The sequence below is a fragment of the Elaeis guineensis genome, chromosome 5 (genome assembly GCF_000442705.2).
Source record: "Elaeis guineensis isolate ETL-2024a chromosome 5, EG11, whole genome shotgun sequence".
NCBI lineage: Eukaryota > Viridiplantae > Streptophyta > Magnoliopsida > Arecales > Arecaceae > Elaeis > Elaeis guineensis.
Genome location: NC_025997.2, coordinates 68,312,728 through 68,373,486, shown reverse-complemented (window position 1 = coordinate 68,373,486; position 60,759 = coordinate 68,312,728). Strand labels below are relative to the sequence as shown.

The 60,759-nt window shown below is 37.4% G+C and overlaps 1 protein-coding gene and 1 pseudogene across 1 annotated transcript; both read left to right on the top strand.

The window, feature by feature from the left end:
• The first annotated feature begins 5,899 nt into the window (after window positions 1–5,899).
• On the top strand, window positions 5,900–47,274 carry LOC105035759 (chloroplastic lipocalin). Its single transcript, XM_073257958.1, has 5 exons — window positions 5,900–6,170; window positions 14,355–14,487; window positions 14,884–15,120; window positions 15,202–15,492; window positions 46,870–47,274. Exons 1-5 carry the CDS (start codon window positions 6,085–6,087, stop codon window positions 47,146–47,148), a joined length of 1,026 nt encoding a protein of 341 aa, XP_073114059.1. The 5' UTR covers window positions 5,900–6,084; the 3' UTR covers window positions 47,149–47,274.
• On the top strand, window positions 15,516–46,941 carry LOC140858159 (uncharacterized; annotated as a pseudogene).
• Window positions 47,275–60,759: the final 13,485 nt, after the last annotated feature.

Sequence of the window (60,759 nt, the reverse complement as noted above, 5' to 3'; positions counted from 1 at the left end):
ACTTGAGACTTATAGGGTTTACAGACTCTAGTTTTCAGTCTGATCACGATGACAGCAAGAGTGTGTTGGGATTTATTTTTATCCTTAATAGTGGGGCTGTCTACTGGAAAAGTTCCAAACAGCACACAGTGGTTGATTCAGTTTGTGAGGCGGAGTATGTCGCTGCATCAGATGCTGTCAAAGAAGCGGTGTGGCTGAAAAAATTCATCATCGAGCTCGGAGTAGCACCCTCTCTTGTTGGTCCAATTCTGCTCTATTGTGACAGCTCTGGAGCCATTGCTCAGGCGAAGGAATCAAAGGCACACCAGCGGACGAAGCATATTCTGTGCCGCTACCATCTCATCCGAAAAATCATGGATCGAGGAGACGTCGATCTTCAGAAGATCAACGGGAAGGAAAATCTGGCCGACCCTTTCACTAAAGCCATTGCAGTGAAGGAGTTCGACGATTTCGAGTCGAAAATGGATATTAGATACTACACCGATTGGCTTTAGGCCAAGTGGAAGATTATTGAGAATAGTGTCCCAAAGCCAATCGTCAGCCTGTTGACGGTTGTGCTCTTTGTTGTATTAGTATATAAATAAATAAAAGTTATTTTGATATTTTTCATCATAAATTGTTATCTTCTAATGAACTCCTGTGTTGTGGTGAAGTCCTTAGGACTATTTAAACTCGACAAAGGAAGATTTGTCGTTTAGTCCTTAAACCTATTTACGACCAAATGATACGTTGTTACCAAGGACAACAATGTTTATCGAGCATAGGTCGTTGTGTGCCATATAGGTTGGTTGTCCTCTTAACCAAGGAGTGTGGAGACACTGGTATGGCATACAGATGAGATGTAAAGATACATCTGCATTGAACGTGACCGACTCCGGAGCTATTTCTGTTGTCAAGATTTGCTCCGATGGGATATGGGTATAAATGTCCCTCCGACCTGAGACCGCCACGGTGACTTGCAAGCAACTCACTACACTTAGGCACTGGACTACCTGAATTTCTAATTCATTGACGGAAGGCTGCTGGGTGTAGTCAAGTACTTGACTTGTCGGTGCGTGTGTCAAGATGGGATTGACCACTCCAGTTCAGGATCTGTGTACAGTCATGTTTCAATTTAGCAAAACCTTGATCAGGATAGTCCTAGTGAGGAGTTGCAGGACTGATTGAGTTGAGCACGACTCGGATGATCTAATCAGGGTTGACAGTTTAACCCTGAGTCATCCTAAACACAGGGATCAAAAAGAATGAATTATACAGTAACCATATTCACGTAGGTTCTGAGTGTTGCGATTGTGACTATTCGACCTATCTGGACGTCGGGTACCATTGCTAGATGGTCACTTCGATTAGTACAGAAATTGGTTCCTGTGCTATCGGCTTAGGTTCGAACCTGCGGGGTCACACACATTAGAGGTTCCTATCTGATCTGATGGCTGATGAAGAGTCATAATATTCATGGACTATGAGTCCTACGTGTTTGAAACTCTATGATCGAGAATCAAGATTCTCTGATCATAAGTCCCACACATTTTGGGTACCGGGGTCAAGAGTCCCACTGGTTTGGGACTCTTCGATCAAGGTTTCATATTGATAGACTTTGATACCCGATTGCCCATTAAATTTAGACTCAATATTTATGAGAGGTTTAATTAATGATTTGATTGCTAATTAACTCAATTTGATTGAGTAATTATTTTTGGATCAAGTCCAATTGAATTGGATTTAGTTGGGTTTGACCCGATTAGGTTAAGAGTTGACCTAATTGTCGAGATGGTTTGATCCCTGATTTGATCAGGAGTTGGGCTTAGTCAATTTTTGATTTGATTAAAATTTTATTGAGCCTAATTAATTTAGATTTAAATTAGTCTAGTTGGGCCTAACTTATTTGGTTCAATTAGGTTTGTTTAAATAATGAAACCACCTTGACCCAAACTCCCTGCGCCACCTCACATCCACTGCGCCCATTTGAATTCACGAGAAGGAATTTCTCGTAAATTTTTTCTCATGCAAAGCCCTCCCCACGCCCACTTTTGTGCACCATATGGATGGATAAAGCTGATTAGTTAACCATTTAAATTCAAAGCGTGTTTGAATTTGAATGGATAACTTATCTCTTGTGCCTTCAGGCTTATCCATATTGTGCACCACATAACTTACACAAGAAAAGGTTTCTCGTGAAACCTTTCCATGCACAAAGTGTCCACGCCCTTTTCTTCTCACGCCATAAGTGGATAGGGATGAGTTGGTTTGCATTTGAATTCAAACTCGATTTGAATTCAAATGTGCAACCACTTATCTTTATCCTCTCACACGGATAAGACACGTTCGACGTTGTTTTAAAAAGAGGAGAAAGGTGGGGCGTGCGTAGAATTTTTTGGAGAGAAAGTTTGGGGCATGAGGAACCTTTCTACGTGAGGTGAAGGTCCAAAATCTTCCGAGAGAAAAAGAAAAAAAAGAAAGAAAAAAGGGCATAGAGTTTTTCTTAGTGTACCCTAAGGTTTCAACCTGGGGTTCGGGAAGTGAAAAGGTGAGCTACGAGTGTCGTGAGCTCACCAAATTTCAGAGAGATCTTCAACATTCTCTCAAGCACATCTGCTGATGATCCGAAGCATCCAAAGTATCGGCAGACATTGATCGAAGGAGTTTGATCAGCATCGACCGTCGAAAGGGCTCTACAACGAGCTAGCACCCGTGAGGAGCCGATCAGACCAGGAGCCTCGTGTGGACTATCTGCAGAGGCTAGACATTTTGTGTGGCTGCGTCGCAACAATCTGACTCTTCCGACGGTGATCAGATTGCGGCGATCTACTACCCGCACAAAGGTACTGTGTTCTGAACACATTATAGTAAAGTGTTTACTGTTCAAATTCAAATTTCAAATTTAAATGCATGCATGCTGTATATCATATTTAGATCCTAGTGTAGGATAAATACATGTTAATTAATTAGATTAATTAATATTTTTTACTGTAAAATCATAATTTTGAAAAAGTTTTAAAATTACCATTTTACTTCTGCACTCAAATTTCGCATCACTTTTGTCCTATTATCTGAGTTGGTCTCATCGATGTCAAAGGCAGCACTAGAGAGGAGCTCGATCTTTGATGTGTGGTCACCTCTTTATTGGGTAGATGACCTATCTTAGCATTGGACCAACGTTGGGTCTTTGACATTCATGGTGGTGGTATCACAAAAATTGGGGCAGAATTGATGGCTGGAGATGAAGCTGGGGTAGATGAAGATCAAAAATCTATCGATCTAGAGCTAGTGGTAGCCTCCTTGCTCCTTTTAGTGGCAGGTTGGATGGCAGGATCTTGTTTCCTCTTTTTCACCTCTGCCAATCTCTTGAGATCGAGCTTTATAATTGCTGCGATAAAAAAAAATTGTTTAAAAAAAAGAGAAAAAAAGAATAGAAAGAAAGAATAAAGAACAGAAATCAACATCAGACTTATCCTGAGAAGAGATTTGGCTGATGCTAGCATCAAAGAGGGATTCATCGGTCACCAACTAGCTTAGCTTGGGTACCTTCATATGCAGTAGCTTTGTAAAAGCTACTCATCCCTAAGCAACACTTTATTGTTAGAGTTTCACTTGGTCTCAAGCTTACTCCAATTACAACTGAAACCCCATGGGACACTCGAAGAAATAATAAAGAAACAATTCTTTAACTATAAATGAAAGAAGGAAGGGCAAGATCGAACTTACACTTGGACCGAGGTGAAAATACCACCAGCTTTTTAAGAAGGGTTTTTCTTTCAGGATGAACAATTCTGGAAGAGAGAAATCTTAAGTTCTATAGCAGCAAACTGATAACAGATGATGAAAACGATGATCATCCTAATAGCATTGGGAGTTACTTGGGTAGGATGAAGGCTATAGAAATCTAAAAATTGCTAAAAAAAAGATGTAAGGAAAATCAAAGTCCAGACCGAAGTATCTCATCATAAAATACGACACAGTTTTCTAGAGGTTCAGTGACCCTATCATCCTGACCTGGAGCTATTAATTGAAATTCTTCAGGGATTAAATACTTATCCCTAAGTTTTTCAAGATTAAGATTAGTCAGGGTGGATTGTTTAGTACCATGACCACAATAATCCAAGAATCCTCTTATAGGAGACTTCGGATCCTCCTGACCTAAAATACTGACCTCAGTTGTCGCCTATGGTGGGGTTTCCACTTTGAACTCAAGTTGGGGTTGGGTTGACCGGGGGACATGATCATCCCAACTTATTTTGCTACTATCGGAAGATATTTTTTAAAGAAAGAAAAGAAAAAGGGGGGCAAAACGGAAAGGGTAAAGTAAATGAAAAGAGAGAAGGAGAAAACTATCCTAAAAAGAAAATAGAGACAAATAAAATCTGAAACCCTAAAATCGTATAAGAAAGAGACCAAGGACAAAGAAATCTATCTAATGGATGGAAAAGAGACTCCAAAGAAACTTTTGGGAACTCTTTTTTGGCTTCGATGGGCTCTTCTTTGACTCTACAGCTCCATTTATAAAACACATCAATGGTCTAGATCAACTAGATTTGCTATCGGATCGATGTCACTTGGCCGCAATCCAATGACTCTAATAAAAGGCCCTTCGATCCACCTCTTTCTGATTAATCCATACAGGCCTGATCAGTATGATAGTCAAAATAGCCAATGATAGAGTGACATGTGGCAAATAAAGAATCAGCCCATATCAGCGGGACTCCTAAGTAATAATAAGTTTTCAATTTTCTAGACCCTCATAATTGTTGGAAGGTCTGATGAGATGTTTCCAAAAAGTGACATGCCACCTTGAATGATTAAAAAATTAATATTATCAATCATCGTGCGGCACATTTATTGTTGATGGCAGAGATCAGATGAGATATTTCAATTTACTTTCTACATCCGATGTGAAAAATTTCACTTCGGATCTAAAAAGTGGGGGCCATGTGTTGATACAGTCAATCATCCTCTAGCCAAGTAGCAAAATCATCTATTTCTAGATTAGGTCAGTCATTAGCCGACCTTATTTAATTCTTAGACCGATTTTTATGCTGATATGAATTGATCTAGATTAGATCTCAACAAAGTATTATAATTAGTTCAGCTTTGGTCCGATCTACCTCAAATGACATCGGTCTGTAACCGATCTAGTCTATAAGAAAGACAGTTACTCTAAAGCTATTGTTACAACTATTATCCAGCTTTATAATAACTAACTTTCAGCTATACTACGGCTAATCACCATATGGATGAACAATCCATAATCTTCATACAATTGACTATTCTGTTATAACAAATTAATGGTCTAACAAACTCTCTTAACGGCTTAACGGCCCGAGCAAACCTCTCCTATATAAAAAGGAGTAGGATACTCTCTGAAAGATAGATCATAATTCAGAAAGTTCAGATTTTACGGGACTATTCCCTACTGAAAGGAACCAAAAGCTCTCATTTTTTCCATCCAAAACTTCTCTCCTTATCTTCCAATTCTTTATTTCTATTACCTGTTCTCAAGGCCCTACCTTACTTAACTATAGGAGAATCTTAAACTAAAAGATACTCTATCAATTTTAGAATTTTTTTTTATATATTCATTTATAATCTACACCGATCTGATTCTCAGTAGTTGTTCAGCTTAACGCAATATCAATTTCATTTTTTTTTTCTTCGCTTGTAGTCTTACAGCAACACCATGGGGCAAAGGTCCATGGCAGTAATCCCAAACAGGGTCGTCCGGATCCGTCCAAAAGCTGGCCCAGCCTGGGCCGAGGGAGGTAAATAACCCCGCCCCAGTCAAAGGAAAAGAAAAGGACCGGGCCGCCGGCCTGTCGTCCCGTGGGATTGACATGCTACCGTCCAGATTCGTTTGAGATCTCGGAATGTAAACGTTTGCTTCCGTAAATTTTCCCACCATTCATCTTGCCGAGAGATAAGCCGAGATCTCGGTCGCTTATCATCCGACTGAGATGACTGACATCTCAGGCACCGGTTACGTGGTCGGCAGGTCGAATCAGGAAGCCCAAAAATCGCTCGAATCCACTTCAGGGAGAGCGCCGCTATTCCAAAGACTTCCCTGATCCTGGGGTTTTTGTTTTGAAGGCTATGGTCCTGCTCCAGGCGTCGCCGGTTCACCTCCTTCCCCTTCCCCTTCCCCTTCCCGTTCCCCTTCCACTTCCCCGCACTCTTGGGTACGAACAGATAATTCTTTAAACAATCTTTTAGTAATTTTTGGGAGTAGCTCATCTTGGATTTAGTATGATTCTCTGATGGAGTACAGATTAAAGTTAGCAAGTCCGTAGAGAATTTCCGCCTGATAAATTCTGTACAGCCATCTGTTAAAGAAGTTTAGTATCCTTTTCTCTTTTTCTGGTCATGCTGCTGCTCTTGCAAGTCGGCTTTCTTTTCAGAATAGCGGGTTGATTTATTTTATGGTGCTTGTTTTCGTCATTTTTATGTAACTATTGTCTTTTCCTCTTTCGAAAGATTAATTTGATTTAGTTTGAGACATATGGAATTCTTTTTGTGGATTTTTGCCTTATTGGTTTACGATGGAACAATTTTATTCTGCGTCTGTTCTGTAATGAAATTGTGGGCTGAAAAGGCCAATGTGGGACTCTGAATACTCTTTATTGTTGAGAAACTATTATTACTAATACTCACCACCCCCCGGGCCGCCTCTCCCTATTTTCTATAACTTCATTAGTACATGTAAATGAGTGATGACAAAAAGGCACACATACAATAAATGAATTGGTTCAATGGGAAGCCCGAAGAATATGCCTGGTTCTGGATACAACACTAGTTTTAAGTTATTGATCTATGAAACTGAAGGAACAGTTCTGATTGACACAACGGATCTAACTCTTAAATACAGTTGTAGTTTTGTAGTGAAGGCATGTGAAAATTGCAGAGACTTGCAAGCGAAAAGGGAAAAAAAATGGAAGAACTGGGTGTAAAGTGTTATACATGAAACTCCAGTTGCGACTGGATGCATGAGGCATAAAAACGACCAAACATTACTCAACCAATTAGACTTGATCCCACGGCTATCACACAGCAATTGATATTCGCAATTTCCAGAAAGTTGAATATGACCTTGTCCATTTACAATGAAATGCACAATTTTCATAAAACCTCACAACAGAAAAATAGTAGCCAGATAAAATCTATCTTGTCAGGATAGTGAAGAAAATTTTCTCCATGATAAACAACTTGCATGTTTGTAGGCCAAAAGTGTAGTTCTGTTCTGCAGCTTTGCTTTTAGAAAGGTACCATTGAGCATCAAAGATGTGTTTTCAGTCAGCTTGGAGGATTGGATTGTGATTGTAGGCAAAGCTCCAGCATAGAAATCTCTCTCTCCACCCCCACAACGCCCACCCGCCCCCACCCCCCAGCATCTCTCTCTTTCTTCTCATTAACCTTCTTGGGTTTTACCATGTGGCAAAATTAGGTGGCAGAAAGCATGGGATTGCTTAGAACTTTTCCATTCTTGATTATTGGGCAGGCTGAGATGGGATGACTGGAAGAGGAGAGAGGATGGGGTGGAAGAGAGGGCAAGAGGCAAGGAGGGAAGAGGAGGTGAGAGGGAGGATGAAGGGAGGAGGATGAGGAGAGCAAACATGAGTGGGGAAAAGGAAGGAGGAGGAGGGTGATGGAGAAAAGGAGAAGTTGAAAGAGGATTGGACTTACATTTTCCAATTTTGATGGATGACAATGACTGTATATTGAGTTGCCTTTTCTATTATTAAGTTTCTTGATAAATGCAGTTCCACTTGGGTAGTACACTTCTCTTGTTTATCTTCTACATGAATATCTATGTCCACAGCATGTATTTATTAAAATGGCAGCCTTTTGTATTTTATAATCTTGATATACGATAGCACTTATAGTTTTATAATGTCTTGATTAGTTAATACATGATAATCTGCCAATGGGTCGTGTTGTGGTTAGGGGACTCCGGGACTCATACAGATGGAGGGTTCATCCCAGCAAGAGATATTCACTTTAGCTGTATGTATACTGTAGCTTATAGGCTTGCGGTCCTTGGGCTGTAGCTGGTACGCTTGCGATTGCCGTAACTTATAGGCTTGTGGCCCTTTGATCATAGCGGTACGCTTGCGGTTGCTGGGCCTCATGGTTTTGTCCCTTGGACTTTGGCCCAAAAGGCACCTCTTGAGGGTGGAGTGTGCTCTTATCTCATATAAGGCAGAGTACTCTTGACTCACAACCGATGTGGGATTAGATCCTCCGGCAATAGTAGCCCCTCCAGTCAAAGGACTCTGTCTTATTGGAGGGACCCTTCCTCTAGTGCCTTATTGGAGGGACCTTGCTGAGGTCAAGGTCAGAAAATTGCTTGATAATCAAGCATCGGTAACTTTGAAAGCCACTGTTGAAGGCTCTTTCTAAGGCTTCGATCACTTTTCTTGAAAAGCTTCAGAATTCTTATAGTCCTCGATAATTCGGGACATCTGCTCCTGATCCTTATCCAACTAACATCGATATGTGACTAAACACTTCTCCTGTTTGTCGATAGTCGCCCTAGCCTCCTTTAGTTCATTTTCCAGCTCGAAGATCCTCTCGGTATTCTTTCGCAACTGGTCCTCCTTTTCAGCCAGCTGATCATCCTTCTCATCAGCTAATGCTGATTGTCTAGCAGTTGCTTATTTTTATCCTTTATTGACTCAATCTTTTCTTGGAGCTGCTTGTTCAGCCCCTCTGCTATTTCCTTCTCCTTAGTAGCTTTCTTCTCTGCTGCCTTCATGGCCTCCTCGACGACTTTCTTGGCCTTCTTTTCGATCTTAAAATTTTCCTCCATGGTCTTCTTATTCTCATAGAACTACCCCATGTGCTCATGTAGCAGCCGGAAGTACATGGCGGGCTGCAAAAAGAGTAGGAAAAAAAGGGAGAAATGATTAGATTGGCTAAAAGCCGATGTAAGAAAAGCGGGGGAAAGGAGAACATAAGAAAAAAGTAATGTTAGATCGATAAAAAACCGATGTAAAAAGAGAGAGAGAGAGAAGAGGAGGAAAAATGAAGACTTACGTCCATAATGCTAGTAAACCCATAGTTCACCAGCTAGTTTATAGAAAGATCTCTTCGAGAGTCGAGATCTCTCTGGGGCATCATCTTGACAAAAAGATCTTGGGCCAGCCTTGGCGTCTCCATAAACGATGCCTTCGTCAAGTCAATTGCTTCTGCCGAGGTGGATGGCGGATTATTTGATGGCTTTGGGCGCTGGTCGGCTTGCCGGACTGCCTTGCCCGAGGATGGAGGATGCGCTGGAGAAGACCCCTTCTACTGTGATCCCTTGGGTGGTGGTGGTTGAGTCACCTTGGTAGACGGACGAGCTAGTTTCAGCATGACAGTGGAGATCGGCATGGCGTCGCTGTCAATGATCAGGGTTCCGGATGATGATCGGGGCCGACCTCGAAAGAGCAGTATCCTTCTTGGTCCTTTTGGAAGCAGCAGCAACAGCTAGCTGATTGGCCTCAGTCTTTCTCTTTTTGGCTTCAAGTTGAACTTCATTGTTTCTGTCACATGAAAATAGAAGAAGTCAGTGAATGGTGATATTAATGAAAAGTGCTAAAACTATAAAATTAACATTAGACTTATCCTGAGGAGAGACCTGACTGATGCCGGCTTCAAGCAAAGACTGCTCCATCACCAGTAAGCTCATTTTGGATACTTTCATACCCAGAAGTTCTGCAAAAGCCTCCTTATCCCTAGGAAATACTTCATTGTATGAGTTTCATTTGATCTCAAACTTATGCCATTTGTAGCTGAAATCCCATAGAACATCGGAAGAAACAAAGAAAAAATGATTTTTTCAATTGTGTATGGAGTAAGGAAGGACAGGTCCAACTTTACATTTCGATTGAGGTGAAAAATACCACCAGTTTTTTCATATGAATGTTTTTTTAGGATGAAGATTGCCCTGAAGAAAGAAATCCTAAGTTCTATAGAGGAGAATTTGCCGCAGATAATGAAAACTATGATTGCCTTAATGGTGTTGGGTGACCTGAGTTGGGTGGATTCTATATAAATCGAAAACATTGCTGAAAAAAGGATGTAAGGAAAATCGAAGATCAGACTGAAGTGCCTCAGCGTAAAAAGCGACGTAGCCATCCGGAGGTTCAGTTATCCTGCCATCTCGACCTGGTTCTATCAATTGGATGTCTTTAGGAATGGAATATTTCTCCCTAAGTTCTTGAAGATCGAGATCGGTCAAAATAGATTACTTGGTGGTCGGTTCGAGATAATCCATGAGTCCCTTTATAGGAGACTCGGGGTTATCCTGACTTGAGGTACAAATTTGAGGTGGACTTTTCACCTTAAAATCAAGCAGTGGTTGGGTCGATCGAGGTACCCGACTACCCTGACTGATGTCATTGCTACTATCAGAAGACATTTTGGTGAAAAAGAAGCATGAAAACGGATAGGGAAAGAAGAGGATTTGAAAGGAACAAGAACAAAGGAGGGAAACTTTCTAAAAGAGGAAAATGGAGACTCCAAAAACCCTAAAACCCGGATTCTATGAGATAGGAACAGAGGAGAATACCTAACGGAGGAAAATGGGCTTGGGGGAAGCTTTTGAAGGACCTCTACTTCTCTTTCTTCTCCGGCTTCGGCAATCTCAAGGGACCTTCTTCTTTGTCACCGGTGGTGCAAAGGCTTAGGAAAAATTTCGATAGAGTTTCGGCACGGGAAGAATTGGTGAAGTGGTCTTTCAGCCGCAGAGCATGCCTATATATGAAAAAGTACTCAATGGCTTGGATTGATCCGGTACTCTGTCAGATTCATGCCACTTGTCAACCATCCAACGAGTCTGCAGAGAGTCGTTTCAGCGCACCTCTCCTTGATTTTGCCACGTAAGCAGGATCCATGTGAATGCTGAGCTCTCTAGTGGCATTTTGACACCTAGCATGCACGTCCGATGGATAGTTGCTCTGGCATTTATGGAATCTCAGTTTTTCAGGCGTCCATCATTACTCCATACGGTGGAATGATTTTCGGAGGAACGGTGCGTCGCCTCGAATGATTAAAAATTAATACTTCCAGCTATCATTGGAGCAGAATATTTATTATGATAGGACAGGTCGGATGAGGCCTTTAAAATACTTTGCACATTGATGTGAAGCATTTCACTTTGGTTTGGAAAGTGGGGGGCATATGTTGGTGTATATCATTTGACCTTATCATCGTTTAGACATGTGGCATCAGATTGTTATCTAAGATAAATGTTCTCTCAGGTTACATCGGCCCAAGGCCGACTTGCCTCTTCAATAATATCTGCTAATCGATTTAATCCAGAACTGTTTATAAGCTTGATGCTCACCTCAGTTTGTTTATGATCTTTTTCGGTTGTTGGTTGACTTGACACAAAAGGCATAACGCCCAATCCAGATAGTCACTGATGTCAGCTATTCCACATCGGTCTGTTACCGACGTACCATCGTATCTACGGACGGTTATCTAACAGTTGTCATCCAGCTCAGTCATAATTATCTTTTAGTTGTATTCTAGCTCAGTTGCCACGTGAGCAGCCACCCCACGATCCTTACACAGCTGGCCATTCTGTTACAACAACCTAACGGCCTAACAGATTTCTAACGGTCTAATAGATCTCTAATGGTCTAACAGCCTAACATATCTCTAACGGTCTAACAGATCTCAAACGGCCTAACAAATTTTTCTTAAGGCCTAAGCAAGCTCTTTATATAAAAAGAGATAGGGTGCTCTTTGGGAGGTAAGTCAAAATTCACAGAGACAAAACTCTGCTAATTTTTTCATTGAGGAACCAGAGTTCTCTCCACTTTCTACTCTCAAATTTTCATTTTTGCTTTCTACTTCTCCATTTCCACCACCTGTTTTCAAGGCCCCGGCTGACTTACGCATCAGAGGGTTCTAAACCGGAGGGCATCCCATAGTTTTAGGACTTCTTTTGTAGGTTTTGTTCGAGGTCCACATCGGCACAACCATTAAATCTCCAGCTCGGTTCAACACCGACCTCACCTCCAGAGCCTTGCAGCAATAGGTCGGAACCACCTCACCCATACTTGACTATCCGAAATAGGTGCTAAGTTGAGTTAGGCCATGCCCTGATACTATTTGATCACTTACCGATTGCCTTCTAGTTATAAAATCATCTGTTTCCTTTAGTGCAGATTCAAGTGATGCAAGGTTTATGGATATGCTGACAGAAACCTATTCTAAGCCAATCAATTGTCCTTGTTTTCATCCTGGATCAACCTGTTTATTTTGGGTCCTTTTCATTAGTTCATGCTTTTGTAGTTTTGGGCTGCTTTTGGCAAAATTAGCCCCAATCTGCTTCAAATAGCATATTAGTGCAACACCTTTTTCCATCTGAACTCTTCTTACCATCTCTCTTTGGGGTAACTCAATTTGACTTGTTTAGATGTTGCCTCTTGATTAAGAGTATTTGGCTGTCTTTTTTTTCCCCCTAAATCTGTTCTTGAAAAATGAATATAGAAACAAGGGTAAAAAGCATTATTCTTGTTTTCATTTTTATTTTTCAGAAGTTTTAGGAATTTGAAATTTTCAGATAGCAGGGTTCTCTGGAAAAAAAATTTCAGGTAGCAGAAACCCTTCAGAAAAAAGTGAAATGAGAAAAGGCATGTTGATACAAAAGGATGGTTACACACCACATTAGATTTAATTTAGCCATTAATTTGCTGTATTTTTCTTTTGTTTCTGCTTAATTTTTGGTCTTGTTTGGTCCTTTTAAATCTAGGATTGGTATTAGAAGATCTCCAATTGTGGTTGGTCCTTTTGGTTGAGCTGAAACTGAACAGTTTTTAGCCGAGACTAATTTGAAATTGACTCCTAGTTTCAGATTTCGGTTAGTCAAAGTTGACCAGTTTTGTTCTAGTTTCAATGGTTTCAATCAGTTCCTGCTGAAATTAGCCATAAATGTTTTCTCTTTTTAGATTTGTTTAATTGTTTTCAATTGTTTTTCTTTTTTCAGATTAGGAGGGGCTAATCCCCATCTTTTATCCTATACCCACCCCACCACTTGATGGCTGACACCACTGAAATCGAAACCCCAGTCCCCTTGCTAAAATAACAGATGGTGAAGCCATTCGGGCAAGCACTCAACAGTATTATTTTCTGTCATATGGAAGTAATTTTTTTAGATATATGAGAACATACGCTGTCTAATTCCATTTCAATGATTCTTCTTTGTTTTACTCAAATTAAAAGAGGGTATAAATTGATAAACATAACTGTCGATGGGCCAAGGCCTCTGAAACAACAGTTATCACAACACTTTACAAAGATTACCTTAAACAAATAAATACAATATATTTCACAGAAGTAACCCTTTTTATATATTGTATATAACATTTCACAAATACCTCTTGATCTCCTCAGACATTGAACTCAATATGTTTATCAGTTAACTAAGTCTTTGAATAATTCGAAATGGAAATCATATATATGTGCATATGTTTACAATCAATTTACTAATAAATCTCTTGCATCCAATCTTCAGCCTAAAATTGTTGAAACCACACAAATTAAGAACACACACACAACCCCACCCTTGCTCTGGATAAAAGAAAAATGATTTTCCTGATCTGAGCTTTTTTGGGACATAAAGGGAATTAAAGACTTGTTGCCCTAGTGGATCCTAAAGGTATCAACACTCTTATTTCCCTTCTTCGCCTTCCTCATACCCTTCTTTTCTTTTTTCCCTTCCTCCCATCCTCTCATCATCGTACTCTGTTTTACTGTTCATATTTTATTCCTGTGATGCTTGTTCCTATGTTATTAAATTTCTTAGACATTACCTCCAAATGCCTTAACTTTGTTGTTGGACGGGCTGCCTGACTTTTTTCAAACATTTCTCTATTGTCACTTTTTCTCACTTGGTGTTGATCACCGTGTTGTTCCTCTCCTTTTTATTTCTACCACCCTTCCTGATCCTCTTCCCTCAACAAATGCTCTTGCCTTCACTCTGCAACCACTACTATTGCTCCTCCATTGATAAATTCTTTGCTTGTTTTTTTTCCTTATACATTGTCACCTTCAATGCCAACTTTGAATAGCGTATTCACTTGAAAGTCCCTTCAAGCCTTTCCTCCAATATCTTTGTTTGCCTTACCCTTGGTGCATATTCATTCCCCAAAACATCACCATTAAGCTTGGTTAATTGCTTAATTCTTATTAGCTCATATCTTTTTCTGCAGATTGAAAGTTATATCATGCTGTCCTACCTAGATGATATACCTTATTTGTTGTTTTTCGTTGTTGTCAAATATATCTTATTATCTGTCATCTCATTGCCATTATCATCTATTTTTTTTGTTCATAATTTTATTTTTATTTTTTTTCTTTCTTCTCCGCCATAGGAGATTCTCCTTTCCGGGGGAAAAGTTTCAAACATGTTGTCCGAGTGAGACCACATCCAACAAAGAAATTGTTTCGAGACAACTTCTATCCTATTTTGCTGCTTCAGTTATGTTCCTTTCTACACAAAATCAGGTACAAATGTAATCTTTTTCCTTTCTAAAACTGTTTTTTTAGCAATTTAACTTATTCAATTTGCCCTGCAGTGGGAGGAATAAATCATAATGAAATTGGATGCTGTATGGTCATTAGTGTTCGTCAGACCTAATGTTACCTTCATGATGAAGCCTTATCTCATATACATAGATTGGAATTGTTATCAGAGCTACAACTGATTCAGATACAAATTTTCATGTGTAAATTTGTATAAATTTAGTGTGTCAGAGGAGGAATTCAATATAAGGAATTTCGCCAACCAGAATAGTAGATGTTCACTGTGAACAACTAGACATAGTAGAGGCAGGGGGTCGGAAAATACAATTTCTAAGACAAAATATATTATGATGTCATATACTTGTTTCTGCTGATCAGGCAATTGCTGCAGAATCCATCCATCACCAAAGTTTGTGCCAGATTGCAATGGCCACAAATAATGATTTGATGTTAAAATCTGATAGCATGTCAGATGAAGGAAATGGGATGTTAATGATGAGGGGCATGACAGCTAAGAATTTCGATCCAGTTAGATATTCTGGAAGATGGTTTGAAGTAGCTTCACTTAAGCGTGGATTTGCTGGCCAAGGACAGGAGGACTGCCACTGCACACAGGTAAACACATGCCATGATATGATTCCATTATGCAATTATTATAATTTTTCAACTAATAGCAAGGGTTCACTAAATTTGCAGGGCATATACATGTTTGATGCTCAGACGCTGTCTATCCAAGTGGATACATTCTGTGTCCATGGTGGCCCTGATGGTTATATTACTGGAATAAGGGGAAAGGTTCAGTGCCTTTCAGAGGAGGATATGGAAAAGGCTGAAACTGATTTGGAGAAGCAAGTGATGATCAAGGAAAAATGCTACCTTCGTTTTCCCACACTACCATTTATACCTAAGGAGCCCTATGACGTGATTGCAACTGACTATGATAGTTTTTCTCTTGTCTCTGGGGCTAAAGACAAGAGTTTCATTCAGGTAAAAATATTTTGATCTAGGAGACATGATATATTATACTCTATGTTACATTGGCTCAGGTTTGTCTAAGCACCAGATCCTTTCAATATTTTTAAAAAATATCTTCTTATGGAGTACTGTTCAAATGTCATAGCAATGTTTATTTTCAAGTGTTGGGTGCATATGCTGTGGGCTAAATCGCAGGGTCATATGCTCTTTATATGTTGGATTTTTTTTTTTGAGTGCACATATGAAAACAAAATGGTTATGTTTAATTCTCTATGTGATGGTCACCGTTAACATGTGACAGATAAACATAGTTAAATGTTTTAGTCTCTATTTGGCACTTCAATAGGATCAATATCACAGTTAATATAAGATACGCAAGATTGAAAAACAAAGAGAAATCTTAAATAAATATATGTACCTTATGATCTGATTAGACTTGTATAACCATTGGTATGCTACAAGTGCACTAATGATCATTAATTTGAGATATGTATATGCAGCTTCTATGATTTTTCTATTTATGTGATTTGATAAACCGACTGCTAATGGGCTCCCAAAGTTGCTGGCTTCTCTTTCTTTGTTCTTCTTTAAGTACCTATGAACAAAAGCAAATTCATTTGGGATGAACGCCTATGATTAGAAGCTTCTCCTTCATTTCTCTGACTCCTAAAATAGGATTTCTTAGAAACCTGATGTGCTTGTTTCTCTCCTTTATTTTACTGATCATTAGAAAGTAAATTCTTATTAAGTTCCTTCCTGTGCATGGCATCTTCTCTAAAGCCTTCTTTAAGCTTCCTTTCCTAGTTTGGACTCCTTATTCTAGCCAAGTCCTTAATATTTGCCTTCTGTGACAACACAAGAGAGTGCCCCTGGGAGGTCAATAATTGGTAATAATGTGGGGGCCCGTGAAAGTGGCTGGCTATTCTTTTCTCATGGATTTTCTTTTTCCCTTAAAGAAGGAAATTTTAAGGTGGCTGGTTAAGAAGTCTTTATGACATAATCTTCTAATGAAAACATTTTAAGGCTTCCCCACTTAATCTTGAATATCCATCTTGTACTCCATAAATGAAGAGGCTTTGGTTTTTTGAATGAAACATCAATTAGTCAACTGAAATTTCATTGATTGCTTTGGTTAATGTTGATCTCTTTGATTGGTGCTTCCTTATAGATAGATTGTTTTGTTGGAATCCAAAAACTTGGATGATCTATGTAATTTTAGATGGCACATGTCCTTCCCCTGGTGAGATGCTGGATTTCCATCAAACACCAATGTTCTAAGTTAGGTCATATGCTAAGATGCTTGTTGCTCTCTGAGTTAGGCCAGGGATCCTTATTTTTTTTCCTTGCATGGAAGATCACTAAGCCACTAGGTCTCTAGCATTGAGAATAAGGTTTGATATTTCGGTTGGTGTGGATCATACCCATCATTTGTACCATATTGACTAAGCTACATTCAAGCTGCTTGAACTAACCTAGGATTGAGTAGTTAAAGGTAGACTGAGGTCAATTGTTTGCAAACTGATCTTAACCAGGCATGGAATTGAGCAATACCACTTGGTACTGTTGGGATGTCTAAAATAGCTCATATGTTGCAACTTTCACCACAATTTGAAGGTGGTAATGGAGTTTGGAGAAGGAGACTGCATAGTGAGACTCGCATAGAGTCAAAAGCTTTGTTTTCGATTTCTAGGGGTACAAAAATATTCTGGCCAGGGAAATCTTCTCCCTCCCTTTTTACATTATTTTTTTCAAAAAACTAAGAGTGGTTTTGCTTTTTATTGAAAAAATCCTGGGAGGATTTTGTCAAATGAGGATGACCGTTGTTTAATCATTATGTAAACATGGGACCAAAATCAATGTTTTCTGTCGCTTTGAGTTGAATTCCAAAATCTAACACCCAAACATTATGTAAATCTGAAATAATTGAAAAAACTAAAAGGATCATAACAAGGTGTACCATCCATGCTTAGGCATACCATTTGATGCCCTTTTTAGAATGATCTTCTATATGGCATAATGCACCCATTGATTGGGAATGCCCTAGACCTTGATATTTTAAACCTTGATCAGGATTGAGTTATATAATCTGATTTAGTTGGATAAGTCCTAGCTAATAGTTTGGACTTGTACCCAAAATTATATCATGTATAAAACATGAGCAGATTTATTCTCCAATCACTTTGCTTTTGGTGCCCGTGTCTGTAACTTGTGGATTTCCAATTCAACATAAAATGAAGAATTCATATTGTTGCCGCTATAATCCGGGTCACGGTTGGAGAGACAAGAGCAGTGGCACGTCCTCTCGGAAGAGAAACCTGCAAGCTAGTCCTGATTGGAGTTGGTTTCGGCGGAGATCCTCTGACGCTTAAGTCAGATAACAGTGGAAACATATGAGGAGTGTAGAGAGATGTTCACACGTACCTTCGGGAGGTCCCTTGGAGGTCCTTTTGTAGATAAAGGTTGAAAAATCATTTTAGAAAGTTACGTGGCCGATTTAGGTGTGATGTGGCGATGTTTTCTGTCAGAATTTATGAGGTAGTTATTGCATCTATCTTTTTTGTTTCGGAGCCGGTTAAATATCGTAGGTAGTGGTTTTGAATTTTCAAATTAGGACACCATTGGGATCGGTGATGCGCTTCTGTCGTGAGAGCGATCAAAAAAATTAACCGACTACTGCTCCATAGAACAGGGTGAGTCGGATCGAATCTTCAGGGATCTAAGGCAGTTGATTAGAAAGAAAAAAAAGTTGTTTGATTAATTCAAACTTTTTAAAGCAGTAGAATTCTGGAAAGCAGGAGAATAATAAATGCAACTTTAATAAACTATCAAATTATCAAGAAGAGAAATTTATCTCAGGTTCAGTTTCGTCTTTCAGTATTTAAGTCAATATTTGATTCATACAATCTTTCCATTGTCAACATGCAATCTTATGAGATGTCTGTTTCCTTGATCCAATTCTAATATAACCTATTCTATCGAGTATGAACTATATCTATCATGATCATGGTCCATCCCATGATATAGATTATTTAGATGGTGCAATCAAAGAACATAAACATAAATTTAATAAATTTTACAATTACTCTAACTTGAGCACAGATCGTATCTTTCCACAATCACGATCTGTCTCTTTAGTTATAAATTGCAGGAAAACGAACATCAATGCATAATAAGAGAAGCATGTAGACAATAAATAAGCAAACTTTATTGCTCAATAAAAAAATAAAACAAGATCCAGAATACAAACTCTCATACTGAAGACTTTTCTTACTTCTCAAAGATTAGAGACCTTTAGCCTAGCATGGTTTCGATCATTCTCACTGTTGGCATCAGGACCTCTTCCTACAGCACTTAAATCTTCCTCCAAATCCCTCTTTCAAACTCTTAAATAAAAAGCTAAAAAAGAAATAAAAAATAATAATTTCAGCATTTGCCTCTCCGTTCCCCTCCTATTGCTGCACTCATGCGTCAAAGGCCCTGGTTCTCCCTTTCAAGGCTTTTAAAATACAATTCATCAGGTCCCATAAGCCACACACCATGCAGCACCCTTTGAATGCTTTAAATGCACGATGGGTCCCACCTTTTTAATGCTAAAAAAAAATCTTCTTTCAAAGATAACTTTCTTTTTTGTGTTATTGCCATGTGCATCCTCAACCCATTTTCACTCTTGACTTGACGTGAAACTCGGATTCGGACTTAAGCCTTCAAGCCGTATCCTTCATAAATAGTGGATTTTGTCTTCCCAACCAATGATACCTGAAAATTAATAAAAAAAGTATCAAATTCAAATAAAATAAATTAATTAACTCAAGTATTGGTACTTCTAATGTAAATTTAGCATATCTATCAATCAGCGGTGATGGGATCGGACCAATTCCACCCATAGGAGCTTCGACGTGGTCTGAAGGTGACGTATACTGAAGGGGGAAGATGTCTAGAACTGATTGGGTTCAATGAAATAAGATCGGTGGTGGATGAAGCAAGTTCTCGATTGGAGTCAGGGATCAGCTGATTCAGATGTTTGGCTGTTTACAGGTGTTGGATGGATGTCGGATGTCGATTGTTAAGAAGACTGAGACAGGCATGAAGTCTAAGTCAAGATAAGGCCGGTGTTGGATTAAGGCCGAAGTTAGGGTTGGTCGATATTCAATGTTTAGTTTAAGTGAGTGCTAGAAGTCGGGGATCGTCAGGGGCCGAAGCTAGAATCAAGTTACATCATTTGCCCCTCTGTCAGTTCATGTCTTCGGCCCGAGGGATAAATATTCCCCCCCAACACATGCCCCCTACTCCCGAGTTCGGTTCGAACAAAGGGAGACTCAAGTTCTAATTCACCGAAGACATGCTGCCTTCATCGAAATGGTCTTCATTGAAATGGTACCCGTGATTCTTGGGTGGATATAGTAGTCACATCAGTCTGTAATCATGACCAAGGAGCAGCTGGCGAGATTCGAAAGATGGCACGCCTCATTTCCCGCACAAATCATTAATGGGCGGATTGACGCTTCTCTATTGCCGATGAGGTCATGCCACTTGTCGATTATCGGACGGCTGGATGGGATTCGATCCCTAGACAGTTCCAATTTCTGTACCTATAAAAAAGAGGTGGTGTCCTTTGCCTTTTTCACACATTTCTAGACTCTTCTTCTCTTCCAGTTCTTTTCTCTGTTTCAAGGGCTTTTTGATCGCTGGCAACTTTCTTTTGGATTGTCGCCCTTATCCCTTGCGGAATCGCCATCTTCTTCTCCTAGATTGCATCACTGCAGGTTAGTCTCTTTCTTTCTCCCATTTTTTTTCCAATTCTTTAGTTCAATCATCTTCTTTTGTCCTCTGTGCTTCTAATGGCGGGTTCTGAGAGCCATAATGGGGACTAGTCATCTGAATCATCTTCCTCTTCAGGAGAAGCCCCTGTCGGTGCGGGCGAAGGGCATGATGTTGCACCTTCCTTTGTATCGGACATGATTAGGTCTAGATTAAGCGTAGAGGATTTGAATCTTGTCCGCATCCGATATAGAATCCTAACCATCTTTGAATTAGAATCTCCTGGACCAAGTGGTAGGGTTGACAGTCCTTCTGGTAGGATAAGTTTATATTAAGAAGCTTTCGAAGTCGGACTTAGACTTCCTATTCATCCTCTTGCTGTCGAACTCTTTCACTTTTTTGATTTTTTTCTTTGCTCTGTCATCCCTAACTCCTTCCATTTCATTATTGGCTTTTTTATTCTTTGTTCTAAAGTTGGAGTTTAGCCTTTTCTCTCTTTTCCAATTCTTCTACACTGTGAAAAGACGTACTGGCGATTGGTGGTATCTCTCCTCCAAAGGGATCTCTGCTTTGATAAGGGGGCTTCTTCTTCGGTGCACGGTTGGAAGGATTGGTTCTTTTTTATTTCTGATCCTTCGATTGAAGAGTGGAGAACTCCATACTGGAGTCGACCTAGGGATTCTGCCTTTCGGATCTCGAAGCTTGGAGATGAAGATCTAAAGTGCTCCACAACCTTAAGGGGATACAGAATTCTCTTGTTACATGAGTTGTTATCGAAGCAAGCTCTCTTCAATACTGGTATCAGTCCGGCCGACCCTAGAGGTGAGGGATTTTCCATTCCTCCTGATGTTCATTTTTTTGCTTTTACAAATGCTGACTTCTCTATCATAGAAATGAAGTCTGAAGAAGTAAAGAGGTTGTTGAGAGGTTTGTCGAAAAGGAAGGCACCTTCTTCACCCATCGATGCTAAAAAAAACCCAAGACCTCAAGCGAAAGTGGCAAAGGAGTGGTTTCTCCGACTTCAACCTAAGAGGGGGCTATTTGGGTTTCTCCGCTCCAGACTCAGCCTCCGAAATCAGTTGTCCTCCCTGCCCCTCACACTAGTTCGGTCCAGACGGAGTCGGATTCGATCGAGGGGTCGATGGATCCAGAACAGGATTCGAGTTTGTCGAAAGCTAGGGGTGCTTTTGATAGTTGGAAGACTGCTCATGGCACCTTCCGAAATATGCTTTTCAATGCTGGTCTGGAGGAGGCTGAGTGGGAGCACTGCGTGAAGCAGTAAAAACGAATGATCTCCACCTTAGTGAAGGTAAGTTTGCCCTTACTCCTTTCTTTTTTCCTCTTCTCTCTTTTCTCCCTTTTTTTTTACTTTTTGCTCTGCGAGTGTAGGCAAGGCATTATACTGCTGCCCTTATCAATAGGATAAGTGAATGCTGAGAAGGAATTGGCTGAAGCGTGCAAAAAGCGTGATTTGGTCGAAACTTCTCAGGCCGAAACGAAGTGAGGATGGAGGCTACGGAAGCCGAGATTGCTTGCCTGAAGAAAGTTGAGGTCAAATGGGCTTCGGAGAAGGAAGAGACTGGAGGCACAGGCCAAAGCCATTGATGTTGAAAGGAAGGCCAAGGATCAGGCCGTTGAAGCTGGATGTGCAATTGTGTTAGCCTTTCGTGCGTATGTCGAGTTTTCGGAGGAAAAATGTCTTCAGCCAAGATGTTTTCAACACTGGCATGGATATTTGTCAAAAAAAGTGACGGCGCGCTATCTGTATATGGTCTGGAGCTTCCTGTATCATTTAGAAGAGGTGGAAGAAGGAATTGAAGATGTTGCAGAAGAAGCTTCGGTTGCTAAGGTGATCGAAGAGAACTCCGAAGCTATTCCACCTTCAGAGATCGTGCCTGATCCATTCCTGCTGAAGTTGCATCAATCTCGTAGCGGCAGGTGGAGCCGGCTATGGTCACCTCAAGCTCGCCGACCGATCCTCACATTGAGGTCGGGAATAACTAAACCCATGTATCTTTTCTTTTTCTATTTTAGTCAATGTAAGGGAGGACTTTAAAATCAATAAAAAGATAATTTTTACCCATATTCTTTGGTTCATATTTGTTTGCGATGCTTTTTCTCTAGCGCCAATCCGTTGCCGCTGTAATCCGAATCACGGTCGGGGAGGCTGGAGTGGTAGTGCGTCCTCCCGAAAGAGAAACCTGCAAGCAAGATCTGGTCGGAGTTGGCTTTGGTGGGGATCTTCTGACGCTCAAGTTTGATAACAGTAGAAACAGATGAGGAGTGTAGAGAGATGTTCGCATATACCCTTGGGGGGTCCCTTGGAGGTCCTTTTGTAGATAAAAGTTGAAAAACTATTTTAGAAAGTTACATGGCCGGTTCAATCGCGACGTGACAAGGTTTTCAGCTGGGATTTATGAGGTGGTTATTATACCTATTTTTTTTGTTTCGGAGCTTGTTAAATATTACAGGCGGCGCTTTTGAATTTTGAAATTAAGACACTGTTGGCATCGGCGCTGATTCCACCCGTAGGAGCTTCGGCATGGTCTGAAGGAAACGTATACTGAAGGGGGAAGATGTATGGAATGATTGGGTTCAGTGAAATAACATCGGTGGAGGATGAAGCAAGTTTTCAACTGGAGTCGGGGATCAGCTGATTCAGAGGTTTGGCTATCTACAGGTATTGGATGGATGTTGGATGTCGACTGTTAAGAAGACTGAGCCAGGCATGAAGTTTGAGTCAAGATAAGGCCGTCGGATTAAGGCGGAAGTTAAGGTCAGCTGATACTGAGTGTTTAGTTTAAGTGAGAGTGCTAGAAGTCGGGGATCGTCAGGGGCCGAAGCTAGAATCAAGTTACATCATCTGCCCCTTCGCTAGTTCGTGTCTTCGGCCTGAGGGATAAATATCCCCCCAACACATTTTCGTCTTCGGCCTAAGGGATAAATATCCCCCCCAACACATTTTTCTCATTGCATCATGAATTTTGTATATAGCCATTCTTTCGGGCACATTTGTTGTTTTCCCCAAGCTGTAACATGCGAATTGAGCATGTTTGTTGTTTTCCCCAAGCATTTTAATTCTAGTTCGAGAAGTTTAGTTAGGGAGCGGTAGTAGTGAGGTTATGATAGGTGGTTGGGTAGGTGCCTAGGTGGTCCTATATTGGCACTTGGGCCTTTTTTATAGCATAGATGCCTACTTATGACATTATCAATCACTATCTAGTAAATTAGGGTATATTTAGTTAGCCTTTGAGAATATTTATTAAAGTACTTTAAAGATTAGATTTGTAGATCATTGTCATCCATATTAATGGACTTCCCGCATCCAACTAATGATAACAGTTGCTTCAAGAATTGATTTTGATGATCACAAACCATTTGAGGAGACTATTAATGAGTTTTCTATGTTTGGAGATTATTTTTATGATGTTTTGGCAGTTTAAGAGATTGGATTTGAAAAGCTTCATTAAATATGCCAAAAATTGAAGTTTCAGCAAGTTGGTGAAGTTTTGAAGGCTTTTTGAGAGTGTCCAAACTGATTTGAATTCATTTGAGAGCGTTTGGATGAGTTCTGGTAAGTTTCAAACTTTAAATGCATGAAGAACTAGGTTAGAACAAGATGGGACGATCGACCTGGGTCATCTCCTTCTATTAGGCAGTCGGCACGCAGCATTTTGGGTCATGACACGCTGTGGGACGATCCACCTGGGATGCCTCATGTAATTGGGACGTCCCATGGGATGCCCTAATGTCAGTGGGACGCCCCATGGGATGCCTCATTTCTGCGAGCATGCGTAACGGCTAGTTTTTAGCCCATTTTTAATGCATTTAATGTGCATTAAACATACTCCAACGGCTCAAAACCAACTCTAAGACATTCTCAAGGGTGAATGGCAATTATAAATGCTCTATTCAAGTGGAAAATCATAAGATTTTTGCAAGTTCAAAGATTAAATCCAAGAAAAGTCATTTTCAGCCTTAAGAGAGAGATTGAAGCATTTAAGCACCTCACCAACCATTTCCAGTAGCAATCAAGTGTGGAATTTATTGAGAGTGTACAGTAAAGGCTTCCATCCCTTAAGTATTGTATTTCTATTGCTTTTATTGTGTGTATTTAGGAGTTTGTGTGTTGAAATTTGTATACTTTATTTTTTTCAAATAATTTTTGGGTGTTTGAGTTTTGGGGGGTTCCAAAACTCATTTGGATTGATCCGAATCCTGAATCGGAGTGTTGAGAGTTGGCTTGTACCCAAAAAATAAGTGTTCTTACTTGGAAGGCAAGGATCGGAGGTGTCCGACGTGGTGTAATCCATTGTTATCCATTTAGTGGATTGAATTCTCAAGTAGGGATTCGGAGAGTGGATGTAGGTGCAAGGTTGACACCGAACCACTATAAATCATTTATGTTTGTTGTGCTTGCCTCTCTTTTCTTATTTTTTGTGCTCATTACTTGCTTCTTATTTATGTTTGATTTTGTTTCTATTGCAAGTTGATACACTTCACTCTTCACTTTAGCACATTGCTTAAGTAGTTTAATTTTTAAAATTTCAAAAAGATCTAATTCACCCCTCCTCTTGGGCTTCATATTTGGACAACAAGTGGTATCTGAGTCCGGTGCTCTAGTTCTTGCTTGATTTAACTATCAAGAGCTAAAGATCCATGGCAGTCCAATTTGGCACATCCTTATTCAAGGGGCAATCTACAAACCAACCTCCACTTTTCAACGGGTCCAACTACACCTATTGGAAAGCTCGGGTGAGAATTTTTATTCAAGCACTTGACTATGACATGTGGAGTGTCATAGTAAATGGATCACATACACCCATCAAATTGATTGATGGCATGTCTATCTCCAAGCCGGAAGGTGAATGGGATGATTTTGATAAGAAAATAGCTCAGCTTAATGCTAAAGCCATTAATATTTTATATTATGCTTTGGATGCTAATAAATTTAATCGCATTTCTACATGCATGTTTGCTAAAGAAATTTGGGATAGGCTAGAAGTTACACACGAAGGCACAATCCAAGTAAAAGAATCTAAAATCAGTATGCTTGTACACAACTATGAACTGTTTAAAATGGAATCTAAAGAATCAATAACTCAAATATTCACTCGGTTCATTGACATCATAAATGGCTTAAAAAGTCTTGGCAAATGTTACTCTAACAGTGATTTTGTGAGAAAAGTGCTCAGGTCATTACCAAGATCATGGAAAGCGAAAGTCACTATAATCCAAGAGGTCAAGAACTTGAATGTTCTACCATTGGAGGAACTGCTTGGATCCCTCATGACTCATAAACTGACCATGAAGCAGCACACTGAGGAGAAAATCAGAAGAAAGAGGACCATAGCCCTCAAGTCAACAGCTCAAGAAGAAGATGACTTAGAAAAATCAGACAATAGCGAAGAAGATGAGGACTTGATCACTAGAAAATTCAGACGGTTCATGAGAAGAAAAAGACAAGGGACCAAGAGAAGGCCACCAGCTAAGGCGAGCCAAGTAAAGAGAAAGAAAAAGAGCAGCCCATAATTTACTATGAGTGCAAGAAGTCTGATCACTTCAAATTAGAATGCCCTCAGCTCAAGAAAGACCAAAAGAAATTCAAGAAGAAGAAGACTATGATGGCTACATGGAGTAACAGTGACGACTCTACCACTGATGAAGAAATCCAGGAAGAAGCCAACTTGTGCCTTATGGCACACGAAAATGAGGTATCATCTGAAACTCAATTTGAATTTACTTATGATGAATTATTAGAAATTTTTCATGAACTCTTAAATGACCTAAAAGAATTAAAAATTAAAAATAAAAATCTAAAATCAAAAATCATGAATTAAGAAAAAAGAAGATATTGATAAGAAAAATGAAGAATTAGATCTAAAGAATCAATTACTAATAAAAGAAAAAGATGAACTCTCTAGTCAAAATGAAACTCTTATAAAAAAAAATCAAAAACTAAAGGAAGAGATATCGAAGTTAAAACCTATAGTTGACAAATTTACTTTAAGTTCAAACAAACTTCAGATGATTATTGACAGTCAAAAGGCTGTATATGATAAAGCAGGACTTGGCTACAACACTAAGAAAGCAAAAGTCCTTCAAAAATATTTTTGTCAATGAATCCACAAGAAATTTGCCAAATGTTACTTATTTTAGATGTGGTATAGTAGGGCATAAAGCATATACATGTTCATCAAACAAATTTAATGGTAGAAAAGTTAAGAAAATATGTATTCCAAAAGAAATCATTATGACTAACCCCAAAGGATCCAAGTTAGTTTGGGTACCTAAGGTTAAATTTGATCTTATGTGTATAGGTGTGTTTTGCATCCCAAGCAACAAAAAGAAAGTGATATCTTGATAGTGAATGCTCAAGACACATGATAGGTGATGAATCATAATTCATCATATTGAAAGCCAAGAATGGAGGGATGGTCACCTTTGGAGATAATGGCAAAGAAAAAATCATCGGTATCGGTAATATTGATATTACTCCCTCCACTTGCATTGAAAATATTTTACTTGTAGATGATCTTAAACATAATCTGTTAAGTATTAGTCAATTGTGTGATAAAAGTTATAAAGTAGTTTTTGAATCATCTATGTACATTGTAACTAGTCCCACTGATGCTAGCACTAGATTTATTGGACATAGGCTTTACATGATTGATTTGGATAATATCTCTTTACAAAGCATGCAATGTCTTATGGCCATGAATGTTAAAATCAATGAGATTAGTTGGCTTTAGCACTGTAGGCTTGCACATATTAGTATGCACACACTTTCTAAAATCATTAAAAAAAATTTGATTTTTGGTTTGTCAAAAATTAGTTTTGATAAAGATAAAATATGTGATGCATGTCAATTAGGTAAACAAACAAGAGTTTTCTTTAAATCTAAAAGCATTGTTTCAACTTCTAAATCTCTAGAACTCTTGCATATAGATTTATTTGGTCCTACAAGGACAATTAGTTTAGGAGGAAAAAGATATGGTTTTGTAATCATTGATAATTTTTCACGTTTTACTTGGGTTTTATTTTTAGCTTCTATGGATGAAGCATTTTCTGCATTCTCTAAGTTTTACCGAAAAATTTCAAATGAAAAAAGTTTACCAATTATTTCTATTCGAAATGATCATGGAACTGAATTTGAAAATAAAGACTTTGAAAAATTTTGTGATGAAAAAGGCATAGATCATAATTTTTTAGCACCTAAAATACCACAACAAAATGGAGTAGTTGAAAGAAAAAATAGAATACTAGAAGAAATGGCACGTACCATGTTATGTGAAAGCAAGCTCCCAAAGTATTTTTGGACGGAAGCAATTAACACAGCATATTATATTTTAAATCGTGCCTTAATAAGATCAATTTTAAAGAAAATACCTTATGAACTATGGAAGGGTAGAAAATCTAATATAAATTATTTTCATGTTTTTGGTTGCTGGTGTTTTGTTTTGAATAATGGCAAAGATAGCTTAGGTAAATTGGATGCTAAATCTGATGAAGCTCTCTTTCTTGGCTACTCCACTTCTAGTAAAGCTTTTAGAGTATTTAATAAAAAATCACTAGTAGTGGAGAGTCAATCTACTAGAGTTAATTCATGTTGTTTTTGATAAAACTAATGACCTTCCATCAAGAAAGAGAGAGGGTGCTGATGATACAAGTATCATAGAAGATGGAATGAAGGAGCTCACCCTAAATGACTCGGATCAACAAAATAAGGATCAGATGGATGAAAAACATGATGAAAAACATGAAAATATCAATGATCAGAACATTCAAGAGCAACCTCAAGACACAGGAATCTTCCAAGGAAATGGAGGTATGTCCACAATCATCTTAAAAATTAATAATTGGTAATCCAGCATAAGGTGTAAGAACTAGATCTTGATTTAAAGATGTTTGTAATTATGTAGCTTTTATTTTTCACTTAGAATTTAAAACAATAGATGAAGCTGAAAAAGATAATAACTGGATAATTGTCATGCAAGAAGAATTAAATCAATTTGAAAGAAAAATGTATGGACACTAGTTGCAAGACCTAAAAATCACCTAATAATAAGAATCAAATGGGTATATAGACACAAATTAGATGAAGATGAAAATGTTATAAAAAATAAAGCAAGATTAGTTGCTCAAGGATATAATCAACAAGAAAGAATTGATTTTGATGAAACTTTTTACTCATGTTGCTAGACTAGAAGCAATAGGAATGCTATTTGCTTTTGTTTGCTTTATGAATTTTAATTTGTTTCAAATGGATGTTAAGAGTGCTTTTCTAAATGGTTATATTGCTGAAGAAGTTTATGTTGAACAAACTCCTAGTTTGGAAAATCATAAATTTTCTGATCATGTATTTAAATTAAACAAAGCATTATATAGATTAAAATAAACTCTTAGAGCTTGGTATGAAAGATTAAGTTTTTATTAGAAAATGATTTTTCAAGAGGAAAAGTTGACACCACTCTTTTTATAAAAAGAAAAAATAAAAAATTCTAGTCATACAAATATATGTTGATGACATTATATTTAGGTCTATTAATGAAAATTTGTGCCAAGAATTTGCCAAGCTTATGTAGGGGGAGTTCGAGATGAGCATGATGGGAGAACTCACATTCTTTCTCGGACTCCAGATCAAACAAATGAAGGGATCTCTATCACCCAAAGTAAGTACACAAGAGAGCTATTAAAGAAATTTAGAATGGAGAGCTCAAAAATTATAAGTACCCCTATGATCCCTTCTTGTAAATTAGAAAAGGATGAGCATGGTAAAAGTGTTGATACAAAACTTTATAGAGGCATGATAGGAACTTTATTATATCTGACTATAAGTAGATCTGATATAATGTTCAATATATGTATGTATGTATGCTAGATATCAATCAAACTCTAAAGAATCACACTTAAATGCTGTTAAAAGAATTTTTAGATACTTAAAAGGAACACAAAACCTAGATCTTTGGTTTTCAAAACAATCATCTATGGACTTAATAGGTTTTTTAGATGCTGACTTTGCTGGATGTAAACTTGATAGAAAAAGTACTAGTGGAATTTGCCAATTTCTAGAAGTAAATTTAATCTCCTGGTTTAGCAAGAAGTAAAATTCAGTGGCCTTGTCTACGGCCGATGCCGAATACATTGCAGTTGAAAGTTGCTGTACTCAAATCTTGTGGATTAAGCAACAGCTCATGGATTTTGGCATTGAACTTAAAAACATTCTCATAAAATGTGATAACATTAGTGCCATCAATTTAATCAAAAATTCAATTCCACATTTTAGGTCAAAACATATTGAAATTAGACATCATTTTATAAGAGAACATGTTCAAAATAATGATATAATGCTTGAATACATAAATATCGAAAATCAATTAGCTGACATTTTCACTAAAGTCCTTAATGAAAATAAATTTTGTGAAATTAAGAGAGAATTGGGCATCTTAGATCCTTCTATTTGAATTTTTATCATAATTTCGCTCTCAAAATTCTTCTAAAAATTTTTAATTTCATTATCCTAATTTTGGGAGCCATCTATCATTTTTTGAGGATTTTTTAAGTCATTTAAAAATTCTTCAATACTATTCAGATACCTTTTTGGATTTTTATCTGTTGAAATTTTCTGTCAAAAATCATATCAAAATTTACATAAACCCTTCATGACCTTCTTAACTCGATGTAACTATTTTTCGATTTTTTCTCTTGATTTTTTTCTCTATTTAAATCATTTTCCCTATCGCCTGAAAGAGCCCTAAATGGGGCGTCCCATGGGACATCCCATTCATGCAGGTAGGTCATTTATAAGTGAGCCCACCCGATCATTTTTCAATAAAACAGGGAGTTAGGATGCCTCAAATCCCAAGCCTTCTCCTCTCCCTCTCGTCCCAATCAAGAATCCACATCCTTGCTCTCTCAAAAATCTCAAAATCCTTTCAAACCAAAACTCATTCTTCCCAAATCCATCTTTCTCACGGGTCATTCTCAGTTTTTCCCAAATCTTCAAGCCCTAGCCATCAAATCCGTGAGAAATCACTCAAAAACCCTCCTCTTTGATTTCGGTTCAATCCAACCCTTCTCCACTCTCTAAACTACCTTTCATCATCTTTTTGCATCATGACCCCCAAGATGAGGATGCCACAAAGGAGAAAGTCTGTGAGATCCAAGGTTGAGGAGAGAAGGAAGAAGATTGCTCAAGAGCCGCCTCATGCTTCACCTCTTGTGATACCAAGTAAGATCTCCTTGTCTGCTAGAAAAGTTGCATTGGGTAGGAATGTAGATTTCAAGTTTTTAAGGCAAGATGGATTTTCTATTGGGGAGAAGATGATTAGGCAAGGTTGGAAATTCTTTTTGAGCTTGTCCGAACTAGTTTACATAGATTTGGTGAAGGAATTTTATTCCAATCTGTTTTTCTCTGAGGGAGTCTTAAAATCTACTGTTAAGGGTGTTCAGATCATTTTAAATGCTCCAAGACTAGGTAGATTGCTTCAAATGCCCTGTGAAGGTAGTTGTTTGGATGAACTGCCTAAGAAAGAAGTTGGACTTAGGATCATACTTGAGAAGGATGATGTGGAAGGTTTTCTAAAAGTTGAAGCTAAGGATCTGAGTGTGGAGATGAGACTGCTTCACCATATGGTTTCCAGAATTTTCTTCCCTAAAGGGAGAAGATATGATCTGATGATGGGGAGAGACATATGTCTCATGCACCATGTTGTTTTAAAGTCTCCCCTGAACCTTTCATTTTTGATGATTGATGCTATGAGGGAAGCTTTGAACTGGTCCAAGGCTCCTTTGCCCTATGGTATGGCCCTCACAGTTATCTTTAGAGAGGATGGAGTCAATTTTGATGGAGAGGCTGTTTGTAGATTGTCATACATTGACACTTACAACCACCACTCTCTTAGGAGGATGGGATTTGTGAGTGGATGGCCGGTGGGCCAAAAGTCGTGCTGCAGAGGAGGATAATAATGAGGATTAGGAGCATGTTGAGGGGGAAGGTCCTTCTTCTCCTGTGCCTAGGCCAAGCCCAGCAGATCACCATATTTCGGAGCCTAAGACAGGACCCTCGGTCAGAGTACCTCCATCTAGTCATACCATGCCTACTTTCAGTTTGGGGGATGTCGACATGGGACAGCTTGCTGAGAGGGTAGCAGATATCTTATCAGTCCAACAGCAGCAGTTCCAGGATCAGGTTATGCAGCAGCTCCACCAGTTTCAGCTGTATCAGGAGCAGATCCTTCAGTAGCTACAGCAGCAGCAGCCACAGCAATATCAGCCAGCTTCTTCCACTGCCTTTTCCACTCCATCTTTGGATTCATCTATCGTCCCACACATTTTTTCGTTGATAGAGCTATTATCGGACTTGAGTATCAGATTGTAGGGTGTGGAGAGCTCACTTTGGAGATTCAGTGGCAGGATCTTTGACTTGGAGAGAGAGATCAGACAGGTAGTGGATTCCCTCTCTTCTGGCGTGGGTACATCGACCTCATCTACTTCTCAGGTGGATGACTTGGCTCGAGAGATAGAGAGACTTCACTCCCAGCTTCGTTCTTCTCTTGAACTGATACGAGCAGATATCCGAGATTCCAGGGATTTTGTTTCTTCTGATCTGGATGGGCTCCGACTCTCTGTGAGGGGGGTCTCGTCCCAGCTTGATGCTATTAGGACTCAGCTTCTATCTAGGTTCTCTGCATCTAGTGAGCCAGTCTTTGTTCAGCCCATTTCTTTTCGTCTTCCTGCATCCTCTTCTCGGACCAGACCCTTCGATCGCAGACGAGGCTGATCATGTCTTCACCTATCTGGATCTTGTGCTCGATGCCCTGTCTCCCTGACTTTATTTTGTATGAGATTACTTAGTTATATTTTATAGATTGGATGTATGAGAGCTTTATGCTCTTTATGACTCTTATAATCTCTATTTTGGTACATATGAATGAGGTTGTTTCCTTTCTACTCATGTCGTTTTGGATGAATGTTTATTATCATATCCCTTTGGTTGTATGAATGTTTATTATTATGTCTCTTTAGATGAATGAATGCTTTAGTATCATTTGTTGTTGCATGGATGAATATGGTATCATGCTCTATTTTCTTGATATTTGACTTAACACCATGAACATCCTACTTTTCTAGTTTATTCTTTTTGATAATGTCAAAAAGAGAGAGAAATAATGGAACATAAAAAAAAAATATATATAATAATGATAAAGGGGGAAAATAAAGGTAAATAAAAAATAATGCATTTGAGGGAGAAATAATGATAAAGTGTGAAAATGGTGTAGTTCTTAAAATCTTTTGAAAATCTTGTGCTCTTTTTAAGCTTTTTAACAATTTTTACTCTGATACAATATTTTATACTAAATGATAAAAGTTCTGATATTGTTTCATCCATTTTTTAAAAAAAAAATAGCTTTGAAATTGATTCATAATTTTTTTAAAAAAAAACTCTGATACATCTATTTTTACATTCATTTTGATACTATTTGAAAAATTACTTTGATCAACCTATTTATCTTAAATACTCTACTAATCTTACTTTTGCATTTATACCAAATTGACTCGATACATTCATTTTTGATTCTTGCTCTAATTGTCTCACTCTTACTTTAACATCAAGACAAGAAAAAGAAAAGAGCTATATCTTTTCATATCTATTGCTCTGATACTAGAATCAAAGTATTTTTTTGATATATACACTCTTTATATAAGAAAGGGAGAGATTTGTTTTCAAATAATCAAAATAATCTAATCCATACAAGAAAGAAGAGGATTTTGATTGAATATAAGGACAATCTTTAAAAATTCTCTAATTTATTCATAAATTGTTTGAGCTAAATGAGTTAATTCATTAAAGTTTGTATATCATAACCCTCTATGATTGAACTCTTGGCATAGTTCTTCTAGTGCTTCACAAATCCAAATTACTTGAGCTTTAAAGATATTTTTTATGAACGCTCAAATATTTTGTCATCATAAAAAAGAGGAGATTGTTGCTCGAAGAATTGATTTTGATGATCATAAACTATTTGAAGGGACTACTAATGAGTTTTCTATGTTTGAAAGTTATTTTTATAATATTTCAGGCAGTTTAAGAGATTGGGTTTAAAAAGCTTCATCAAATATATCAAAAGTTGAAGTTTTAGCAAGTTGGTGAAGTTTTGAAGGTTTTTTGAGAGTATCCAAACTGATTTGAATTCATTTGAGAGCGTTTGGATGAGTTCTGGTAAGTTTCTAACCTTAAATGCATGAAAAACTGGATTAGAACATGATGGGACGATCCACCTGGGTCATTCCCTTCTGTTAGGCAATCGGCATGCAGCATTTTGGGTCATGGCATGCTGTGGGACGCCCCATTTGGGATGCCTCATGTAATTGGGACATCCCATGGGATGCCCCCCTGAGACCTGAGACCAAAACAAAAAGCAGGACTTTCTGTCTGGCCAATTGGGACGCCCCAAGGGATGCCCCAATGCCAGTAGGACGCCCCATTTCTGCGAGCATGCATAACGGCTAGTTTTCAGCTCGTTTTTGATGTATTTAATGCGCATTAAACGTACTCTAACGGCTCAAAATCAACTTTAAGATATTCTCAAGAGTGAATGGCAACTATAAATGCTCTATTCAAGTGGAAAATCATAAGGTTTTTGCAAGCTCAAAGATTAAATCTGAGAAAAGCCATTTTCAGCCTTAAGAGAGAGATTGAAGCATTTAAGCACCTTACCAACCACTTTCCAGTAGCAATCAAGTGTGGAATTCATTGAGAGTGTACATCAAAGACTTCCACCCTTTAAGTATTGTATTTCTATTGCTTTTATTGTGTGTATTTAAGAGGTTTGTGTGCTGAAATTTGTATATTCTGTTTTTCTCAAATAATTTTGGGTGTTTGAGTTTTGGGGGTTCCAAAATTCGTTTGGGTTGATTCGAACCCTGAATCGGAGTGTTGAGGGTTGGCTTGTACCCGAGAAATAAGTGTTCTTGCTTGGAAGGCAAGGGTCGGAGTTGTCCGACGCAGTGTAATCCATTGTTATCCATTTAGTGGATTGAATTTCTAAGTAGAAACTTGGGGAGTGGATGTAGGTGCAAGGTTAGCACCGAACCACTATAAATCTTTTGTGTTTGATGTGCTTGCCTCTCTTTTCTTGTTCTTTGTGCTCATTACTTGCTTACTTCTTGTTTGTGTTTGATTTTGTTTCTATTGCAAGTTGATACACTTTACTCTTTATCTTGGCACATTGCTTAAGTAGTTCAATCTTTAAAATTTCAAAAAGATCCAATTCACCTCCCTCTTGGGCTCCATATCTGGGCAACAATAACCCTTCCTCAGCTTCCTCCTCTAGCTATTTGGCAATTATATCATGGTCTCTTAACATATTGTTGATGCTCGATCATATTATGAGTAGCTTGGCTTGTTAATAACCTACCATTTATAGCTATGATGTTTTTAAAGTGCTCTCTATGAATCAAATACATGTGTTTGAGATAGTTTGGTCATACAACAAGGCTATGTTGTTGATTTATTAATTGCTAGTGTTTTTTTGAGTGCAGTAATCTGCTTGGCCGCCTAGGCATTCCATCTAGGAATTTTAGGGGATCATCTTCTAGGGCTGCATAGGCACTTTGATGACTTGTGTAGTGGTTGGTTTTGGCGATAGCGTTGATGAGTGTGCTTTGTTCATCCATGAGTAAAACATGGATTTAATTGCCCAACTATATATAGACATGGTTATTTCTAGGGATAGCGTCAAGCAAACAATCAATGAGTAGAAGGGTTTTGGAAGCAAACTTGAGTACTTGGGATTCAAAAATCCCTTGGAGGACCAAGAATTAGAGCATGAGTTATTAAGTGAAAAGATGGTCAAATTTGTGCACTACCTTTGTAATTGCAAACCTAATGAAAGTGACCTAAAAACATATATGTTTTTCAATTAAGTTTGCATTTGAATGAAAAATGTATCAAAAGGTTTGCTAGATTTTAAAGAGGAGATGTGCTTAAAGGGGCATCACATTTGGTGGAATTGATACCATGCAAACTTGTACCTACATGTATGTGGTCAACAATGGTAAGCCCATTCTATAAGCTTAAGCTTTGGGTTGGACTTTAACTGTTTAACATGGTGTTAGAGATAGCTGTTCCATCCAACTAACCAATCCTTCCATGCTCCCACTTGCTACTACATGTGTTGCCACTCCTCAGGTTCTACGCATGAAAAGAGGTGTTAGGAAATATTCCCACATCAAATAGGAGGACCTTGGTTTGTCTAATATTGATATGATCCCTCCATGCCATAGTTATTAAACCTGGATCGGAGACTGACCTTGCAAGTTTTAGTTCATCAGGTCACCCGTATGATTGTCAAGTCAATTGGTTAGATCAAGTTTATAGTAAAATATGTTAAAGTTTTACAATATGAAATATTTAGATATAATATAAGAGAATATGTATAACTATTGATAAATTTTATACTTTGAATACTAGTCTTTTAAGTCACATGCATCTATATTCTACACTACTTTTTAATTGCAGTATGAATAGTGTTGGGTATAAAATACCCCCAGCCGAAGTTCGTAAAAGGCTGACCCTCCATGGGCTCTTCCGGCTTTCGACCTTGTGCGATGTCTTTCGAAACTCCCCCGACTGTCCAAGCTTCCACAATGCCATCGGACTTCCCCAATAATGAGCTCCCCCATTCATATACCGGACTGCTCCAAATGCTCTCCGGGCTTCATTATCAGCCGACTTTCTACAGTGATCGGCTACCCTCTGAATCTCTTACAGACTTCTTTCTGCCACGAACGACTTTACTCCGAACTTCTTCCAGACTTCGTCAATGTCCGAGCTTCTCCAATAGCAGGACTTCTACAGTAATCAGACTCCATCCAAGTTTTTACGACGGTCGATCGCCTTTCGAATTTCATCCGAGCTCCTACAAGAGCCGGATTCCAGTCGAACTTCTACAGCGGATGGATTCTAGACGAATTTCTACAACGGACGGGCTCCACCCGCCGGATCTCTACTCCGGATTTCTATTGCAAGTGGACTTCATCTGAGCTTCTACAATAAGAAGTCTCCATCCGAGCTTCCACGGCAATCGGTCTTCGTCCGAGCTTCTACAATAAGCGGCCTCCTTTCAGACTCCTACGAGAGCCGGACTCCGTCCGAACTTCTCCAACAAAATTGAATCCCGGACTCCAACGTTCAACCTTCCTCAGTGTCCTCAAGACTCCTCCAGCGGACGAACCTCCACAGCGCCATCCGAACTCCATTGTCGGACGACCCTCTATCGGATTCCTCATGAAACCGGACCTCTCCGACGGACAATCTTCAGACGAGCTTTCACATCAGGCAAATTCTAGACGGACTTCTCTAGCAATCGGACTCCTACTGGACTTCTCCAACAGAAAGTCCCCGTCCGAGCTTCTACAGCAGATGACTTTCACCTGCAGCATCAGCGTCCAAGGCACCCGACAACAGTGGACTCGTCAGCAACCTCGAAAACATCCAAGCTTCTCTTAGATTGCTGAGACAGAGAGCCATTCCGCTCCATCAGACGTCTCAGCCGAGCTTCAGCCGTCAGGCCCGAACTCTCTGGCAAGTCGCGACAATGGACACTACCCCACTCCGCCCTCTGTAACAGATCCCACGTGGCCCCACCACTCTCTGGCAAGTTGCGACAACGGACACTACCCTACTCCATAACAAACTCCACGTGACCCTGAACGGCCCACTGACGTCACTACTCTCCGTAACAAACTCCGTATGACTCCGAACGGTCCACTACCAGGCAGTTACGGACGTCGCTATCAATCAGTTACGCTCTCCCGTCTATAAAAGAGACTCCCAGATATGTTTTTTTCTAAGCTCTAAACTCTATCTCGAAATTCTGCTAAAATCCCATTCGAGTGCTCCATTTCTGTTGAGGTAGAGTACTGACTTGAGCGTCGGAGGGTCTTGCCGGAGCAATCCCAACTCCGGTTTAGACTTTTCTTGCAGGTCTCGGCGGTGGACGCGATCCTCTTGACTCCAGCTTCTCCGACGTCGGCGGAATTCTGCACCAACAAATAGAAAAGAATCATGAAATATTTTTTTATGTTTAAAAAATATAATATAAAAAATATGCAAAATTTGTTGATATTTTAATTATTTTTTTTAAAAAATGAAGTGTTGAAAATATTGAAAAAAAATAAACAAACATGTTATAAATCATCTCATTCATCACTGTAAATTACATAAAGCAAATCTACACTTTCTAAAAATAAACGAGTTTTATTTTTTGAAGATAAATTAGACTTTTATAGTTTAATTTCACTTAATAAACGTGATAATTTATAATATTATGAAAAAAACTAACATGTTGCCTGAGAAAATATGCCTCAATTATCAATACATATTACTATATTTTTCATGTTTTTTAGTTAAATTAATAGTTATTTAAATAATTAAATACTTAAAAGTTACATAACTGATATGAAGGATAGTCGATTCGGAATTGGATCTCGTGCCAGTCGGCCGATGGTACGAGTAGGTACAACCCCATATCGAACTGTACTGGATCCGAACCAACATCGAAACAAGGGATAGACCGAGGAGGAAAAGAGAGAGATGGGGAGGAAGGGAGAGGGAGGGAAGGAAATAAAGGCTGACAGAGAAGTTGGTGGTGGCCATCGAAAGGCTGCGGAGGCCACCGAGGCCTTTCAGGCTCCGTGGTCCTTAATAAGAGAAAATGAAAGCAGAGAGAGAAAGGAAAGGAGAAACGATGAGGGAGGGAACAATGACGTGGAGGCCGCTGAGGGCGTTGGCTTGCTGGCTTCATTGTGTATCATCTTTTTAAAAAAATATAAAGAAATAAGGGTGAAGCTCCTATTTCGAACCTATGACAGTCGTAAGGTTGTTTTTGGCCGTTGAGCGACCACGACAGCCACCTGACGGCCCTCCGATGGCCTCTTCGTTGTCTTCTTCTCACTCATTTTCTCTCCCTTTTCCTCTCTCTATCTCTTTCTCTCTCTATTCTCACATCTCACAGAGGATGTGGAGTCCGACGGCCTCGATGGCCCTCTGATGGCCTTGATGGCCCTCTAATGACCTTGATGGGCCACCATCTGTCTTTCCCTTTTCTCATCCTCTTTTTTCTTCTCTTGCTTCATTTTTGCTGGTGTTCTGAATCGAAGATCCAATTAGCTGCTATTATGGTTTTGGCACGTCCCAAACTGTCTAGTTCGGGATAGGTCAGTGAACCCTGACTGACATCATAATGTGAGAATGGTTGAATTACTTCACAAAATATGTCTTCAGTGTCTATATAAACTATATTTTCTTAATTTTTCATATTTTATGATTTTAAAATATATTTAATTAATTTTTAAATAATAAATTATTATTTAATTAAGAAATATTAAAAAATTAATTTTATTTCAAATTAATGTGGAACCTTACTACGGATGCTACACATTTTTTTAGCTCATGGTTGTCTTTTCGTCATTTGTTTTTGAAATTTATGTGAATTTTGGCTTAGATTTGGATAGTCATAACCAAGGTTCGTTGTCTCGGTATTTGATCCCATATCGGCAAAATCCTATTACAATGTTGGGATGTGGTTCGTTATGGTATGGTATGTCGTTCGGTATGGTATGGATATGGTACGATACACCCATACTAGTAGTATGGGGCGGTTCGGCAAACCTTACTCATAATCGTGCCCAAATTTAAATAAATTAGCATTATTTTGTATTATAATCCAGAAATATATTTTTTGATAAAAAAAATTAGAAATTCATGTTTGTTCTTTAATATGTAGATTATCTAGAGATCTCTAACATATCATGAATTCATGCCAAAATAAAAATTTTGGCATAATTTTTCTAGATTTTACCAATTTTTGGCCTATTTAAGGCATCAAAATGAAAATAGAGAAATAGAAGAATAGAGCAAAGGGAGGGGATTATACTTGATTTTGCTTTGGCTTTTGCTCAACATCGGCAAGAAATCCCTCTAAATTTATCACCAAAAAATCACTATTCTTTGGAGGAAAGAGGAGGAGAAGGCCACAGGATGGCCTTCTGCCGCTTCCCATCTATTAATAGGTCAGTGAGGGCCTGTGGCCTTCTGCCGCTTCCCATCTATTATTAGGGCAGTGAGGGCCCGAACCTCCCTGAACAGCTCCAAACCAAGTGGAGTTGGGTGGTTCCACTTGGTTCAGGCCAGTTCAGGCCCTTTGTTGGTCCAAACACCCTTAAAGACCTGATATTGGGTTAGCTTTTTTCGATATGCTATGAATTGAGTGGGCCAGTAAGGCCATCCTTAGTCTCATATTTTTCATTGTTTTGAACAACATCCATATTGCTTCATGTTTGTAAACAATTGTATTAATAGCATTCCTTGAGTTATACAAATTTTGCCTTCTGATTTATGTTTTGATATTTTAATGTTTTATTAGTGTAATTCTATATAACCTCAACTATAAGAAATTCGTACGTTTGATTGCTAGCGATGTGAATGTTGGAGTAAGGGTTCACTTGCATGTTCTACATATGGAATCATTGCTTGTTATGATTGGTAATGCTGAGTGGTTGAAAATAAAGAGCACTAACAAGTTTGTGCAAATTCTTCACTTTAGAAGTTTGCGAAGTAGCATCCGTAGTCTTGTTTGACACTCAATGATGTGGCAAGTATACAATTGAAACCTAGACTCATCTATAGTTGTTAGCATATTTAAATTATTTAGGCAAATCTTTCTAGAAAGCAGTTTGTATGGTTGCTGCTCACAAAAAATCTGGATGAGGATGCCACTTGGCATGTTTGTTTAGTCCAAATCTGATGGCCTGAGTCTTTTTGATGCTAGACACTCTATGGCACTCTGGACCTTTATGATTGTTAGGAAAACTAAGAGGACATGGATCAAGGTATGGCATCTTGGTATCCGGCCTTATACTAGTGCTACCCTATCTGTGTGTCGGTATATGCCCGATACAGGGGCTAGTCTGGTGTCCTAAATTTTGGCATATCCCCTATATTGCATACTGATATCGAATTGATACGATACGGTATGGTACACCCTGTACTATCTAGTTTGGTATAGTATGGCATACCTTGATGTGAATTATGATGTTTCTTTGAATAAAATATGGATCTTTATCCAAGCTATCCGCAATAGACTCTTGGCAATCCTTTTGGTGTATTAGTTCTTCTACTTCTGTGAAGTTCTTTTAGAAAGTTGTCAATAGTTTCATACTTTTTCGAGAGAGTTTTCTAAAAGTGAGGATATAGGGTAACATTTTGCCCTATTGCTAGATTTTGGCTTTTTTATTCTTGAACTGAAATATATATTCACAGTTTTATATCCTAGTGGGACGGAGGGCATCTCGGCCATCCCATCTCATTCTTATGAGAAAATAGGATTGGGATGGGGTTGGGACTCCGAAACCCATCCATATGGAGAGAGAAGAGGAAAGAGGAAAGAAAGAAAGAAAGATGAAGAAAGGAAAAAAGTGGAAAGGAAAAAGAAGAAAAATTAAAAGAAAGAAAGAAGAGCAGGAAGAAAGGAAAGAGAAAGAAAAAGAGAAAGGAAAAAAAGAAGAAAAAGAAGAGATAAGAAAAAGAAAGAAAGAAGGAAAGGAAGGTAGAAGAAAGAGAACAAAAGAAGGAAGGAAAGAAGAAAAATAAAAAAAAAATGAAAGGAAGGAAAGAAGAAAGGGAGAGAGATGGAGGATATTTACTAGGATGTATAATCGGGACCACTGCCAGGATGGAATGGGATAATGGGGTATTTTATTTTTTGGAGATACTGGGACACCTCTGTCTCACAGGATTTAAAACCATGATAATACTATTGATGAGATTCATGGTAGTGGTTTAATGAAATGACAATGTACTCACATAACAAAAAACATCTAGGGCTCAGGCTTTGTCCTTCTCAACACTGAAGGGGATAAAAAGCTGCATCTTGTATCTATGATACAATAAAATATAGCTGTTCTAGTACTTGGTTTCATCTTCTTCTTTTGTCATATTTGTTTCCTTTTATATTTGATTAGTGAACTATATTAGTCCATTTTAATTGTTCAATGGTTAAGAAAACCATGCCTACAACATAAGGTGCAAACGTGTTGATATATTAGCTGAACTATTTAAAGTATTATTGGGCATTTATATGCCCTCAAACATATCCTGTATTAAGATTTCCAATGCATATGTGCTTAACATTCAATAGGCTAAGTAATTGTCTGATAGTATTAAAGGTGTTGAGGACTTTATTATTGATAGTGAAAATATTCTCCATATTTGTGTGAATTCTTTGAGCACTCATTTTTTTGATTATTGGGCATTTATATGCCCTCAAACATATCCTGTATTAAGATTTCCAATGCATATGTGCTTAACATTCAATAGGCTAAGTAATTGTCTGATAGTATTAAAGGTGTTGAGGACTTTATTATTGATAGTGAAAATATTCTCCATATTTGTGTGAATTCTTTGAGCACTCATTTTTTTTGTCAAAAGCTTTTCCCTTGTTTTACAGAAGGGATAATAAAAGAAATGGAGTAGAATAGTAGTAGAGAAAGAAATGAAGGATAAAAGCTTATCATAACTTTTCTTCATTCTATCTTCCTGGAGTTTCATTCTCTAGGAAATTCTTTTTCAATTTCAATCATTTTTGTTTACTAGTTCATGTCATCTTTTATTGGATGATCTAGTTGGAATTCATGTAAAGAAAATTCTTCTTTTCTATAGATATGTGTGCAAATATTTTACAATTAAGATGCAATTGTTTCTTGTACATATTTATATTTACTAACATTCTCCAAAAAAGGTATTAACAATAATCCCATTGATACTGAAACTGTTAAAGGAATACCCAATATCTTATTGGTCATGGTGCATAGTTTTTGAAATATGAAAAAGTAGTACTTTTCTGGAGCACAAGGATCCATTTGGCTTTGATGGTTTGCCTTCAGAAATATTTGGTACTTTCACATGCTGGGTGTGTGTAATTGGTGTATTTGGTGGCTCCTTGTTTAGCGTTATGCACAGTTCCTTGCTAACTTCTAATTTCATTAGGGAAGCCAGTAAAAATGAGTCTACCAATGAAGGTTACATCTTTGGTGTATAGATGCAAAAAGTATCAGACTAATAGCATTAAGATGGTTTTAGATGAGGAGACATAGTATATAAGTCACCTATTAATGTAGTTAGTGTTTATGCACTACAAGTAGGCCTAGATGGGAAGATTAAAAAATAATTTGGAAGAAGATTGATGGATTTATGCAGAGCATCCAAGGGAGAAAGGATAATAGGTGGGTGACTTAAATAAGCATGTAGGGAAAGTGCTATTAAAGAGGAGAAAGATTATGAAATGGATATGGTTTAAGAAGAGACCGATCAATTTTGCAAGGTTTGTAAGGTGATACTAGGGGAAAGATTGACCATGATATAAGCTAAATAGTCTTAAATGTATATACTAAGTACAAGAAGAAAAGAAAAGAAATTAATAAGTGTCCAATGTTAAGATACTTTTTTTGGATAAATTATTAAAGGAGGGACATTGAAATTTAATAATTGAACCACAAATGACATGGGACTAGATGGCTGATTGTATTGAGTAGCTGAAGATGTTCTTGGAGAGTCATAAGGTAAAAGATATACATAAAGAAACTTGTTTGTGGAATAACGAGGTACAAGAAGATATTTTGCTTTAAACAATGGAAAAAGAGATATTGATTATAAAGATATAAGAAGGTTAAGAAAGATGCAAAAATGCTAGAAAGGCAAACATGTACTATTTGATAATTTACATGGTAAGTTGTGTTTACAAAAAAGGTGATGATTGAATTTTAAAATAGCTAAACATGGGAGACAAAATATAAATATATTAATTAAGTTAGATGCATTAATAGTAGGAATAATAGGATATTGGTGAAAAGTGAGGAAATTAAAGGATGGGAAAAGTTATTTTAAAGAATTGTTAAATGAAGAAAAGAGATCATTGTAGAAGACTCACAATTATGGAGGTGAAAATGTTCTTTTTGAACTTCACTAGATTAAAGTGCAAGCAACTTTGAAAAGGTTCCAAAGGCTAAGGAATTAAGACCAAATAAAATCTTTGGGAGAAATTAAGACTGAATAAATTATCTATTGAAAGGTCATGGTTGATACTGAGAAAATTAGAGAACCGGTGTGCATTTATGCATGAAAGATCATTAGGGGAGCTTCTTATTTAGGCATTTGACACAGAAATATAGAGAAAAAGAAAAGTTTACATATGGTCTTTCTTGACTTAGAGAAGGCTTGTATATAGTACAAGAGAAGGAACTTGGTGGGCTTTAATAAGTACATAAATGGTATATTGAAATCACCGACGTTTTAAAGTATTGACAAATGGTAGAAGATATCATGATAGAAGTTATTTCCACTCATAGTAGGTTTGCACTTAGGGTCAATGGGAAGCCCATATTTTTTTGCACTAGTTATAATTATACTTACTACTAATATTGAGGAAGACGTATCATCGTGTATGCTACTTCTAGATGATATAGTATTGATTAATAAGAAACCTATAAAAAAAGGCATCCTAGTACTTAAGGTTCTTGCCATTGCGGGGTCCACGGAGGTAGCCTCTCCACATTATAAGAAAGGGCATCCTAGTACTTAAGGTTCTTGCCATTGCGGGGTCCATGGAGGTTCAGATGTATGTATCTGTACCCTCATATGTGGAGAGGCTATCTCCATATTTCGGATTTGTGACATCTAGGTCACAATGGAGTAATCTTACTATTGTGCGAAGATCCAACCTAAAAAAAGGGTGTCCTAGCCTCTCAAGCATAAAGCTCCCACCATTGCAGGGTTTGGGGAGGAATGTACATAGCCTTACTCCCACACACGAAGAGGCTATCTCTATGTTTGAACCCACGACACCTAGGTCATGATGGAGCATCCTTATCATCGTACTAAGGCCTACTCTCTAATAATAAAAAGCTATATTGTTGCTAAATTGGATTAATGGAAGAAAGTTTTGAAGGACAAAGGCTTAAAAATCAGTGGAATGAAAACACAACATATATAATACATTTTAGTGAAATGAAATGGAATGGACATGAGATTCCAATTAAAATTGATGGACAAAAAATGTGAAAAAGTTATTAGTTTCACTATTTAGGACACATTTATAAAATAGAATAAATTACAATAATCTTCCTCGAAGTTTGAAACAATTACAGACTTCCATCCAACATTTTGGAAATATACATTCTACTAAATTTTTGCTATATGCATGATAGGTAAACCCCTACTAATATCTTTTATTAAATAAACTAATGGTCTTACTAATATCATCACTATCTAACCTATTTGAGTCTTAAAGTATTTTATATTTTTTATTGTGATAAATTTTTTATTTTTCAAATTTTAAATTTTTATATTTGACCAGCAGGATTATGTGTATATTTCCGAAATGTTGGATGGGATCACGTAATTATTCTAAACCTTCAGAGGGATCAGGGTAATTTACTCTATAAAATAATAGAGAGAGAGAGAGAGATGAATATATATATTTATGTGTGTATATGTATATATAGTTGGACTCCACAATTTATATGAAATCTTTGTAAAAAGGATTCAACGATGCAAGACCAATGATGCACTATAATTGAAAATCCAAATCATTGAAGTTGATATATGCTACAACAAATAACTAGAAATCAAAATTGATCTATTTTGGTGGTTCCTATTATAAACATCGAGTGGGCAGGAAAATGTATGGTTCTAATAGTATGATACCATATTTTACTATGACCTAATAATCAAAACCTAGTGAAGATGCTTAAATCATAATCAACAAAGTGGATTTTCAATTAATGTGCTTTATCATATACTTTAACACACTAGTGCATTTGATGCTTTTCCTTTTTGAACCCACTTGATGCATAAATTAGAAACCAAGAAAATAGTTAAATTTTGGTTCTTGCCACTTTTTATGGTGTAGATTAACTTAATGCATAAGCGAGATAATCCATCATTGATTTTAAAGTTGTTAATTTTTTTATCAAAAATTTAATCTAAAATGTGTAGTCCAAATCATACACACACACACATATGTATATATATATATATATATATATATATATATATATATATATGTATGTATGTATGTATTTATGTGTGTGTGTGTATATATACACACACACACATATATATCTATATACATGTATATGCATATACTTATATATGTATATATTATGTATTTATGTGTATATGTATGGCTCAAGATCAAGTTACACCTGCTTTAACTCTTTTATGGTTACATCTTTTTGAACTGGATGATGGGAGTCCTATATCGATGATTTGAGCTTATTTGACCACCTTTAAACTACTTACACACTAAAAGTTATGTGATTTGGAGATCCTTATTCTATGCATAAAGTGCTGAAAAACATGTATTCTTTCATATCAATTAAACCATCCAATTTGACTACTTGATGCATAAGCTAAAGATTCTCTAAAATCATATGATTTTTGGTATATTAGCAATTTAGAGATAGTAGATCATACTCGTATTATCAATATGGGACTCTCATCATCTAATTCAAAAAAGTGTAACTCAGAGTTACTCCAGGTCAGCTTGACCTTGACCCATATATACACATTCATACATATATATATGTATGTATATAGTTGGTTGGATGAAGTAGAGAGGTACATTTGGAGTATTTTGATGCATTCTTTGTGATTTAAAGAAAATGTTTCTATAGAACAATAATAAAGCCTATATTTTCTAGCTTAGACAACAAAGAGACAGGAAAACATGGAGTGTAGAAGCAATAAGAATATTAGGATGGATACATGGCATATATTGAGGAGCTGTAGGGGTAGTGCAAATTAAGGTCAAAATGCTGGAGAATTTATTGAGATGGTATGGGCATGTACCACAAGGATTTAAGGTGTCTTTAGCAAGGAGATTTACTTTAATTTGTTTGTGCAAGATGCTAAAAAAATAAGGAAAAGGCGCAAGGCAACATGGATGGAGGTTGTGTATTTGGATTCATAGATATTTACATTTCTGCCTTGTCTGTGTGAATATTTTACAAGTCATTCTAAATATCGAATTTTGTTACATTATGTCTTTAAAAGATTTGATGAAATTCCATAATTTTTTCTTCATAATTTTTTTTCTATGCCTGTGATTTTCCCACTTGCTTCCTAAAGTTATGTTAGTTATTATAAAGTCTTGACTCTTTAAAATGAACCCCATTCCCAACTGTGGCTATCCTTGCTTGATAGCAAAATGTTGTAAACAAGGTTGTCATATGATTAATAAAATGGAAGTAAAGTGATAGGAAATGATGCGGTGCAAGCCTTCACAACCTCAAAGCATTTCTGATCTGAAAGCAAATTCCTCATGTCATGTCCTGCTTGTTAAAATTAACATGGTCATATGCATTACCTAGTGATACTTTTAATTCTCGAGAACATCAGACAGCAATTTTGGGATTAGATTACATTTACTTTTCCTACTTTTCATCATATTTCTCTTTGGTGCAAATCTTGCTGCCTTGTAATGCTATTTTGTTACAAATTTTCTGCAGTTTTGAAAGTTGTGCCATGTTACTGGAAGAGATGCTAACATGTGAAAGTCTTTAAATCAGATTTATTCAAGGACGCCTCATCCCGGACCAGAATTCATAGAGAAATACAAAACGTACTTGGCAAATTTTGGGTATGATCCTAGCAAGATCAAAGATACTCCACAGGACTGTGAGGTGATGTCCTCTAGTCAGCTAGCTCTAATGATGTCAATGTCAGGAATGAAGGAGGCTCTCACAAACCAGTTTCCTGATCTAGAATTAAAGGCACCTGTCGAGCTGAACCCGTTTATAAGCATTTTTGACGCCTTGAAAAAGCTTCTTGAACTCTACTTCAAGTAGCTCCAAAAGATTGACCAAGATGTTTCTGTGTATTTGAGTGATTATGCTGTAAGTATATTCTTGTAATTGATGATTTGTTGTGGTGCCATGTGATCGTTAGCATCTTGTAATGCAATTTCTTTTTGATGTTCTCTGTGTTGGGGTGCTTGATTTTCAAAGATGATTATTTTAAGTTCCTTCTGGAGTTTCCTATAGATTTTTGGGTGATATTTTGGGTGATAAAAACAGGTAATTTTGGAATCCACGAACTTCTGTGATAATACATGTACACTTTTTAGACAGATGCAGACGTTCTATCCCATATGGAGATAGTTTACATTGGAAAAATCATTGTTTGGATCATAACACGTCAATAAGTCACGTGGCAGCAGCCCCTACAATAATATAGTGTAAATTTTCCATATTATATTTATTCTACCTCAAGTTATAAATCGGGCATGTTTATTTACTGCAGATATCAAGGTCTAATTTTGATACTTCCATACGTGAGTATTATTCTAAATGCTACATTTTTTTTATCAATACTTGTTCACTTTATTTGCTACTACATTTAAAGGCGATTTTCCACCCAAAAAAAAAATTTAAATCAGTTTAAAAGGATCCAATATCCATTATCAGACCAGAGTTTCAAACACTATTGATGCATTATCTGCTGCTTTTTAGTTTCTCTGCATATGTGGGCTCAAGGCTTTGTGTACCTGACATGCTTGTAGGATTGGATCTGGGCTCGGGCCAGCTCGAGGCCCATCGGATTGAGTCAATTTTTGATTGGATTTCAGGTTAGGCTTGCAATAATTCAGGTTGGGTTGGACTTAAATATAGGGCTCATTTGTCTTTTGCCTGATCCAAGTCTGGTTCGGGTTCGAATCTGAATTTTGGCCCAATCAATAGTTCGAATATTTGATTCAAGCTCAGTTTCCTATTTAAATTGGTTCATTTTCATCAGTCAATTAGCTAGTTAGTTTTAGCCCATTGCTTTAGTTAATTAGTCCAAATATAAGGTTTAATGTCGTCTGTCCGTTCGTCACTTTGTCTCTAACTTGAACAGTCCTAGCCTCTAGTTCGTGCCTGTTCGATGTCCAAATATTAGGATTCAGGATGATTAAAATTTCTCTTTCCATTTTCCATCTTCTCTCATCATCCATCACTGATGTCGGTTTTCCATTGAAGAAAATGTCGGTAAGGGGTAGAAAAAGTGGTCCCCGATGGTGGGAGAAAAGCTAGTGGTGTAGAGGTGGCGAAGATGGGGGACTTGGGTGCGGAGAGGAGGACGAAGTTCGGGAGAGATGCGGCTCAGAGGCAAGCAAGGCCGACGAGGAGTTTGTTGGGGAGGGAGGTGGGGGCGTGGAGGGGGTGGTGAAAGGGGTCCACAATGCAATGAAAGCGGCAGGCATGGTAGACAAGGGCCCTAGGGTAGAAGGGGCAGAGGCGAAGGGAGGGATAGTCGAGGAGGCGGCGATTCTTCGAATAGGTGGTGAGGAAGATCTGAAAGCCATGGTTAAGGAGAAATCCAGTGAGAAAGTCGGTGCGGATGCGACCATCGACAGTGTTGGAGGCCTTGAGGAGGAAGGGAATGGAGGAGGCAGTGAGGTGGGTTGTGGCGGTGAGGCTAGCAAGGTGATGGCATCGAGCTGGGTACTCATGATGGAGGGGGAGGAGGAAGAGAGCATGCGAGGGGAGAAAGAGGAGACATGGGGTTTGGGTGGAGTAAAGGAGGACTAGGAGAGCAGAGGGAGGAGAGTTATGGGGTCGAGCCGGGCTCGGGCTCGGGCTCGGGCCTTATATTTTAAATCATTTTTGGGCCTAAGCTCGGTCTGAAGTTTGAAAAAATATTTCAGATCGGACTTAAGTAGGAATATGGCCCGTTTCCAGTCCTGTATACTTTTGACATTCTTAATATAAAATTATATCTCCAAAATTGTCTTATATCATGAGATTTCAGTATGTTCCTTTCACTTCAAATTCCTCCCATATTATCTGATGCGTTGCCAACACTATTAAGATCTGCATAAATAAAAAGGATCAATTCATTTTGCTTCTTTAGTGCTTTAAACTTTTAAGGTCTCATCAATTTGCCCAAAGAACTGCATGTTGAAATCAGCGACCTCGCACTGCACTGTGCCAAAGTACACAACCAAATAAATGAGAAAAGCTATCTCTTAACTGGGAAGGCCCCTATCGGATAGATGAAGTCGTCAGACCCGAAACATACCATCTGAGGCCACTGGATGGAACTCTACTACAATGACCCTAGAATTTGGATAATTTACAAAGGTATTACTAATATATATATATATATATATATATATATATATATATATATATATATATATATCTTTAATAAAATCTCTTTTTTTCTGATCTACAAGTTTGCAAATAAATAAGAGACCCCATCAAACCATGTGGAACCTTGCCTAGTCCACGATGATTTTCTCAAAGACGCTTCGGCTTAAGATGAATATAGCCACGAGAAAAGCACTTCGTCATCAAGATGAATATATCCACGATGATTTCTTCAAAGGTGCTTTATCTCAAGATGAATATAGCCATGAGAAAGATGCTTCATCATCAAGATGAATATAGCCACGATGACTTCCTCGAAGGTGCTTCATCTCAAGATGAATATAGCCATGAGAAGGACACTTCATCATCAAGATGAATATAGCCACAATGATTTTCTCAAAGATGCTTTATCCTATGATGAATATAACCACGAGAACGGTGCTTCATCACTAAGATGAATATAGCCACAATGATTTTCTCAAAGGTGCTTCATCCTAAGACGAATATAGCCATAAGAAGGGTGTTTTGTTATCAAGATAAATATAGCCATGAGAAGGGTGCTTCATCATCAAGACGAATATAGCCACGATGACTTCCTCGAAGGCACTTCATCCTAAGATTAATATTGCCATGAGAAGGGTGCTTTATTATCAAGATGAATATAGCCCTGACGATTTCTTCAAAAGTACTTCATCTCAATATGAATATAGCTATGAGAAGGATGCTTCATCATCAAGATGAATATGGCAATGATGATTTTCTCGAAGGCGTCTCATCTCCAGATGAATATAGTCATGAGAAGGGGGCTTCATCTTAAGACAAATATAGTCACGAGAAGAACACTTCATTGTCAGTTTTTTTATATGATTATTACATGGTATTAAATCAAAAATTAAAATATAAAGAGCAAGAACTATATGTTGATAATATCAACATGTTTCTATACTACATCTAATGTATTTAAAATATAATAGATCAGATCTATTACCTTGCAAGTTAGACGTTCTAATTTTGCTAATCCGGGCTTGAGGATGATGTTGTAAGCCGCACATACATCTAACCTCTAGGAGTCATCCACACGAGCCCACGAATCACGATCAGAATTCTTGATCCAAGAAATCGGTACAGTATGTTAGTACTGTGCTGATCCTTCTTCGATGATCGATCAGATGCCTCCTTCTTCTTGATTTGGACTCCTCCATATATGAAAAGTAGGAGGAGTTTTATATATGAGACACTCTCATAAAACTCACAGATGGAGGAAGGAAAGAGGTGAACACAGCAACCCTAGAAGAAGACCCTCTTCTTCTTCTCTTTGCTCTCACTTAGATACTTAGTTTTGTGTCTATTATATCTCCATGCCCCAACACTCTTTCTCTCTAATTTTCATATACCCTAAAGGTTTCTTAATGCTCTATAATCCACAAAAATTTCAAGAAGAAATTCATCTTAAATAATGAGATATGAAGAATCTTTGTCTAGGTCAAATACCTAGTCAAGGAAAATCCTAACAGGGCAAGACAAGTGGTGCCCAACTCTTGGGTGCCCCCTCCTTTTTTTACCATAGACTACCAGAAAAGGGCACACAATATGTGCCATAAAAGTCACAAAAATCTCAAAAAAAATCTGGATAAAATCAGTACCATAAGGAAAGAGTTTTGGTTTCCTAAAATTCTATTTCATAGAATTTGAAATTCAAACTAATTCCTACTTTGACTTGGTCCACAACCACATTCCATGCAAGAGAGAAAGAGAGAAAAGTTTTGGGCGTACGTGATGGCCTGGGAGAGAAGGTTTTGTCGCATAAAATAAGAGAGAGTGGGCATGGGGGGCTAAGGTGGCGCAAGGTGGAATCCTAGTCTTACTAGGATTCAATCTATGACTTGTTCAAATTTAGTTTCTTAAACTAAATCAAACCAAAATTAAATCAACCTAATTAAAATAGGTCTTAACCCAATTAAGAAAGTCTTTAATTGAACTACGACTAGTTTTTTCTTGCACTTGGCTTATCCAATAAACCAATTGGACTTGATTCAATCAAGCTCAAACTAAATCTAATTAAATCATATTCAATTAGACTTAATCTCAGCCTATTGGCTTAATCAAATTAAGCCAATTAGTAATCGAATTGCTAATTGATCCTCCTGCAACACTTGTACTAGGTTAAATGTCAATCGTATTGATCGTTTAATCCTAGAATGATTCTTAATCGTTGATCAACCATCCGATCGGATTGTGAACTCTAGTGTGTATGACCTCATAGGTCCGAACCTAAGTCGGTAGCACAGGAATAAATTTTTGTACCAATCGAAGTGACCATCTAGCAATGGTACCCGATGGTCGGATAGGTCGAATGTGTAGAACAACATCCTTAGAACCCATGCGGATATAGTTTCCATATAATTCATCCCCTTGACCAAAATATTCATAGGACACTTCAGAGTTCAACTGTCAACTCTGATCAGGTTGTTCACATTATATTTTAAAATATCAAATCCATCTGATGGATTATCCTAGCCAAGATTTTGCTAAATTGAAATACAGTGACTCATTCTTCTCCAACTCTTGGAGTGGTCCCATCTTGATCACACTCTGACTTTGCAAGTACTTGACTGTGCCCAGAAGCCTTCCGTCACTGAATTAGAAATTCAGTTAGTCTAGTACCAAAGCACAGTGAGTTGCTTGTAAGTCACTGAGACGATCTTAGGTCTAAGGAACACTTATACCTATATCCCATCAGAGACATTCTCGACAGCAGAATGGTCTAGAGTTGGTCACGTTCAATAACGATGTATCCTTACATCTCACCTGTATGCCATACCAGTGTCTCCACACTTAGTTAAGAGGACAACCAACCCATATGGCCTACAATGATCTATGCTTGATAGAAGCTGTCGTCCTTATTAACAGCCTATCATTTGATCGTGAATAGTTTTAAGGACTAATCAATAAATCTTCTCTTTATTGAACCTAAATAGTCCTAAGAACTTCATCGCAACAACGGAGTTCATTAGGAGATGAAAACTTATGATGAAAATACAAAAAATATATTTTATTTATTAATAAATCAATTACAATACAAGGTTGCTCAACTGTCAACAGGTTGACGATTGACTTTTGGAACATATTTCTCGACATATGCAACTATGGGTTAACCAATTCTTAATCAATTGATCAATTGATGTCTAGAAAAGTGCTATAAGTGGTTCTTTAATTAGTTTCATTGTCTGATCTAACCAATTTATTGGTGTCTAAGGAAAGCAACGGGGGGACCCCCACCTTACTTACCTGGCCAATTTGATTAAACGATCTTGATATTAAAAAATCTTAATGTTGAAAATACTACTAAGGGCCTTCCTTCATGCTAGGTTAATGTTACATCATGAACTATGGCTAGTTTGTTGTGTTAACACAAGATTTGTCACAAGGATTGATATAACATAATCCTGGTGCATAGAAGATGCTTACGGTAATTTTGAATGTACTGCTTTATTTTGTTAACTCAAGGATAGTTATATTAGAATTTAACTATATTAAAATGAAGGGTCTAACTTAACTAAAATATTATAGCTTGTTGTGTTAACACAAGGCTAATAATATCTTAGAGGCCAAGATATGATATTGAGAATTGCATGAGATGCAATTGGAAAGAATTTTCTACCTATAAACTCATAAGGGTTTGTTGTGTTAACACAAGATCATTATGAGGAATTAAGATCTCAATCCTACTAAGATAAATATGAAATATGTCTTGTTCATCATAGTAGAGGGTTATGATGTTCGATAAAATAGTGGGAGGCACAATTAAATTTAAAGATTTTATTTAATTATATGAGTTAACATGAGTTGTTTGCTTATATAATGTTCTTTAATTATTATAGATTAAATTTTACAAATGACATCTTCACTATTATTACGAAAATTTTAGATTCCAACAAGTTGACCGGTCTCAATTATGTAGACTAATTGAGAAAATTAAAGATCGTACTCACTTAAGAGAAGCTCTCCTACATTCTTGACATCTCTGAACCACAAAAGGTTAGGGATGATGTCACAGAGGAGATATCCACATACAGGATGTGGAAGAATGACAGTTTGACTGTCAAGTGCATCATGCTGGCCTCTATGAGCAATGAGTTACAGAGGCAGCATGAGGGCATGGATACTCAATCCATACTCTTTAATCTTAAAGAGTTGTATGGAGAACAGAGTAGGACTGCTAGATATGAGATATCTAAGTAGTTATTCTATGCTAGACTGACTGAGGGATCATCTATATAAGATCATGTCTTAAAGGTCATTGATCTGATTATTAGATTGGGTCAACTAGGTTTTGTGATGGATGGAGAATTAAGTTAGGATTTGATTCTGCAATCTCTCCCTGAGTCATTTGCTCAGTTTGTCATGAACTATCACATGAACAAACTGAAGACCTCCTTGCCTGAGCTATGAATATGCTTAAGACAGTTGAGAGCCATATTAAGAAAGAAAAGGCTCCACTTCTTCTTGTGGCTAAAATCTCTAAGAAGAAATCAGATTTTAAGGGTTCAAAGAAAGTACTGAATCCTAAAGATGGCAAGATGAAGAAGAAGGAGAAGAAAGTCTCAGGATAGGATACCTACTTTCACTGTGACCAGGCAAGACACTGAAAAAAGAATTGCAAGTTATATCTTGCAACTGTAAAGGCTGGTGCAAGCGATGCACCAAAAGGTATGTATGAAATACATACAATTTTGTCATTAAGTTCTTCCAATTCAGACTCTTGAGTATTGGATACCACCTGCGGTTCTCATATCTGCAAATCATTGCTGGTGCTGCAGAATGTTAGAGTGCTGAAGAAGAGTGATTTCGAGCTCTACGATGCTGGAGGAGAGTCCATCCAAGCAGAGGCTATGGGGACATATATGTTAAAGTTACCTTTTGGAAAGATCTTAGAGCTAGAAAACTATTATTATATGCCTAAGATCATTAAAAATATTATTTCTATACCATTGCTATTGCAACAAGGTTATGAAATAAATGGAAAGAGCAATAGTTGCTCAATTTTTTTTTCTAATAAATTTTTTTGTCATGGCGTTATTAATAATAGTCTTCTAATTCTATCTAATGATAATATTTTTCATATTAATGAAAGTAAAAAGCGAAAGAGAGAAGAATTGAATAATATTTTACTTTGACATTGTCGACTTGGTCATATAAGTAAGACAAGGATTAACAAGTTATATAAAGAAGAGTTCTTTGATCCTTATGAATATGAATCATTAGGTACTTGTGAATCTTGTCTTATGAGAAAAATGACTAAGACTCCATTTAGTGGACATGGAGAAAGGACAAGTGAGTTATTAGGACTTGTATATACTTGTATACACCATTTAGTTGACATTTAGTGGACATGGAGAAAGGACAATAGAAGTCAGAGAAGGATACTCTTATTTTATAACGTTCATTGATGATTTATCTAAGTTTGAATATATGTATCTTATGAAACACAAATCTGAAGCTTTTGATAAATTTAAAGAGTATCAAAGTATGATCAAGAAATAAACTAAAAAAAATATTAAAATCCTTCGATCTGATCGAGGAGGAGAATACTTATCAAATAAATTTCTAGATCATCTTAAAGAAAATAGAATTCTCTCAAAATGGATTCCTCCCTATACACCATAGTTAAATGGTGTAGCAGAAAGGAGGAATCATACTTTATTAGATATGGTGTGGTCTATGATGTGCCTTACAGATTTGTCTATTTTTTTCTAGGGACATGTCTTAGAAACTGCTGTCTATATTCTGAACAGAATACCTTCAAAATCTGTGCCAAGCACTTCATATGAGATATGGAGAGGAAAGAAGCCTAATCTTAAGTATCTTAAGATATAGGGCTGTCTAGCTTATGTTAAAAAAATTTTTGGACATAAGCTGAGTACTAGGACAGATAAATACTTGTTTGTAGGCTATCCTAAAGAGAGTATAGGATACCTCTTTTACCATCCTAATGAACATAAGGTGTTTGTCAGTAAATATGCCACTTTTATGAAAAAAGAGTTTATCCTAGAAAGAGACAGTGGGAAGAAAATTGAACTTGGAGAAGTTCAAGACCTACAAATGCAGGCACAAGATGATCCTCAATAAAAAATATTCATTAATGAAGTACAATCATAAAATACACCTCCTCTCTGAAGGTCGGATAGAGTACGAAATGTACTAATAAGGTATGGGTTCATTATTGAGGATAATGAAGCCCACATCATTGAGAATGATGAACTTTTGACCTATACAGAAGCCATCATGAGTAGAAACTCAGACAAATAGCTAGAGGCTAGGAAATCTGAAATGGACTCTATATACTCCAACCAAGTATGGACTTTGATTGATGCACCAGAGGGTATGACCCCTATTGGATGCAAATGGGTCTATAAGAAAAGGATTAGAGTAGATGGCCAAGTTGAAACCTATAAAGTTAGATTGGTAGCTAAAGGTTTCAGGCAAAAATAGAGTATTGATTATGATGAAATATTTTCACCTGTTGCCATGCTCAAATCTGTATGAATTATGCTTGCAATAACAGCATACCATGATTATGAGATTTGGCAAATGGATGTGAAGACCATCTTTCTTAATGGTTATCTTGCGGAAGAGGTTTACATGTCTCAGCTAGAATGATTTATCTCAAAAAGAAGAGCAAATTAGGTATACAAGCTTAAAAAATCTATTTATGGATTAAAGCAGGCCTCGAGGAGTTGGAACATCTGATTTGATGTTACAGTCAAAGAATTTGGCTTCATCAAAAATATGGATGAACCTTGTGTATACAAGAAGACTAGTGGGAGTGTCATTATCTTCTTAGTTTTATATGTGGATGACATACTTCTTATTAGGAATGATATCCTAATGTTACAATCGGTCAGGACATAGCTATCAAGTAAGTTTTCCATGAAGGATTTGGGTGAAGCATCCTATAGACTAGGTATAAAGATCTATAGGGATAGATCTAAGAGGATATTAGGTTTGTCCCAATCTAGGCACATAGACTTAGTGCTAAAGAGGTTTAGCATGGATGGGAGTAAAAGATGTTACTTACCCATGAGTCAAGGCATACATCTCTCTAAAAGGATGTCTCCTAAAATACCAAAAAAGAGAAATAGAATGAGTTCTATTCCCTATGCTTCGACAGTAGGGTCGATCATGTATGCTATGCTATGTACTAGGCCTGATGTTGCCTATGCCTTAGGCATAGTTAGTAAATTTCAAGTTGATCTAGGAGAGGATCATTAGAAAGTAGTGAAAAATATTCTTAAGTACCTGAAAAGGACTAAAGATATTTTTTTGGTATATGAAGGATCTGATCTAAAACTAGAAGGTTATTCTGACTCTAGTTTTCAATCAGACTCTGATGATAGCAAGTCCACTTCAGGGTATGTCTTTACTCTTAATGGTGGAGCTGTTAGTTGAAAAAGTTTCAAGTAGCAGACTGTAGCTGACTCAACCACTGAGACAGAATATATAGCTGCAAGTGAAGCTGCCAAAGAAGCTGTCTGGATGAAGAAGTTTATTACTGAATTGGGTGTCATTCTTGAGATTAAGAATCCAGTATCACTTTACTATGATAATACTAGAGCAGTTGCTTAAGCAAAGGAACCAAGGTCTCATCATAAATCCAAGCACATTCTAAGATGCTTCCATCTCGTTCGTGAAATAATCGAAAGACAAGATGTTGTCATTGAACGAGTAGAAACAAAGAATAACATAGCAGACCCGTTCACTAAGACTCTACCACAGCAGCAGTTCGATCGCCATCTCGATTGTATGGGGATAAAATATAAGGGCGATTAGCTTTAGTGCAAGGGGAAGATTGAAAGGAATATGCCCTACAAGCTAATCAAAATTTATATTTTGATGGGTTTTCCTTGTAATCTTCCAGAGTCATGTATTGACTCTTTAAATAATAAAAAGTATTTTTTCATCATATGCTGTATCTTACTTTTGTAATGATTATGATGAACTTCATAAGTCAGGGTAATGGGTTTAGGATTATGATGAGATCATATCTATGAGACCTAAAATCTTAAAAATCCTGATTTAGAATATTCCTAGTCATTGGAGCATTGAGAAGGGGATCAATGTTCCGGATAGACTAGCACTTCTTATATATGCTCAATGGAGAGGGTGGCTGATCTCATATGCCACTTGTATATACAAAAAAGTGGGTGCTCATTAGAGAATGAGTTCACTGAATTGATCTGACTTAAGAAACATCTTATAGAATTTACTTATCCATCAAAAGATGTTTTCTTATAGTGGGAGTTGTGCATATAATCTTTTGACCTGAGACTACCATAGACCTTGTATATATGAATCCATATTTTTTTAGTTCATACTCATTCATGACTTAGTCATGTATGGGATATTCTGGATATGGTTGAATGTGTATGGAGGTTGTGAGTAGGTCAACATGGAATCAATCACTCCTGGTAAGAGGAGATCGCATCCTACTTGCTCTGATCGATTGATGATCCAGGAAGCCTTTGATCAAAGTAGAATAAAAATTAGAAAGAGTTTTTAATATTTCATTAATTAAATCATTATATAAGATTGAGAGAAATATGAGTATGATATTAAATTTGACATCATTCTATATCCAGAGTCATATTTGGGATGCAGGGAAATCGCAGGATCAAATTGCATGATAACTTTCCACTAAAGGGTATTTTTGGTATTTTTACTAAAATTTTATATCTTCTTGGTAGACATGATACATTGCTAGATGTCAATCTTGTCTTGTAGGTTTGATCGAATTAAAGAGTTTAATTCAATCACCAATTAGAAAGAGTTTTAATTGTTGAAATCGGGTTAGTTCGATTGGATCTAGATCGAATAGATTAAATTCTAATCAAATCAAATTGACTTGCACTTAGACCCATTGCTAGTTAGATATAGAACCCAATGAGTCACACACAAAGAAAATTGATCAGGGATCTAATTGGATTAGATCATATTTGCAAAATTGACATGCTAGCATATGTTGCAAAAACTAGCTCCCTTTTCAAATCAGATTTGAAATTGATTCTAAATTGGGCTAATTAAGGCTAAATTAATTCAAATCAATTTTAGGTTTGAGTTGGGTCAGCCCTTTGTTATATGTATCAAAAATTTAGAGCTAGAAAACTAAGTCTCTATGAGTCAAAAAATTTTCTTGTGCGTGGGTGCAGTTTTTGTGCGCAAAAACAGCTTTCACATCCCATGAGATGGGATGCCTCATCCTTAAGCTTATCCAATGTTTCATGATGAAATAAATTTTTGAGTGATTTTTAACTTAATTTTATGTATAAAATTTTTTTTTGAAGTTAAAATTCCTTCTGATTTAAACATGAAAATTCATCAAATTTGAAAATTCTATCAGTCTGATCCATGTGCCTGACCAAGAGTTCAACTTATGAAGGACTCTAACCCATTTGTCATGCCACTTCTTAATCTGAGATTTTTTTCATGCCATTTTGATGTTAGCACCTTCATTTTTGACCACTGGATGAATAAAATTGCACTAATGGATGGTGGAGAAAACTTATGCCATAGGAAGTTATGCGACGCATCGGAGAATCATCAAAAAAAATATTCTGAAGAGTCCTTCTGCGCGAAGCATCTCTTGGATTTTTTTTTGATAATTATCATGTATCAAAATCTTTCAGATGGGTATGAGAATTCATCAAGAGGCATGATATTTTTTGATGGATGTGAGATGGCACGTGGAAGGGGCACGAATAATTCCCGAAGGCAACCCGTCGCTAAGTATTTAAAGGGGGGTGCACCGAGAGATTGGATTCATTTCAGATTTTTAATTTCTCCTTTCTTTCTAACATCCTCTCCCTATTATCTAATTAGTCTCTTTCTTCTCTTGTTAGGATAAGTCCAAAATAGTAAGGACAAGTCCGATTTTAGGACAACAGTCTAGGAATAGAATTAAGGGAGACAAGGAGAGAAGAAAGGTAGAAATAGGAAGGCTAGGAGAAGAGGAAGAGGGTCTTGAGGTCCTGGTGTCCAAAAAAATTTTTAGAGTGAGAATTTTAGAAGAGGAATCATCTCAAAGAGTTGGTGTCCTGATCATAGCCCTGTGTGGATCACTGTTGGAGGGCGAACATTTGGGCACCTGGTGGAGGTTCTGCTGAAATTTGGATTAAGCGCTGCAGGTATTCTTCTATAGCTTGAATTTAATTTTAAATTTATATTATATATGATTGTTAATTATCAAAGAGATACTAATTTAAAGATTTTATATTTAAAATTTTTTAATTTAAATTTTGAAATCTATATGCTTCCGCTGTGCATGCCCACCCTAAAACTCTACAAGTGCGAGGGTATTGACTATCAGAAAATCTTCTCATCCGTAGCCATGCTAAAATTCATCCACACTCTGCTTGCTGTTGCAGCTTACTATGATTATGAAATCTAACAGATGGATGTGAAAACTGCTTTTTTGAATAAATATCTTGAGGAAGATATCTATATAGAGCAATCTATGGGTTTCATATTTGGTGATGGTGATCACAGAGTCTGCAAGCTGCAAAGGTCCATATATGGATTAAAACAAGCTTCTCGAAGTTGGAATCATCATTTTGATGAGGCAATCAAATCATTTAATTTTATCAAAAATGAAGAGGAACCATGTGTATATAAAAAAGTCAGTGGGAACGCAATAACATTCTTCGTATTGTACGTAGATGATATTTTTCTCATTGAGAATGATATTTTCATGCTGACCACGATCACAAGATGGTTGTCCAATAAATTCTCCATGAAAGATCTAGGGGAAGCATCCTATATTCTCAAAATAAAGATCTATAGGGACAGACCTAAACGGATGCTAGGCCTGTCACAAAAGCTGTACATAGAGAAGGTGCTGAAGAGGTTCAGCATGAAAAACTCCAAAAGAGAATTTTACCTTTTAGGCATGGTATTAATCTTTTCAAGATGATGTGTTCGACCACATCTGAGGAAGTGCAGTGCACGAATAGGATTCTTTATGCCTTGGTCATAGGAACCCTCATGTATGCCATGCTATGTACTCAACTTGATATTGCCCTTGCTATGAGTGTCACGAGCAGATTTTAGTCAAATCCAGACAAAGAGTACTAGATAGTTGTGAAGAACATCCTTAAGTACTGAAGAAGGACTAAGGATCTGTTCTTGATCTTTGGAAGAGATTCTGAGTTATGAGTCGAAGGGTTATACTGATTCAAACTTTATGTCTGATGTTGATGATAGAATATCTACATTAGGATGTATTCTTATTCGATATGCTGGAAGGATTCTAAGTAATCGATCAATGGAGGCTGA

Bases quoted from the DNA above. Each gene is read 5' to 3' on its own strand.
- LOC105035759 (XM_073257958.1), top strand. From the start codon at position 6,085: ATGGTCCTGCTCCAGGCGTCGCCGGTTCACCTCCTTCCCCTTCCCCTT. The intron at 6,171-14,354 runs GTACGAACAGAT...TCTCCGCCATAG, and splicing joins CCACTTCCCCGCACTCTTGG to GAGATTCTCCTTTCCGGGGG. The intron at 15,121-15,201 runs GTAAACACATGC...CTAAATTTGCAG, and splicing joins AGGACTGCCACTGCACACAG to GGCATATACATGTTTGATGC.